Source organism: Zootoca vivipara, chromosome 4 (genome assembly GCF_963506605.1).
Source record: "Zootoca vivipara chromosome 4, rZooViv1.1, whole genome shotgun sequence".
Classification (NCBI taxonomy): Eukaryota; Metazoa; Chordata; class Lepidosauria; order Squamata; family Lacertidae; genus Zootoca; species Zootoca vivipara.
In genome coordinates, this window is record NC_083279.1 from 89,716,890 (window position 1) to 89,788,719 (window position 71,830).

The 71,830-nt window shown below is 46.2% G+C and overlaps 1 protein-coding gene and 1 non-coding gene across 2 annotated transcripts; one reads left to right on the plus strand and one right to left on the minus strand.

Annotated features, from left to right (window-relative positions):
- The first annotated feature begins 13,398 nt into the window (after window positions 1-13,398).
- RAB38 (RAB38, member RAS oncogene family) lies at window positions 13,399-44,105 on the plus strand. Its single transcript, XM_035116112.2, has 3 exons — window positions 13,399-13,686; window positions 25,897-26,177; window positions 40,568-44,105. Exons 1-3 carry the CDS (start codon window positions 13,479-13,481, stop codon window positions 40,718-40,720), a joined length of 642 nt encoding a protein of 213 aa, XP_034972003.1. The 5' UTR covers window positions 13,399-13,478; the 3' UTR covers window positions 40,721-44,105.
- Window positions 44,106-57,923: 13,818 nt separating this feature from the next.
- On the minus strand, window positions 57,924-57,997 carry TRNAI-GAU (transfer RNA isoleucine (anticodon GAU)). Its single transcript has one exon. It is a non-coding gene; the product is annotated as a tRNA-Ile (tRNA).
- Window positions 57,998-71,830: the final 13,833 nt, after the last annotated feature.

Below are 71,830 nucleotides of genomic sequence, written 5' to 3' on the forward strand. Positions count from 1 at the left end.
ATTAAAGGAGGGAAGAAAACCTACAGGGGAAATGACCCTGGAAATCTACATACTAGTGCCACTGGAGGGCACAACCACCATTCTTTCTTGTTTCCTGTAACGGTGGGGAAATGTTTCGAGGAAGCTAGCGGGCTATCGACAGGCTCCCCACGCAGGTATCCTTAGTAAGCTTTTGAGGCACCCCAGGTTAAAAATGAGGGCTGGGGAAGGGAAGGAAGTTCCTCAACTGGAAATAAATGAAGCAGATTGAACTGTGGGCTGCCACCACAAAGGCCTCCCTCCATACTGTTGCATTTGAGCATGGTGCATGGATGATGCAGTCAAAGAAAGCACAAACAGGCGAGCATAAACCTCGCAACAGAACAAAGGAGAGACGGTGGCAGAAGTATTGTTTAGGCACCTACTTAGGAGAAACACCAATCATGTGAAAGGTGCCGCTGACCCCACTGCCGACTAGCAGCGCAGCTCAATACAATACATAACATTATATTTTGATGTAAGAGTTAATTTTGTGTGCAAGGCGCCATTGAGAATGACAAGCGCCGCTGCTGGCCCAGCGCATCTTTGGTAAATGAGCGCACAAAGTCAGAAGTCCTTTAGTGAAACAGTAGGTATACATTTTGGTAATTGTTGTTGTTGTTTAGTCGTTTAGTCGTGTCCGACTCTTCGTGACCCCATGGACCATAGCACGCCAGGCACTCCTGTCTTCCACTGCCTCCCGCAGTTTGGTCAAACTCATGTTCGTAGCTTGACCACATCCAGCTTACCTCCATTCATGGTTCTTACATTCCAGGTTCCTATGCAATATTTTTCTTTACAGCATCGGACTTTCCTTTCGCTTCCAGGCATATCCGCAACTGAGCGACCTTTCGGCTTTGGCCCAGCCGCTTCATCAGCTCTGAATCTACTTGTACTTGTCCTCCGCTCTTCCTCAGTAGCATGTTGGACGCCTTCCGACCTGAGGGGCTCATCTTCCAGCGTCATAACTTTTATATGCCTGTTGTCTTTGTCCATGGAGTTTTCTTGGCAGGGATACTGGAGTGGCTTGCCAGTTCCTTCTCCAGGTGGATCACATTTAGTCAAAACTCTCCACTATGACCTGTCCATCTTGGGTGGCCCTGCATGGCATAGCTCATAGCTTCTCTGAATTATTCAAGCCCCTTCGCCACGACAAGGCATTGATCCATGAAGGGGTTTGTTTTTCTAGCTTGATTAAAATTACTTATTATTTCATAACAGGTAGGTAGTTAAGAGCTTAGGCAGCTTCAGCGGCGGGTGCCTGGCGCTCCCCCCATAATTCGATGCCTGGGTGCCCCGCACCCCTTGCACCCCCACGTGAAGACGGCCCTGCTGCAGCCTTCTGCGATGTCGCACTGAGCGCCTTCAACAATGAGGGGCCCGAAGACACCTTCACCCGCTAGAGTTGGCACATCTGGACAGCGCTCTCTGAGGTGTCGCGATTTGAAACCATTTCTTGTTAAATGCAGCACAACAGAGTTCACCTTGCAATGTTAAAAAAAGGGGGGGACTGATCTGGAGCAGGAACGAAGAGAGTCATGGATTTGTTGGGAGGCTGTTTTCTCCCTTGCCCACCCTTCGGTCTCTTTCTTCCTTTGTTCATCTTTCGCCCACGGAGAGGGAGAGAGGAAACTGCAAGAAAAGACTCAGCGGGAAGAAACAGCGCGAGGTGGTTCGGGTCATTGCAGGGCCTTTATCCAGCGGCCCGCTTCTATAGGATACGGTTGAATCGGTTCATGCAGCTTTGTCAACACAATGCTCTTTGCCTCAGTTGCCCCTGTTGCTGCCGCCTCAAATGGCCATTGTCAGATCTCGGAAGAGATACACATTGGATCCTTACGGGGCATTATATCATATTTAGCCCAAGCAAACTGCTGTCCCCAAGAGGCCTAATCCTGGGGAGCAGGAAGCGTTTCATGATGTATACGAAGCATTTCTGGTTGCAGCGAAATTGGGAGACCTGTCACTCCTCTGAGGCCTGGCCTGACACATCGGTGACGTCAAAGCAATTCATGTGTCTCTTTGCTTAGTAGTTCTCCTGCCGCAGATCTCCTCCGATATGGTAGAGGGGCGGCTGGACACAATTCACCTCACACGCGCCAAAGCCAGGTGAATGTATTCAGTTGGGGGACTTCATATTCCATTCTGGGCAAACTTGGGGGGGGGCACACATGCCCTCCAAGTGTCCCAACCATAGCTGCCAAGTCTCCCGTATTCCCCGGGAAACCCCCGTTTTTCCAGCTGCCCCCAGCCGAAAAAACAGATTTTTTTTGTTTGTTTTTCCCTGGTCTATTCTGGCGCGGCGGCCATTTTGGAACTGGGCGGAGCATGCTCAGAAGTGACTTTTGATGCTGCTTTGCCCAGTTCCAAAGTGGCTGCAGCACAACTTCTGGTGTGGCGGCCATTTTGGAACAGGGCAGAGCAGCATCAAAAGTCGCTTCTGAGCATGCTCCGCCCAGTTCCAAAATGGCGGCAGCGCTACTTCCGGTCTGCTACTTCCGGTCCAGTCCCTTATTTCTCAGGCAGGTATGGTCCCGACTTTCCCGGGACAGTCCCAGAATTACCAAAGCCATCCTAGCTTCTGATTTGATCCCAAAATGTCCCTGTTTCCCCTCTTTGTGCATCCGCAACTAATCTTTCCCCTTTCTAAAACTGATTTTTTTGGGGGGGTTGTGTGTTTTTGTTGTTGTTGTAAATCTACCAAAGAATAAAATAAAATCAGGATCGAGGGGTTTTCTCAGGACCGTGTACTGTGTTCCATTGGTGGTGGCGCTCTGCAGGGGGGGCAAGGGGAACGAATAAAAGTGGGGTGGAGGGTCAAGGAGGGTCAGTTGCTGGGGAGTGAGAAATGTCTCTATTTTGATCTGAGGAATGTTGGAGGGTATAGTCACATGCCAGTGGCAGGCAGTTCCAAAAGCAAAAATGGGCAAACCAAAGAATGTAGAGTTTCCATGAAACACAACTCCAAGCTCACAGCGGGCTGTTGTATCCACAAACAACCGCTGAAATTGTGGTGTGTTTTATTGCCATTTGAAGGAGTCAGATCAGTTTCGCCATATAACATCTCCAAAAGCAGACTGTAATATCTGCAAATCATTAATCAGCTTCCCTCGCCCCAGGGTCTCACACAGATGCTCAGGCAATGAAATAAACATTTCATAGGAAGGAAAGCACCACATTTCTTCTTTCTAATCCCCCCTGCTGTAGAGTTTTAACATCTTTGATTTAGCCTTCGAGCCAACGGTGCTGTGATTGTTTTCTCTCCACAACCGGCTGCCCTTTCTGGCTATTACCGTTTGTTTTGAAATTTTTTAAAAAATGAGCGTTTAAATCCCAAGGTAAGTGCATGTGCCCCGAGGAACGGAGCAAGGAATTGTAACTGATCACCTGCAAAATCTGCAACATCAGCAGCCATGTTTGGGAGACTTAGCCAAATGAAATATCCGTGCAACAGATAAGAAATATGTTGACCTAGTATTCCACGCTCTGTGTGTCTGTCGCAGCTATCAGAATTCTTATTCTTATTGCTGGGGGATGTGATTTCCCTAAACAAGGGTACTCAAACTGCAAAAATGCATCAACGCTGACACTTTCGCAATGCATTCTTATAAATTAGGAACGGGTATCATGTGAAACCTGTAGCAGTTCTACAGACTGAAATGCTCCAGTGGGTATTTATGGGGTAAATCGTTATATACTCAGTAACCCCTTGAACTAGACCCCATAGCAAATCAGCAGCCTGGGCAGATCTCTGAGCCCAGGTGTTATATGATGGCAAGGCCTCACTCCTGTCAGCAATCGTGCTGCAGCATTCTTAGGGTTGCCAGACTCAATAGAGGACAGGACTTCTGTGCCTTTAATTGCCCTGCTCTCTTTTGAGTCTGGAAGCCTTAAAGAGAAAGCAGCAGACCCTTTGCTTGGAAATTAAACAAAGGGTCTGCTGGTTTCTCTTTAAGGCTTCCAGACTCAAAAGAGAGCAGGGAAATTAAAGGCGCAGAAGTCCTGTCCTCTATTGAGTCTGGCAACCCTAAGCATTCTACACTCACTGCAGATTCTGGATCAAGTGCAAGGGATGCCCCACATTGCAGTAATCCAGCCCTGAAGTAACCAATGCATGAAATACTGTGGCCAAGCTTTCCTGGGCCAAAAATGGTTTAATAAAGATGATATCGGCAGGTTTGGGTGTTAACCAACTGAGCCACACAGTGAGACCTCTGGCTAACTCAGGCTTCTTCAACCTCAGCCCTCCAGGTGTTTTTGGCCTACAACTCCCATGATCCCTACCTAGCAGGACCAGTGGTCAGGGATGATGGGAATTGTAGTCTCAAAACATCTGGAGGGCCGAGGTTGAGGAAGCCTGGCCTAACCTAATGAAGCCATCCAAGGAATATCCTAATTTAGGAAAATCCGACCCTCAGCCTCTGCTGGTTTGTGGCTATACCCATTCCTGAGGAATAAGCCTCAGGAATAAACCCTGAGGAAAATTCCATACCTGCTGCCTTGTGGGACATCTTTGGGAGAAGGAAAGGAAAGGAGTAAACCCTACACAATTCCAGAGTGAAGTCCCTTTGTTGTTTAGTTGTTTAGTCGTGTCTGACTCTTCGTGACCCCATGGCCCATAGCATGCCAGGCACTCCTGTCTTGCACTGCCTTAGAAAGTTGAAAAGCCTCTTGTATGCCTCCTTCCAGCAACTCTTGCAGCCAGGGCCAGTGCGTCAATTAAGGTGAACTAGGCCATTGCCTAGAGCGCTGAAATTGAGGGGGCGCGCTAGCCAGCCTGCCCCCTCACCGCCGCCCGGTGCCAGCTGCAGCCTTATCTGCCGCTCGCTTCTGAGGCGCCGCCATGGGTCTCCTCCAGGGGCGTCTTAGCCATAGAGGCTGGCGGCGCGGTGAACCACAGCGCCAAGTTCTGGAGGACGCCACAGAAGAAGCGGAGGCTGGACGCAGCGCCTCCCTTCAGCTTGGCGCCCTCATCCGCCTCCGCCATGCTGCGCTGCGCTCGAAGGGCTGCCTCTTGCCTTTCCCATCTCCCCCACGGCGAAGGCGCCCTCAGGGCACGGCAGTGGGAGCCACCGAAGCGCACCACAACGCACGCACTTCCTTCGCGAGACCCTCGCAGCGTGCGAGGGCTGCCAGGAGGGTGAGGTCCAGAGCTGCTCCCTCTTCCTTGCAGCCAGGAGCCCGTGCGGCGGGCCAAGGCGCAAAGCACTCCTCTAGATCTCCAATTCCCGCCACGCCGGCTTGGCTCCAGGGATTGTGCCGGGAGGGGGCCCGCCTCGGGATCTCCAAACTTGGAAGGGGCGATGGGCTCTCTCCAGTGGCCAGGCGCAGCCCGTCCCGCGAGGAGGACCCACCCCGGTGGAGGCAAGAAACCGCGCTCTCGGTTGCCCTTGGGGCGCCTTCTGGCGTGAAGCCTCTTTGGCTGCGCGCCATGAAGGTCGAGTTCGCCCCGCTCAACATCCCCCTGGCGAGGAGGCCGCAGACGCAGCCATCGTGTTACTTCTGAGTAAACATGCATAGGATGGGGCAGGATTTGATCTCGGGCACGGTGCAAGTTGACTCGCAAGTAAGTCTCACCGAGCTGAGGCTCAGGCCCAAGCAGCTGTGCTATAAACCTGCTGGCTTACTCTAAGGCACGGGTGTCAGAGACAAGGCCCGGGGGCCTAATCCGGCCCCCCAGACCTCGTGCTGTGGCCCGCCGCTTGCCGCTGGGCGGCCGCTCGCCCGCGCGGTCACATGGGCGGCCTGGGCGCCGCTTCCAGAGGAAAGGGTGGGACACAAAGTTGAATCCGAGGCCCCATTGGCTAGTGGCGCTGCTAATCTGCTGTTAGCAAGCGCGCCCGGCTCTGAGCCTTGCTCTGAGGCAGCGGGAGGTGAGTGCCATGAGGAAGCCGCTCGGAGTGCAGGGCGGCGGCAGTAAGGGAAGGGCAGAGAGAGGAACTGGAACTGTTTGCCTCAAGAAGGAAGCGGCAAAGGGCGGGCGAGGTCCTCTCGGTTGGCTTTGGGGCTCAGGACAGAGAAGGCACAGCCTCTCACCCCCTTTATTTGTCCCGCGGCAGAGCTCGGCGCTGCCAACTTGTGCAGGGACAACGCTCAGGAAGCCCCATGTCCTCAGGACAAGCAAGAACGTGCAGGAGGAGGGCGACTTCCGAGTAATTTCTGTGAAGTGCCTGTGCAGTTGATCGGGCGTGCCTGCCGTTCGCTTTCCCCGCTGGCTAACAGTTCCCTCCCTCCCTCCCTCTCGCTCGCTAGTTCCCTCTCACCCCCTCCCTCCCTCCCTCCCTTTCTCTCTCTCTCTCTCTCTCTCTCTCTCTCTCTCTCTCTCTCTCTCTCTCTCTCTCTTTCCCTCTCAGCCCCTCCTCTGCCCTGCACCTTTGAAGGGCCACCTTTGCAAGGAAACACTTGCCCCACCACCCCAGCCCCTAACAGGACCCCCAAGGCTCCTGCTTCAGCTCTTCAGCCCCCCAAGGAGCCCTTCAGCCCCTACCTGGCTGGGAGCCCAGGGAGGCGATCCAGAGCGCCACAGGCAGGCTCTAGGTGTCAGCTGGCCAGAGAGGACATGCCATGTCTGTTCCCAAAGATGAGGCACAGAGGAGCCTGCCAGATCCTGGGACAGCCCATCTCCCTCAGTGCAGCCAACACTGGTTGGCAGCAACAGCTCTCCAGCTTTCAGCCCTGCCTGGAGTTGCTGCCAGGGAAAAGCTGCCAGGATTCCTGCATTGCAGGGGGTTGAGTTAGATGACCGATACAGCTGTTTGTGTGTGTGTGTGTGTGTGTGTGAACCTTGTGGGTCTTTCATCCCCTGCAAGAGAAAGCCCTCCCCATCAAGCCAAAGGGCAACCCTTTTGCTGGGGGCACCTGCTGGAGCTCTGAAACCTGCTGTCCAAATACATCCCCTCTCTCCAAGCCTCCCTCTTGAGCAGCCACAGACAGACCCCCGTGAAGAGGAGCCTCCTTCCATGGCTGCCCCAACCCAACCTCTTCCCCAACCCCAGACGCTGAGCTTTCATTTTTTTAAAAAAGGTCTCTAGTCCTCCCAGAGAACTTTGGAACTCCCTGCCTAGGGAAGCTAGATGGGCTCCCTCCCTGCTGGCAGATGGGAACTGACTGTGTTTTGAGGAAAGGGCTAGCGCTGTGGTATTTTTATTGTTGCTATTATCTGTATTTCTAATAGATCTTTTCAATACATAAATACATAAATTGTACAATAATTGTACATTTGAATATCTACTTGCCATTATTCTGACTATATTTCTGCTTTCAGAGCTAGTTATTACTTACATTATTACAAAAAACAGTAATAATTGAATGCAGTGACAATAATTTATGATAATAAAGAGTGGACACATAGTCCTACAGATACAGCCGGCCCTTTGAGGGTGACCAAACTGCTGATGCGGCCCCCAATGAATTTGAGTTTGACACCCCTGAAAGGAGTAAGTCGCATTGAAACAAAGAGGGGTTTAGGGAACCTGAGCTGAGTCTGACTGTTGGCTTGCAGTTCTAAACGCGTTTGCTAGGCAATAAGCCCCTCCTCACTTGATGTGGCTCACTCCAAAGTAAGGCAGCAAGCCAGTGCACACGTCTTTGTGACGAAATCCCCATTTAAAGCAGTGGGGCTTGCTTCAGATTAAAAGTGCTTTAAGCTCCGACTGCACCATCTAGAAACAGGCAAGATGCGTTCAGTGTCCCTCGTGGGGGATTTGGAAAACTGCCTACAGGAACTTTATACATTTGTGATGAGCTTTGCGCACTCTCGCGGAAAGGTTGTGATGATGTGATGGCTCTAGGATTCTAAGAGAGCGATCCTATGCAGCAGAAGTTGACGGAAAGCAGTGTTAAGTGCTAACCCACAAGTCACGTTCTTGCGCGAGTATAGTCAGATGCAGCTATCTGTGGGGAGAAGGAAGAAAAATAATAGTAGCGCCATGGTGAAGTGCTACAGTATAACCCATGCCCTACTCTTAAACCTGAATGATGAATAGAAATCACATTAAGAAAGGTATGTGCAAAAACATGCAAAACAAATATTTATTGTTCCTTCACTGAGAGGGTTGTGCAGGGCTTCGGTAGCCAAGCCTTCCTCCTCTCCCCTAGAAAAACATAACATAACCATAACCAGTGACTACTAATCTGCTCATTATGCATTGGAAATGACCTTCTAAGATCCTTCACCATTGCCTTTTCACTCTCTCTCTCTCCACCCCTCCCCCAAAAAACCCCTGGGGCCTGGGGTGGTGGTCTGTATATGCTCAGAGGCACACCTTCCCTGCATGCAATTCCAGTTACAGAGCTATGAAAAGAGAAAAGGGAGCTGCATGGGGGGGGGGAAGTGTGGCCTGCACTGCAGGGCTGCTGTGAGGCCCCCATCGCCACCCCACCTCTCAAGTTACCAAGCTGCCTTAGGGACAAAATGAGAGTGGACTACACCATACGGCTGTTGTAAACTCTTCTCAGCCACGATCCTCCTCCAAACCACAATAGAGCATAATAATACAAGTGGTCTACACAACAGGGTTGTCTATGTAACTCCCTCAGGCTGCCCACTGTGCAGTATAGAGAGCAGACTACATGGCAGGGCTGTTGCAGTCTACTGGTAGTCTGTCACCCTCTGCACCTTAAAAAAAAGTTGAATAAAAAATACAAAGTAAAAGGCAAATTAGGAAGCAGGGTAGGGTTTGATTTGATTTAATATTTGTATTTCGCTCGTCCAAAAACAAATGTTGAGCTCAAAGTGTTTCAAAATAATCATAAACAGCATTATTGCAATCTCTAACATAAACGACAGCAGCATATAAATAAAAATAGGACAAACGATGACAAATTCAATAAAGTCAATGCAATAAAGTCACAATAATGTCCTCCCTTTGGTGCTGCCTTTTTTGTTTGCATTGCACACAATAAACAGCGTCTGTGCTGATGACAAATTTGTTTATGCACAGCGGGTACAATATCAAGTTACATAAAGGTGAGTCCAATTGGTCCAGGCAAAGGATTGCAGCCTTAAGGGGGGGGAGGGGGAGAGCTTGAAATGGAAACATTAAAGAGACTTAAATTTCAGCATCACATTTAACATTTTTCAAAGTGATTTCGGTGCTAAAACTGTGTTCTGTTTGAGAAAATAAATCAGAAATTGTTTTATGACTTGGTTTCACAATTTTTTAAAAAATAAATTAACAATTTCAAATTCTGTGCTTTTCATTCTTCCTATAATACATCTGTGTTTGAAATATGATTGGCCGGGGTGGGGGTGGGGGTGCCAGAAGGTGATCTCGCCTAGGGCGCAAAAAACCCTAGCACCGGTCCTGCTTGCAGCCAAGCTGGTGCCAAACGTCTTGCTCTGTTTTCCTTTGGACCACATCAGTGAGGCTGGGGGGGGGGTATTGTCGTCTGGGCAGCCCAGGACCTCCATCCACACTGTCCTGGCTTGCACCCCGAGGAGGTGCACTCCATTGTCTCTTGAGACAGATAGATGCCAACAACAACACCGACAACATATCATGTTTGCCCAAAGGTGGAAAGAAGAATGCGCCCCAAAATAAAGAGCAAAAGTTACTTGAGAGTGCACAAATGGTGAAACCTACTGGAAGATTAAGAAATTGAGAAGATAGAACAAACACGTGCAGATGGTGATATTAAAATTTTGAGTGCAAGAGATTAATTATATCTAGGTTTTAATGTTGAAGATGCAGGGAAAAGAAGATACAACTTATGTAGCCGCAGAAAGGGGAGAAGGGAAGTCAATAGTACACTTAAATGCATTAAAAGATTATCTGATATGTTCTGTAAAATGAGAAAAACTGAAAATAAAATTTATTTTTAAAAAATAGACTCATAGGGTTGGAAGGGACCCTGAGGATCATCTAGTCCAACGCCCTGCAATGCAGGAATATGCAGATGTCCCCTATGGGGATCGAACCGGCAACCTTGGCCTTATCAGCACCACACTGAGAATTCGACAAAGCTGAATTGTATGCATCCCCACCCACAGGCTGCGTACACACCATGCGTTTAAAACTCGTGGCTCCAATGAATCCTGGGAACTGTAGTTTACCCTCACATCAAGACAATTCTCAGCACACTTAACAAACTACAGTTCCCACCATTCTTTGGGGAAAGTCAAGTGCTTTAGAAGTATGGGGTGTGTGTGCAGCCACAGTCTTCAAATCCACTGGGAAGTCTGAAGAAGAGCCACATTCATGTGTGAGGGTTACAACAGAAGCCTAAGGCTGGCTTGAACTAAAGCGAATGAGAGGCTGGCCACATCAATCCATGAAAAGGCATAGGACAAGGGAACCCATTATGTGCAAAGTCCATTTATTGTATAACTAAATAAGTCCCAGTGCTTTTTCAAAACTCACCAGGTTTGTGTGTGTGTGTGTGTGTGTGTGTGTGTGTGTGTGCGTGTGTTCCCCTTCTCCAGAAAATGAACTATGAAACAGGATAGAATTAAACCGCTCTAGTCCAACATAATCCTCTTTCCATGCAAAGACAGGCCACCCCAAGTTGGTAAAACAACAAAAACCACAACAACAACAACAACCACAGACTTCTAATTGACTTGCTTTGTGCTTTGATGGTTTTATTTGCTTGCTTGCTTGCTTTTTGTTTTAAGAATAATTTTAAAAATCAGTGAAATGATTAATAAAAATATAACTCCCAGGGCAGGACATAGATCTTTCCAGCCCCAACTCCCGAAGTAAACTAATTGCCTCTTGGGATTGTGCAAGAGACCTGTTGTATATTTATTTATGCAAATTCTTTGTCTCTCAGCCAATCAGTAAAGTGTGTATTTAGTGAGTCAAGAACCATCGCGCTACAAGCAGGCATGTTTGATGACTCAACAGTCCTTTCACACCCGGAATGTTTTGATTGAAATAAGATGAAGCCTAACCCAAACGGATTGATTAAATCTATCTTGCCGCAGAGAGATAATGCACTTGTTTGGTTTGTTTCAGGTTGCTGAGTTGCGTAGAGCTTAGTAAGTGCCATGTGTAAAGGGGTCTTGAGTGACAACACACATACACACCCCGGCCTTGCTTGTATGTACTGTATATATGGCAGAATCAAATGTAGGCTCAATGAGACTTTCTCATTTGCTAGAAAACTAGCACTTGGTTGTGTGTTTATTACAACTACTATTACTAACGTTTGCAACAATATTCACTACAAAAGAAAATGCCTCTTTGTTGCCAGAAGAGAAAGAGAGATCTTCCGTATCACAGATCTTCCAAATGTGCAAAAACTAAACAGTAAAACAGATTTATTCCGCACGCCTAACAGAAGATACAATCGTTAGCCATTAAAAAGAGAGCCAGTTCACTAGTATATATTTCTACTGGGTACTAAGCTTTACCTAATGCTGAGAACTTTACTTTAGAATCTTCGATAAGCAGGTTCGTTTCATTAATAAAATTAACTTCCATTGTTTACAGAGCCATTTATATTTCGAAAAACTTGATTGCATGCTGGTGAGGGGCGCTGGGCGGGGGAAGCCTTGCTAAGAGGTTCCATGCCAATACTTGCCATTTTTCAGGAACGAAAAAGGTACGTTGTTGGATTTAACAGCAATTGAATATTTACCATGTAAGGAATACAGCTTCGGCTAAATTGCTATGTCCTCAACTGTGTGTAATGAAACAGAGCGTGGTACGAATATGAGGCCAGCAGCTTCTAAATATGTCCTCCTGTAAAAAGAGAGCCACAACTGAATTTTCAAGTAAATCTCCATTATGAGTTTGTTCGTATCTCCCCACCTAATCAACCTTGCAGGGGGGTTGTGAGAGGTTGTCTCCCCTTAGCAGTGTGATCCCCTGGGTGCCCTATTTGCAAGGAAACTCAATGGTACATCACCTGATTTGCCTGCAGAAGGTTCACAGAGCTACAATTCCCAGAGTGGCTTAACCACTTCACAATAAACCTCTTCACAATAAACCACAAAGGATGTACAAAGCTGCAGACTTTTTAATTTTAGAGAAGAGGTGTCATGATATATAAATGTAACATTAGGCACGGCATGGAAAAAGTGGATAGAGAAGAGTTTTTCATCCAATGAAAGTGAATCTTGAAAGATTCAGGGCAGATAAGAGCAGGCCCTTCATGCAGCACTTGGTTAAAACAATGGAACTCACTGCCACATGATTGGCAGTGATGGCCACTAGCCTAAAAGAGAATTAGACAAATTAAGGGAGGAGAAGGCTATCCGTGACATAGGAGCCAACTCCTAAGGGCTGAGATCCCTTTGCCCCCCCCCAATAAAATATTTGAGCACACACACACCCCAGTTGATAGGCATTGCCATTCAAATGGTGTGCATGGACAGCATCATGTGATCAAGCACGCAGGGCGAGGCTTATCTGCCCCCTCCCCCAAAAATATTTTATTCAAGTTGGCTTAGCACCCCTGATGGCAGGCAGGGCCGGCCCTACGTGCAGGCTGGGTGGCGCAGGGCACCACGGCGCCGGCCTGCCAGGAGGGCGCCGTGAGCTTCGCCCGCCGGCCGGCCGGTCCATCAGTCCGCCGCGCAGCTGCGCCCACGGCAACCGCGCTGTGCCTTCTCGCCCGCCCGCCGCGCAGCAGCGCCTGTGGCAGCCGCACTGCGCGTGGCGCCCACCCGCCCACCGCACTGGGAAATGGGGCAGGAGGGCGCTGGAGGGATCCGGCGCACTACGGCGCCAGGGGCGCTTAAGACGGCCCTGATGGCAGGCAGCAAATGCTTCTGAACAGCAGTTTCTGGAAACAAGAAGAAGAAGAAGAAGAGTTTGGATTTGATATCCCGCTTTATCACTACCGGAAGGAGTCTCAAAGCGGCTCCTTTCCCTTCCTCTCCCACAACAAACACTCTGTGAGGTGAGTGAGGTTGACAGACTTCAGATTAGTGTGACTAGCCCAAGGTCACCCAGCAGCTGCATGTGGAGGAGTGGAAACGCGAACCTGGTTCCCCAGATTACAAGTCTACCGCTCTTAACCACTACACCACACTGGCTCAGCTCCTGTTTGGAGGCTTCCCAGAAGAGGCATCTGATCAACCCCGGTGAGCCCAGGATGCTGAACGAGATCGAGATGGCCCATTGGGCTGATCCAGCAGGGCTCGTCTTACGTCTTTAAGGCAGTTTTCCGAGGCTGCTGCGTCTGATCCGCACGAAGCACACACAAAAAAAGTCGCGCCAAACTTTGCTAAAACTTCTCGCAGCGGTTCCCTCGGTTGGGGATCCTTTGAAGCCAGCCATCTCTTGCGACGGACGACCTTGGGCCGCTCTTTCGCTCGCTTGCCAAGGGGTGTCTCCCCACCCACCTCCACCCCCGCCCGCCCGCCTTTGGGCCCTCCCCCTCGGCCTGCCTTCTCCTTCTCCCTGGCGCGCTGGCGATCAGATCCTGGGACCGGCGCGCCAGGCAGCTCGCTGGGCAGCGCCGCGGCCGCGCCGTCGGAGGAGGAGGAGGAGGCGGCGGCGAGGAGGGCGATGCAGAAGCCGGCCGGCCAGAAGGAGCGCCTCTACAAGCTGCTGGTCATCGGCGACCTGGGCGTGGGCAAGACCAGCATCATCAAGCGCTACGTCCACCAGAACTTCTCGCCGCACTACCGCGCCACCATCGGCGTGGACTTTGCGCTCAAGGTGCTCAGCTGGGACCCGGAGACGGTGGTGCGGCTGCAGCTGTGGGACATCGCGGGTGAGTGCCGGAGTGGGGTGGGGGAGGTGATGGGGGGGGAGTGAGGAGCAAAGGTAGGTCCCCCTACTGACCCCCTACTGAGTGGGTGCTCCAGGCACGGGGTGTGGCATCCGATTCAGGAGTAGAGATGGAGCTCTCTACTGACCCAGGAGGGGGTGGCGAGGCCAGTACTTCCTTGCCTTCAGGGCCGGGCGTGGAATTGCGTGGAGTGATAATACGGTAGTAGACCCGCTCAGAAGCCGTTTTCTAAACTCTCTGGTTGGAGCCTGCTAAGCCCTCCTCAGAGGAGACCCATTGGGATCAATGTGCATGGCTCCACTTAAGTGCGTTGGGTCTCCGTGGGCTTTCTCCGAGGAGCCCAGCCAAAGACATGGCATGTTTGCTCTGTGATCCTGTTGCCCTCAAGGAAGTAATAATAAAATTATTAGTACAGTATGAAGTATGAAGTATGCTGCAGGGTTTGTCGGCTGGAAGCATTTTCCAACCCCCGTTCAGGAGCTGTGTTCCAAACTTATCGGCGTGATCCAGCTCGATTGAATGGGTAGTCCCACAGAGTTGAGTGTGACTCACTTCACTGTGTCAGGATTTCAGCCTTCTGCACTTTCACCTCTTGTTTATTTCAGTTAAGAAGCTGAGTTTAGGCAGTTTACTCGGTTATAAGGCCCATGAGTTCCATGCACGTAGCATTGCTTGTCTTAAAACACTTTCAAGTTCAGCACATTGAAATCAGTGGGATTTAATTTGGCTGGATCGCCCCATTAATTAATTAATTAATTAATTAATTAATTGATAGAATCTAGCCAGAGTTAAGCATTTTTAAGCCCCTGCTGGTTTTCATTGGAGAGATTTAATGTGTGTAACTCCCTGCTCGGAATCCAGAGACTTTAAAAGTGCCTTAACTGTGGGCAGTTCTATGAGACTCTCTTTTGAAATATTTATTCAATAGTTATTACAAGAGCAAAACAAAACAAAAAACCCTCAAACCATTATGGGTTTTTGCTTAACCTTTACTGGCATACGTTTAAACAATAAAGGCATACAAAGTCATCCAAATACATTAAGAATCCAAACACATAAAATATATAAAAGGCTCGGTAGCCACCGCTGAATATATCAGACAGCATTAGATTTAGCTTTAGAAATCTCGGCTAAGTATCCCAAAACAATATTGGTAGTTTCGGGAGTATCATCTCTCAACAAATATTGGGTTATAGATTCTTTATGTAACTGTTTAAATCACACACACCCATCCAGTTTATGATAAATCAAATTTCCATTGATTTCAGTAGAAATCCAGATATCTAGATATCTCTAAGGTAAGGCCAATTGAGTTAAGTGGGACTTACTCCCAGATAAGTGTGTGTAACATTGCATCATCTCTTCCTTTGAAATTAGGAATGCTGAATCTTGGTTGGATCTTGCCTTTAGAATGCAAACTCTTTGATGCAAAGACCTTCCTTTTGCACCCATTATTCTAACTGTATGTCACAGTAAACAATAGTTAACAGATTACCGTGACTGCAGAGATCGCTCCCACTTTATTTCTCCCCTAGTGCAAGTAGGAGCACAAACCCTAGTTTAGTGGGATTGTGGATTGCTTTACTCCAAAGCATGGTCTCTTCCAGGCAACCTGATTTGCTTGCGGAGAGGTCCAAAAGCAACTTTTTGCTGAGCATTCACTCTCAATTTGTTTTTGGGAAAGTTAGATGACGTTATGTCAGGCAAATGTATTTTCCTGTCACTTTCCTTATCTCAAAAATCTTGGTTTTTTGGGAAGCGGGTTTGTTGCACAAGAGCTCCAAAACAACTTTAATCGTGCAACCTGAGTTTGCCTGTATCTGACTGAATCCTACCTGAAAATAACAACAGTTTGGAAGTTCCCTACAACGGGTAAGCCAGGAACAAACCTCAGCTTCACCAGGACTCCTGAGTTAGATGTAACCTAAACCATAGTTTGTTGCTTGTGCTAGGGGAGGAGCATTTGCAATTAACAATTTCCTATGGTTTTACTGTTTTACTGTGGCACACAAAAACAGCCTCTGTCAAGCATGATGCGCATTCTGTAAGAAGCAATGATAACAAGGAAACTGGTCTGCCTCCCAAGACAAACGGAAGCCAACCAACCAACCAACCATGGATCCAACATCTGGGGCTTCCACCGGAGGGAGAGAATAGACCATTTGAGATGGTTTCTACCTCCTATCCTGCTCCAAAGATGTCTCCGTAGGGATCTGCAGGAGCAAGTGGTGAATATCACTCCCCACTCTCCACCCACAGGAACATCCACAGTTAGTGGAGACCCTCTCTGGGCAACTCTGGATGCAACCCATTTATGTTTCTTAGATGCACGGCTAAGAAATGTCAGGTGTGCCCTTGAAAGTACAATTGACAAATGAGGACGAATCTGTGTTTGCAGCACTTCGTGTGGCTGCAGTCCTCAACTGCTGCTCTAGACTAGAGAGTGAGCCCCGCTGAATTCAGTTATTGGTTCTGTCTAGGCTTGCACAGCCAGGAGGCACATTTCAAAGAATGCTGAGCTTCTGCCCAGCCACCTACCCGTTCAATAGAGCTGAAGCATGCACAAGGCGTAGGCTCTCTGCATGATCAGAATCTTTACAAAGTCACATGCTTTTTAGCTGCCGCCCGCATTTTGCTCCAACCACATCCCTAGCAACCAAGGAAAAAGCACGAGCTAATGAACATTTTTATTACAATAAAATAGCCATCAGATAAATAGATTATTTAGCGATCATCATGTTCTAGGCCAAATCGCTGCAGTACATTGTAGAAGAAAATTAAAAACCAGTTGCCTTTGGCCCTTAAATACAGGAGTGGTTCATTTCTGCCTCCTGGACTGGCTCTGCTGCAGCTTACCTGGATGGCAGGATGGTGCTGAGGTTGCAATGGAGGGAAGTACTGGAGTGGCTCTTTGGGAAAGCCCTGAACTCACCCCTGCGCCATCCAGGGATGCTGCAGCAGCACCTGTGTTGAGAATCAGCTCCACAGCCCTGCCATACCTGCCACTCCCACTTACATAGGAAACTTCATGCATAAAGTATATCACAGGTACCTCGGTTCTCGAGCTTTATCCATTCCGGGAGTCCGTTCGACTCCTGAAACCGTTTGACAACCAAGGGGCGGCTTCCATTTGTCTGCAGGAGCTTCCTGCTCTCAAGCGGAAGCTGTGTTGGATGTTCGGCTTTCTAAAAATGTTTGCAAATCGGAACACTTACTTCCATCGGCGTTTGGGAGCCGATTTGTTCGGGAGCCAAGCCATTCGAGAACCAAGGTACCACTGTACTTAGTAGTTTCTGGTTTATTTCTGGTGTGTTGACTTTACTTTCCGCTCCGGAAGTGTTGCCCTGTTCATGCATTCTACAGAATTCTTATGCTTAATTTCTTGTTTTAGGCCACTGATGCACAAGACTTCAGGGTCCGCATCACATATCACAATATATTGTAGTGCTTTGGCCTATTACAGAATTGTCATTGATATATATTTGCTTATCCGAGAGTTGTTGTTTTTAAAACATTTATTTTTCAAAAATGTGGTTTTTCCTTTTTGCTGTAAGGATTCTCTTTCTCTCCCAACAGCACCCCTGGTCATTCCTTCAGTACCATGCCAAGATAAATATGTTTTAGAGGCATGCATTAACTGCCTCTACAAAAACGACAACCTATAATCCAGTATTCCTCAGATGAGGGTTTTGCAAAAAAAAAAAATGTAGCTACAGCTTTAATTTCTTTAAACTCTACTCTTACTGATTTCCCCTGCCCCGTCTCTCCCTAGAATTACATAAAACAAGACCAGGGAAATAAAATTCCTGACGTTCTTTTGGAATTAAAGGATTTTTGGTGCTTGTGCTGTGCGTTTGGCAGGGCCGATATGAACAATAATTATGCAACGGTGCCTTTTGCACCTCATCCCTTTGACATTGCACACACAAACCTGGCTTGTTAAACTGCCTCTATACCTCTAGAATCCTGCACTAGCGCTAAGTCTTTAGCATTCTTCTTACATTGCACTGGCGGCTACCGCGGAACTCCTTCCCGTGTCACTGGGTTCCTAAGTGAAATCTCTGGCTACATAGGAGGAGTTCGCCTAGTTGCCTGTTCCTATACCACTGTTGTCCCGCCCACGGAAATTACTCACGTGGGGAGGAGCCACACTGTCGACTGTTCTAGCGGAGGCTGGTATGCAGGAAGGTGGGGAGACCAACAGTAGGCAGAGCCAAAGCCAGTGTCTCATTCTCCCATGCCTTCTTTGGATTCCTCCTGACCATCTGGGGCTCCTCTCTTGCAACCAGGTGGAAAGAAAGAGCCCCATTGCACTGTCAGCTCCCATGCCACCAGCATAACCTAAAATGGGTGTCTTATCTCTGCATGCAAAAGTGCAGGATAGTAGCTTATATTTGCACTTGGTTATGGTGTTTGGAAATTGTAACTTGTAAGAAGCATGTAAGAAGAGCCTGCCATGGCCCATCTGGTCCAGCATCCTGTTCTTGTAGAAGCCAACCAGATGCTAGAGGACCAAACTCACTTTCCCCTCCCCTCCTGTGGTTTCCAGCAAGTGGTATTCAGAAGCGATGCTACCTCCACCCATGGAGGCAGAACATAGTCATCATGGCTACTACCAACAATTGACAGACTTACTCTCCACGAGTTTGTCTTAAAACCATCTAAGTTGGTGGAGATCACTTGTCTCCTGTGGAAGCAAGTTCCCTAGTTTAGCTGTGTGCTGCATGAAGTATTTTCCTTCATTTGAACCTTCCAACATTCAGCTTCATATGTCCATGTTAATGATGATGATGATGACAGTGGTTATTTATTCATTTCCATGCCACTCTGGGTGGCTCCCAACAGAATATTAAAAACTGATGCTAAAACATCAAACCTTAAACACTTCCCTAAACAGAGCTGCTTTCAGATGTCTTCTAAAATTCAGATAGTTGTTTATTTCCTTGACATCTCGTGGGAGGGCGTTTCACAGGGCGGGCGCCACTACCGAGAAGGCCCTCTGCCTGGTTCCCTTTAACCTCACTTCTCGCAGGGAGGGAACTGCCAGAAGGCCCTCGGAGCTGGTCCTCAGTGGGGCTGAACAATGGGGGTGGAGACGCTCCTTCAGGTATACTGGGCTAAGGCCGTTTAGGGCTTTAAAGGTCAGCACCAACACTTTGAATTGTGCTCGGAAACGTACTGGGAGTTCTAGTGTTAGCATGATTACTATTATTGGGGGAAATTGTAGCAAATGTTAATAACCCAAATGCATTAGAATGGCAGTGCTATTAAATGCGCTCTTTTATAAGTTGGATAATATCTAAAGAGATAGAAGCATAGGAAGCTGCCTTACACTGAATCAGACCATTCTATCCAGCTCAATATGATCCACTGACCTACAGCAGCTCAGAGGGTTGAAAATGCAGCCTTTTGAATCAAAACAGATGCTCTACCGCTGAGCTAAGGCCCTTTCCCCATGATTTTACAATCCTTCCAATTTGTGCAAGGAAGACTTTTACAACAAATCATGTGCTGGAAGATCATATGATGTAGCTTTCAGGCAGATCGCTAAAGATTTGGAAGTAATTATCAAAAATGCTCAGGATTTTAATGAGCTGCACAACCTTTGAATTATGCCACAAGGCAGAAAGAATTACTGTATTTGTAAGAGCAGAATTTTGCTAAACTAGGGGTGGGCAACGTTTTTGGCCACATGCAGAGGTGAGTGGTTGTTGGGGATTGACACTCATGTGTGCGCACACACACATGCACATATGCATGAACCTTCCCCCCCCCTTCTCTCTCTCTCTTGCACAAACCACTTATGATTTGTTGAAATCATAGTTTGTTATTACATCAGAGCTGGCCAACCACAGCTTACTGTTTCTGATATAATAATAAACTATGTTTTCCCACAAAAACAGAAGTAAAACAGAATATAGAAAACAAGAAGGGACAGAGATGGGAAGTTAGAGCACACATACACAAGTCTTCTTTGCGTAACACTTAATGGACTTCACATTACAGATGAGCTATGTTTGAACATGGAACACTGTGGCTGGTTTTCTAAAGTATGGTAAGCGCAGACCATGGTTTGATGTGCTATCTGAATTGACTTGAGTCACTGTCGCACACCAAGATCTCATTTAGTATTATTCTGCTGGTTTGCATGTGGTTCTAAACTAAACCATGGTTAGCGTGGTTCTAAACCATGGTTAGCACCATGTCTTTGAACCTCATCAAAGTATCAGACTTACGCACTCCTCTATCCTCCTCCAATCTGTGTGGGACAATGACCTCTGCTGAACTTACTTGCTGGCTGTGAATACAGGTTAAAATCAAGCAATGGTTAGTTGCTTAACAAGCCAACTTCAAACCATGGGTTATGAAGCTGGCTAGTTTAAGTGGCCATTGTTTCTTGCAAACCAAGATTAATCATTCTCAAATAATGCTTAAAAGTAAACTTGCCACAGTCTGTCCTAGTTGGCTTTCTAATAAGGCTTTCTAATGCTTGTTTACAAAATGCTGAACCTGTTCATTAAATTTTTGGCTACTATCTGATTCAGATACAATATATACATTACTTTTGTAGGGCTATAAGCTTTAATCAGTACAAACATTATATTTAGTTAATTGGCCAGTCAGCTAAATAATTGGTTAGGTCAGACAATCCAATTTTTGGTCATTTTTGGGGGTGGTTGATACGGGAAGTTGAGGTTAATTTGGTTCTGCTGTAATAGAAAACAGAAAAGAGAATATCAAAGATGTCCTTTGCATCTAAGGGGTCGCTTTTGTTAATTAAATTGCAGCTTATCTTAATCTTCCATTGATATCTCAAAAGGCAACTCTGTTAAGATTCCAGTACTATGGAAATGAATTTACATTGAATTGATCCAGTAGTTGATTAATTGGTTAAAAGACCATGGGGAAGAGATTTTCAACCGCAATCACACGGGATGTGGGGTGGGTATTAACAGTTTAGCCATCCCACTAGCTCAGGTTGAGTGAGAATACTTAGTATTAGCATGCACAGTCTAAATATTAGTGTGTATGTTAATGACAAGTCTCTCTCTTTCTCATCTTCGTCTTCTAAGCGTTTTAATCTCTGTGCCTCACATGGAAGCCAGCCTCTGTAATGAATGGATGGGTTCATTTTCCATGCCTGCCAGTTTCCCCTTCAAAAACAGAAGCCTTTGGGAACCCAGAGATACTCTTCAAGGGCTTAGAAAGGCTGTAAGGAAAATATGAGTATTACTATGCATTAGTGTGGAGAGCAATAGAGTGCACCATTTCTGGAGCGCAAACAGGGATTGCATGCAAAAGTGAGATAGTCATGGTCGCAGTCCCCCGACAGGACCCTCTTTTTGAAAAACGGGGAGGGGTTTTCTTCCTTACCTCTCGCAACTGGGAATGTGCTGTGGTTCGTGAACAATGCCCTCAGCGTCCAAGCACCAGAGGTTGCGTTGTGACGCACGGAGAGCCATCCACTGGGAAGTTCACAGGTTATCTGTTTTGTTTTATTTATTCGGGCACTTAAACTCTGCCTTTTCAAAGCAAAAAAGTAAAGTCTCTGCAAAGCATCTCACAGTATTAAGTGGGAATAAAATGCAATTTTATTTTATTTTTATAATAATTTTTATTGAATTTTCCATTTTTATACAACCATCATATTGTCCTCACACAAATTTTTATCTTACTCAAAACACTAAAAAGAAAGAAATAAAACAGAAAAAACAAGAATATAAATGGACGTTGCTAAGAAGGAAAAAAAAAACCAAGCAACACCCAAAAAGATAAAAAAAGAAAAAAGAAGAAAAAAAGGGAAAAAAAATTAAGAAAAAAAAATTCCAATCTTATCTAGGCATACATCTTAAATCAACGACTTCCTCGTCCCTCCCTACCCGAGTTCTTTTTTTTTGTTTATTTCAACTTTTGCAATCTTCATAGATTTATAATCTTCTCTAATATTGCATTCTCAATCTTTACAACATCAACTAGTTTTCTCTTATCATCTCTAATTCACTTATATAATCATTAATCTAAAACACCCCTTAGCCTATAGGTGCCCTAGAGGAATTTCTAATTACCTCATCCTTAATATTTAAACATATCCTTACCCTAAAAACGCAATTTTAAAACAGTAAAAAATTAATATGGCAAAAACCATGCAGTAGGGTAGTAGGAATGGGACGCGGGTAGCGCTGTATCACTGAGCTTCTTGGGATTGCCGATCGGAAGGTCAGAGGTTCGAATCCCCATGACGGGGTGAGCTCCCATTGCTCTGTCCCAGCTCCTTTCAACCTAGCAGTTTGAAAGCATGCCAGTGCAAGTAGATAAATAGGCAGGAAGATAAATGGCGTTTCCATGTGCTCTTGTTTTCCGTCACAGCGTTCCGTGCACCAGAAGCAGTTTAGTCATGCTGGCCACATGACCCAGAAAGCTGTCTGTGGACAAACGCCGGCTCCCTCGGCCTGAAAGCGAGATGAGCGCCGCAACCCCATAGTCGCCTTTGACTGGACTTAACCATCCAGGGGTCCTTGGCCTCTTTACCTTAGGGTAGTAATATATTTAAAGCATTCTTGTGCCATTCTAACAGACATGGCTTCCCTCCGAGATTCTTGGCAGCTGTAGTTTCCTAAGGGCGAACTAGAGCTCTGTGAGGAGCAGCACCCGTAACAAACTACAGCTTCTGGGATTCTTTGGGGGAAGACTAACATGCTTGATTACAAACTAGGTGAGAGTGTTTTAAATCTATGGCCCCATTACTTTCAGTGGAACTACCCTGAATATGGGTATTGCCTAGTAATAGCCCCTGAAAATAAGTCTCTGAATCTCCTTGGCACATACAAGAAGTGCAAAACAACCGCATTTCATGTCAAGGGGTTTACTCTGGAAGACTTTCCCTGGTTTTGTTAGTGGAAGGGTGGAACTATTTTGATCCTCCACTACAGGCACCCAAGATCTCTTGCCATGCCCTCACCCTCAAGAGGCTGAGCTAGCTGTGACAGGAGGAAACCTATGTGAAGAATCAGTTCAATTCATTCATCAGTTTGTTGCAGGGGTGGAGAAGTTAAGGATAAGAGAATCATAGAATTGTAGAGTTGGAAGGGACCCCAAGGGTCATCTAGTCCAACCCCCTGCAATGCAGGAATCTCAACCAAAGAATCCATGATGGATGGCCATCCAACCTCTGCTTAAAAACCTCCAGTGTAGGAGAGTCCAACACCTCCCGAGGGAGTCTGTTCCATCAGAAAGTTCTTCCTGATGTTGAGCCAGAATTTCCTTTCTTGAAACTTGAAGTCATTGGTTCAGGTCCTACCCTCTGGAGCAGGAGAAAACAAGCTTGCTCCATCTTCCATGTGCCACCCTTAGGAAGATAAATTGTAAGGCTCCACTGAAAGTTCACATGGTCTTTATTTCAACTGTTCAAAGGGCATAGGGGGCAAATCAAAGATGCCTCTGAAAAGGGCAGAGGGGAACATGATGATGGTGGGGTATTGGGCTTCATGAACTAAACGAGATATCTCCTTTTCGACTCACAGATGTTTAAAAATCCCATGCTCACTCACAGTAGACCAGGGCTGTTTGTGGGCAGACTTGCAGCCCAGAAGCACTTTCCGGATTGACCACATGGCACCATGTAGAGGCCTATCCACTCTGTTCTTTCCCCTTCCATATAAAAGAGGCGGGGCGGGGAGTCCACTTTTAAGGGGAATGAAATTTTTGAAGAAAAAATTGGGGTGAGGTTCAGCACAGAGCTAGTATATAGAGTCTTCACCCATTTCCTTTTGCAATTCCTCTCTTTCTTTCTTTCTCTTTCTCTCTCTCTCTCTCTCTCTCTCTCTCTCTCTCTCTCTCTCTCTCTCTCTGTGTGTGTGTGTGTGTGTGTGTGTGTGTGTCTGTCTGTCTAGCAGACCTCTGACCTCTTGGGCCCAAAGGGAAATGCTAGATTTATTTGAACTTTTTCACTTCTAAGCATCCTGCGGCTCCCTTCATTTCCCTGCAGAGGTCTTGCAAAATTCACTGCGAGAAATTCTCTTGCCGTAAGCTACAGCTCTGAAAATTAATTGAATTTTTTTAGAAGGAGGTATGCTGGCATACAAGGAAATCTTCTCAGGGAGGGGATGGTTGAACAACACATGATGTAGCGACTCATCTGATCAGGCTGTGGAGAAAGATCATAAGGCGTCTTATGCAGGAAATGGTCCAAAAGAGTTGTGTGCATTTTTCTGTGTGTGCGTGACCTTCACTCCCCCCCCCCAAAAAGATCATGCTTCGAGTTTAGCGTCATCAATGGATAGCAGTGTTAAATAAGAGAGAAAGAATCAAAGGCAGAAGTCCACTTTTGGATTTTCTGAATCATGTGAACGAATTTGTACCCTCTTTTTTTAAAAAAGAAAGAAATGTTAGCCTATTGAACAATAGCTCAGTGTTGCAAACCTGTGATATTGTCTGTGTAATAAATGGGCCAGCTCGTGGCTGTGTGCTTTTGGCCATTGTGCATTTGGAAGAAGAGGAAGAAACACATGATGTGTGTGGGGGGGAGCAGAGGAATTGGGGTGGTGGATCTGGACTCTGAAAGTTGCTACCTTCCAACCCATCTTCCTCGGAAGAGCTCAGGCTGGTCTGCTGCTTGGCTTCAGGGATGGAAGCAGGAGTTTTCAAGCTGTGTTCCAATGGAATCTTGGGGCTCTTTGGGAGATTTCTTGAAAAGGGTACCCGTAATGGCAAATGAGCCTCTTTCTCAGAGCGAGAAAACGTTTCAGAATCTGGAGAACAGACTTCAGAACTTTTCTGTACTGAATCTGTGCCCTAATGTTGACATTTACCTTCGTCTTGACCAAGATCACATACCATGGCTGGGTATGTGAGCAGGAGATGAGCCTTTGCTTTCAGTATATGAAAGCAACTGCTCTCAGGGGAGGATGCTTGTAAGTGGAGCGGACTGCAAATAAGCAGCTCAGCCTCATCTCAGGAGCTGCATCACAGCACATACCCAGTCCAATACCAGGTATTATTATTTTTGTCTGTTTCCATAATAAAAAGCATCGGTTAATTTTCTCAGTGTCTCAATGCATCTAAGCAGTGCTTCTCCAAGCTACTCTGTTGACAGGCTTGCTTGCATTCTTTTTTAAAAAGGGGCGGGCGGGTGGATCAACCAACAGAATTGATTTTCAGATGAGTTTTGCCAAGTAATAGCTTTTCGAACGATCTGTTGTAGAGTGAATATCTGTTCACAGCATGATCTGCTTGGGCGAGCTAACCTGGCCTATTTTCTGTATATTGGATAAGGCCATCTGTATTTTTGTTGGGCTTCTTCAATGCTTTCTCTCTCCTCTCCCATCACATATCCCATATTCCTGCTGCCAATATTCCATTACTAAATCATGACAGTGGAGTGACCAAAATCCCATCTCCAGGACTCAGGCTCTATAATAGAGCGGTTTAACAACCAATATCTTTTCCCAGGGAACTCTGGGAATTTTAGCTCTGTGCTGAAAATAGGGGGTCTCCGAACCACCCTCAGCACCCTTCGCAAACCACAGTCCAAGATTCTTTCGGAGAAGACCTGACTATTTAAAGTGGTATGATACTGATTTTAATGTATATATACCGCAAATGAGGTTCATGTCTGAATAGGCTTGCCTGAACATAAAAGGTTTTCGGCGAGTGATGGAAAAAGCACCGTGCTGTCAATAGGCACCAGCTTACAAGGGCAATTTGGGAGTGGTGATGTTTGTGGGCATCACACTTCCCTCCTTAAGACAGACAGAAGCTTCCTGGGCTTTGGGAAGGAAGCACCAAGGAACATTTAGGTGACCAGCCTAGCCTTCCTAATCCACTGAATACACACCACTGTTGCCAGTTCCACAGGTCGAAGGACTCAAATACTTAGCATCCCTGGTTATCAGCTGTCCTGGGCCATTTCCTTATTTCAGTGTAGGATTTTTGCAATTACAGCATCTCTGATGAATTATCAACCAGCTTCCTTTTAAATACATCCAGTGAGCTCAGCACCTCCCAAAGCAGTCTGGCCAGATGAGCCCTGGGTGACATTCATCCAGGCAATGCTTATATTCTCAGGGAGAACAAATTCTCAGGCACCCAGCCTGAATCCAGAAAACAAGCTAATCAAAAGATTTCCCCCATCTGTTCAGTATTGATCTTCCTTTGTGTGCATTCATTTAACGGCGTGTGCTTTTGTCGTTCTAGGTCAGGAAAGGTTTGGGAACATGACGCGAGTCTATTACCGAGAAGCTATGGGAGCGTTTATCGTCTTCGATGTGACGAGGCCGGCGACCTTTGAAGCGGTCACCAAATGGAAGGAGGATTTGGACACTAAGCTGAGTCTCCCCAATGGCAAACCGGTGCCGGCAGTTCTCTTGGCAAACAAATGCGACCAGGGCAAAGAGCTGCTGGTGAACAACGGCATCAAGATGGAGCAGTTCTGCAAAGAGAATGGCTTTGTGGGATGGTTCGAAACCTCAGCAAAGGTAACTTGTCCTTGCAATGTTTAAGGGGTCTGTGCATGTGGTAACATTGAAGTCAGGGTAGCAAAATCGCACCTAAGAAGCTCAAATCATATATATGACCGACACCCTTCTTTGGAAATTAAAATATTTACAGTCACATGCTTATCCAAGCATGGGCTTGCAGTCTCTTCTTCTAACTTCCAAACAACTGTATTTTCCTCTCTTTCCAGAGCTCAGCACTTTCAGCCTTCTGTATCTCAGTTAGACCCAGCCTTGCAGCTCCCATGAGAGATTTCCACTTTCATCTTCTCCTGCAGCTTTGCTCTCTTTCTTCCAAGCGAAGAAGAAGCACTCTCACACTCTATTCAACTTAGCAGTTTTCACAGTGGATTCTAAAACACAGTCACCTTGCCTCGCCTAAAATGGAGTCTCTCCTTCGCTAGATACCTCCCATGTGACCAACGTTAGCCAATCCCACGAGAACTACTAGAGAACTCTCTGGAATTCACCTACCAACCAATCAAATTTAAACACATGCATATATAAGCATTTACAATTTATGTGAAATAAATTACTATATTATAACAGCTTCTGCTACTCAGCTGTGAAATCCAGTCTACTATGGTAGTGATGGGGTCCCTTCCCACAAGTCACAGTGGTTCTCAGGGGCTGTAGGACTTGTATGCATAATATATATATGGAAATCAAGTGCATGGCACATGGAGCCCAATAGGCGACTTGTTCCATACCCAAAGCCACCATTTTATAAGTGGCTCCACCATCCTCAAGCAACATTTTGCAGCTGACTCCAGTTGTTGGAGCTCAAGAGTTCTAGTAAAAAGCAAGTGGAGTTGAAAACTTGAAGTGCTCATACCTGCTTTTTGTGGAAATGTTCAGGATGGCAGGAGAGGATATATTGTTTATTAATATCCTTCCTAACTTGCGCTAGCAGGTTCCTTTATGCAGCAGAGTTCCATTCCCCTTTCTTACATGCACAGCAGATAGCTGGTTGCAGGCTCATGTAAGCCTCTCACTATTATACAATTCAGTCTGTCTCAGACTGAATTGTATGTTCCTGGTAAGTTCCCTTGAATCCCTCTTAAAAGAATAAAGACACGATGATCTTATTCAAAGTCAATAAAAGATGTTTACTCACATCAGTTCACAGTTGGATTCCTGAAGGCAGACTTAGTTACTAATATGTACATGTGGATCTACCCCATATGGAGGAATAATGCCAGTGCTTCTGCTAGCTGAGAGCTAGCAGAGCAGTCCTAGCTAAAAGATGGTCAAACAATGAAGGAAGTCAAAAAGAGAGGGGTTTACTGCGTGACTCGTCCTTTTGTTACCTGAACAGGTTAGGTCATGCCCACCTTCTATCACATGCAAAAGAAGGATGCTCCAGCCAGGGGGAAGAGGAAGTTTCAACTGTCTGGACCAAACATTCCCTCGCATGTATTCTCTAGCATTTCAAGAAATGTTGTACTTGACTGCCTCTCATGGATCCCATCCCACACTTTTAGCCGTACTCTGTATACATGCAATGCAGGATCAGGGGGAAAACCCAACCAGAGGCTTATGGGAAGCTCTCGGACAATAGCAATCTCCCCTCTTGCATTCCCTATGCTGCCTCCAATATGGCAGGTACTATTACACAGACGACATCACTCGAAGCCACTTGCAGTTAGTATTTCCTTTTTACCCCTTTGGATACACAACAGCAAGAGCAAGGAACATAGTGACTTTCAGTAATGGCTTTCCTGAATGCATGAAGATCCGTTTGCTGAGAACTGAAAATGTATCACAAATGGAGCCAAATTAGTTAGTAAGTTCAGTAGGAGAGAGTGTGTGCGCGTAGAAGTGCCTCCAGACTCAACCAGAGTAAGCTTGCAAATTAACTACATCCATCTTTATTTTTATTTTAAATTCTAATTATTTCAAGCTCTTAAATAACTCTATCAGGCCTCCAGTGTGCTTTGGCTCACGGCAAAGTGAAACCACCCACTACGGAGTTGAGAAAAATCAAGTTTTCATTTATTTTATGGAGGAAAGGTTCCCCCCCCCATAATTTAGTTTCTCCAACACAGACAACAGCTGTTCCACTTAGGCAGCAGATTCAAGACATACCATTGCAGGGGGCTGGACTAGATGCCCCTTGGGTTGCTTCCAACTCTTAAGATTCTATGATTCTACCAAAGGAAGTGCTTGGTCACAGGATGGAGACATTTCTCTCACATAATTTGTTGTCACGAGGTCTAGCGGTGGTGCCTCCAAGAATAAACGGCTTTTCTTTATAGAACTCATAAAAATATAACATGTGGAATTCTTTTGCCAAAAAAAAAATTTGTTGGCTGCTGCTGACTTTTCAGAAAGGATCTGGCATCTTTGGGGGAAACAAATTTATCAATGGCTAGCAGCTATGGCTGCTGAGAATTGACCACCGAATTTCAATGGCATTGACTTCATTCATTTGAAGCCTGGATTTTGACTTTTGGCTGCACATGCAGCCCCCATTACATCAATGAGCAAACAAAGTAGTTTCACTGACCATCGTTTCCTGTTTCCTCTGAACCTGGTTGCTATTGTTTCCAGCTTCAGAAGAAGCCAGAATAATAAAACATATATTAGTATGCCAAAGGAAAGGCTATAAGTCAATGTTGTACCTTGTGTTGCTTTGAAGTTGGCTTAATATTCTGGCTTGTTCAAAAGCTGTTGACCATAGTTTCCTAGTTTGGGCAAACTATACTTTCGGGAACTATAACTAGTGGAAGACTTCTTGCATTGTTTCTCAGCTCTCACAAAGCGAGAGGTGCAGGAACTGCATGCAGTATCAAAAGCTTGCTCATCTCTCAACTGCAATGACTACTGCAATGTGCTCTACGTGGGGCTACCTTTGAAAGTGATCCGGAAACTACAACTAATCCAGAATGCGGCAGCTAGACTGGTGACTGGGAGTGGCCACCGAGACCATATAGCACCAGTCCTGAAAGACCTACATTGGCTTCCAGTACGTTTCCGAGCACAATTCAAAGTGTTGGTGCTGACCTTTAAAGCCCTAAACGGCCTCGGTCCAGTATACCTGAAGTCTCCACCCCCATCGTTCAGCCCAGACACTGAGGTCCAGCTCCGAGTGCCTTCTGGGGGTTCCCTCGCTACGAGAAGCCAAGTTACAGGGAACCAGGCAGAGGGCCTTCTTGGTAGTGGCACCCGCCCTGTGGAATGCCCTTCCATCAGATGTCAAGGAAATAAACAACTATCTGACTTTTAGAAGACATCTGAAGGCAGCTCTGTTTAGGGAAATGTTTAATGTTTGATGTTTTATTATGTTTTTAATATTCTCTTGGGAGCCACCCAGAGTGGCTGGGGAGACCCAGCCCAGGGGCATAGGAAGATAGGGGCGGTCAGGGCGGTACGCCCTGAGTGACGCGATCCCAGGGGTGCCACCGCCGCTGCCCGCCCTGCCCCCAAAAGGCGCGCCCCACCCCTGCACACGGCGCGCCGGGCCCCCAAAACGCGTGCCGCGCCCCACCCCCAGAACGTGCACCACGTCACTGGGGGCAGCGCGCCTACTCTCCGCCCCCGGTGATGGAGCATGAAGCTCCGCCGCTGATCTGGCCAGATGAGCGGGATATAAATAATAATATATTATTAATTTATTATTATTACTACTACTACTACTACTACTACTAAAGGTAAAGGTAAAGGGACCCCTGACCATTAGGTCCAGTCGTGACCGACTCTGGGGTTGCGCGCTCATCTCGCATTATTGGCCGAGGGAGCTGGCGTACAGCTTCCAGGTCATTTGGCCAGCATGACAAAGCCGCTTCTGGCAAACCAGAGCAGCACATGGAAACGCCGTTTACCTTCCCACTATAGCGGTTCCTATTTATCTACTTGCATTTTGACGTGCTTTCGAACTGCTAGGTTGGCAGGAGCTGGGACCAAGCAACGGGAGCTCACCCTGTCACAGAGATTCGAACCGCTGACCTTCTGATCAGCAAGCCCTAGGCTCAGTGGTTTAACCCACAGCGCCACCTGGGTCCCTATTATTACTACTACTACTTATTAAACAGATATATGCTTCTCTCAACTGGTCCATTGGGTTGGATCTGAAGCTTCCTCCACACTAGGAATCTGTCAGAGAGAGGCTCTTACCATCACAGCTTGCTTGTGAGTTTTCCTTGGCATGTTTGATTCTTTCAAATCACCTTGGTTGAAGCCTGTGGTGCAAAAATTAGCTCAATAGGTCTGTCACCCTCTTACCTGTGAACTGTGGGATCCAAAGGGTGTCACATTAATTGCTGAACAGGGGCTTTAGGATATCGATTTCCAAGAGCATCAAGGAATTGCCCCTTAGTCGCTGGTACCGTGCCCCATCTGTAAGGATGGAAAGTCATACTTGGGAAAGTTAACTATCCCTAAATGTTGAGGTTGAGTCTATCTTTCATGCCCCCCCTTTTTTACTACGGTTTTTTTTTATCAGGAGACTAGGAAAGACCATTAATTCCTTCCTGGCTTCTCTTTTGAGTGTCTTATGATCAGTCTGCTTCAGGGCTCCAGTAAGTCAATCACAGATGGCAAAGTTTTTGAATGTGGCTGTTTTGTTAGAGCTTTTTGATCGCCGTACACACAGAGAGACTCGCACTGTTTAGTGTTGTTATAACTCTGCATTTTATTTGAGCTGCATTAATGTGCATTTCTCTTTATGTTATTTATTGCTAATTGTTATGTTATCGTGGTCCGTGGACTGCAAATAAAGAAAGTTAGTTAGTTCAGAGAAGTGGTGGCCTGGTTTCTCCATTCCTAAAGCTGATGTTGGCTCTTTGAGCGAAATAAAACAGGCACTTTTACTGTTCCAATCTTATTTCCCTCCCCTGTGACTGACATGGGCGAGGAAGGGGGCAGGGAGAAAGGATTCAACACCCCCCCCCAAAGCATGGCTCTACATGGCTTTAATAAGCAAAATGAAAACAGGGGGATCCTAGTCAAGGATATCCTGCACAGCGTCTTCGTCAGCCTAAAAGAAGCAGAAACGTTTTTTTCTTGCATAATTAGCTCTCTGGAGATTTAGGGGAATCTGCTTGCAGTTGCTATAGATTTTAGAAGAAACACCACATCTTGGCAGGGAGAGCTCAGACATAAATTTGTAAGCTTAACCTTAGCTGTTGTGTAGCAGGCCCTGAAATAAGCTGAGTCTAAAACATGAGCTGTTCTAGTAATTATTGCTAACGTCTGGCACATGGCACACAGCCAATGCCATGCTCTGCCTTGATTTGTTTCTCCGTTTTTGTTGCCGTTCATGCAACAACAAAAAAGGGCTGCAGATCAGTAGTAACTCATCAGCTTTGCATGCGAAAGGTCCCCGGTTCAATCCCTAACAGCATCTCTAGGTGGGGCTGGGAGAGGCTCCCTGTCGAAAATACTTGAGAGCCGCTGCCTGTCAGTGTAGACAATACTGAGCTAGATGGACCAATGTAAAAGGCAGATTCCTATACAATATTCCTCCTTGAGGTTGTAGGTTGCTATCTTGCTATATAATAAAAATGTAAGGCTGTGAGAGTGCAGCACCCTCTGGAGGATATTCTGTGCTGCATCACATTCCTGGATTTGCATGAAATCGGGGTGCAGGAGGAGATCGAAAGGGAAGAGCAGGTTTTAAAATGGCAGTTTTGAACAACAGCAAAAGTTTGGAAAATGCAGGGATGGCGGAACTCAGAGGAACCATGAGGATATGTGAGGGGGATGAAGAAACTGTGAGGGGGATGTGGGTTGCTTGAGGGAGCTGTTGAGGATATGTGAGTCTGAATGCGGGGTAAAGGGCAGGATGGAGAGCTGGCAGGGTTGTGACACAAGGACGGGTGGGAGCCCCTCGTGTATACAGGTGTGTATGTGTGAGAGAAAGATTTGGGTGTTATGCAGGTACTATCTTAGTTTTCTACCTTGCCCCATCCCTAGAGGCAGGGGTGGATAGGAACCATTTTTTAAAAAGAAGAACACAGGAATGTCGGCAAGATAAAATAGCCACTTAAAATAAATATGGGTGAAATCTGCCTTTTTGTTTCATTTATTTAAAAATGTTTTATTTGAGATGCATGAGCATTGCACACCCTGAAATGACCTTGATCCACTGTGTGTTTTCTAAGCAAGTGTGCCCCCAAATACTCAACAAACACTTTCTTCCTTCAGCCCCCATACCCTAAATCTGCTCTGAGAGTTGGGGACCCTCCGTATCAGCTTTAGGTGGTAGGCGCTGCAGTCGGGGGGGGGCATCCTATTGGTTTAAGCAGGAGTCTGTTTGTAAAGTTCTGGGTGTCCCCCAGCGAGTACATTGCCCTCCGTCGGTAGAGCATGCAGCTTAATCTCGGGGCCGTGGGTTCGAGATCCACATTGGGCAAAGTTTCCTGCATGCAGGGGGTTGGACTAGATGACCCTCATGGTCATTTCCACTTCTCCTATTCTATGATTCTATGAACTTGCAAAGTAGTATCTTCAGGGGTGTGTATGTGAGATGCAGAATAGAAGTGTTGTAAGCACTCAAGATTTGAGCTAGCCTTAGTGAACCGGATGATCGCCAGCTGTTTGGGGCTACAACTCTTGCCAGTGCTGTCTGGGGTTTATGGGAATTGTAGTCCAAGACAGATGGAGGACACCAGGGTGACACAGACTGATGTATGCCTATGTTCAGCTGTGAGATTTTGGAGGGCATGCACTGAGCTTCATCTCTGAGAAGGAAATGGACCTGAATCCTGGCCTCCCCGCTCCGAATCCAGCGTGTTTGCCACTGCACTGCACTATTCCCCCCGCATGAGCATTTCCACTTTGCTCTGCTGCTATTTTCTAAAGAAGCCGTTATAAGATAGCCAGAACTATCGCATAGAGATAAGTATTAGGTTGGTACTCAGGAAACAGTGGGTTTCCTTTGCAGTTCTGCTTCACTTCCGTCGTGACGCGTGGAAGCTACTTCATGAGAACATGAGGAGAGTCTTCCGGTTCAAACCAATGCCCCATTTACTCCAGCAGTTTGTTCTCCCAGTGGCCAACCAGAAGCCTATGGAAAGGCCTCAAACAGGGTCTGAGCACCAGTGGGCAAGAGGGCTATAAGCAGAGCCTGAAAACACTTCGTAAAATTCATTGCAAATATACTAGCAGAAAACCAGCTGAATGCATCTCAGCGGATGGTAGCTTCTGTTTGTTTTGGCCAGTGTGCTCCTAGGGCAGGCATCCCCAAAACTTCGGCCCTCCAGATGTTTTGGACTACAATTCCCATCATCCCTGACCACTGGCACTCCTAGCTAGGGATCATGGGAGTTGTGGGCCAAAACATCTGGAGGGCCGCAGTTTGGGGATGCCTGTCCTAGGGTCTTACACTGGGCCCAGAGCCATCGGAGGTATACTCTTCCGACAACGGTCTGTTCCCCAGGGCCGGATTTAGGTTTGATGAGGCCCTAAGCTACTGAAGGTAATAGGGACCTTTATATGTCCAGCTGTCCTTTGTCAACAACAAATTGTCACTGTTTTTTGTGTTGAACATATGGTGTATGGTAATTTATGGGCCTAATAGGTATCTAAAGCCATTTGCACATAACATAATATGTATTTTATCAAAGTAATTGATATAGAAATGAGCAAACCAGTGATATTTTAGGGAGCAGGCTAGCAGTCAGGGCCCATTACTTACATCATAGGAGCCTACACAACACTGTTGCTGTATGTAGGTTTTCTTTTAAAAATTTTTATCTTATATTTTGGAAATGTACATCCAGGGTGTTTTTTCCTTTAATTTTTTTTTGGGGGGCCCCCAAGAGAGTGGGGCCCTAAGCTATAGCTTGTTTAGCTTATACGTAAATCCGGCACTGTCTGTTATGTCCCTGCTAGGCCAAGGCCTAGTGACCATGGCAACCGTTTATCTACCCTTCGCCTCATTTCAGAATCCAGAGGTCCAGACTGAGAAACATCTCTGTCCTTCCCATTGCAACAGGATACAGGCTGTTTATGAGTCGCAGTTCTTCTGAACTAAAGATTTATATCATTTTCCTAGCTCTGAAAGCCCCTTCTTCAGCATCATTGGATAGGGATGGGTAAATCTGTCAATGTTGGTTTCTCATTTTTTTTTTCATTTTCCCTCAATCTTAAATTCTTTTTAAAAAAATGTTTTTATTGGTTTTACATAAATTTATACATTTTAACTTTAACTATTTCAAAACATTAAAATAAAAGGGTCCTTTCGAATCTTTGGACCTCCTCCCTTCCCTCCATGGGTTCTATTTCCAAAAAATATATAATCTTTTTTTCTTTTTCTGCATCTTTTACCTTTATCTATCAGTTATATATTAATAGTTTCCAAAGTTCATTTCATATTACAAGTTTCATTGTATCCCTGCCAATGATTTTAATTGTTTTCAGTGGTCTTTTTAAGTATGATTCACACACACACACACACACACACACACACCAGTCTTTTAAAAATACTTGATCTTCCTGGTTTCTGATCTGGTTTTCCCTCAATCTTAAATTCAGTTTCCTCACATTTCTGCATCAATTTGCAATTTTTTAAGTTCTCATGAAAATTGATCATCATTTTAGTGTGAATTTCTCCTAATGTTCACATTATTTTCAAAGCAGTTTCCCCTACTACAAGGTTATATCTATACTGTACATGCATTTTTATGCACACACAAAAACGTGCATTTTTCTACACACCGCTTGAGTGGAGATCTGTGTTGCAAAATTTGGGGAAGTACAAATTTTGAAAGATGTTTGTGTTTCAGTTCGTGCATTGTTTTGGAGAGTGAAAATTATGTAGGTTCTCCTTTAAATGCAATCTGAATTGAATTTCTTTCCCTTCCCCATTTCCAGAAACCTCACCCTCACCCCCCCCCAAAATAAAAGCAGTCCAATCAGATTTCTCTTCTGCTGGAGCAATCCCAGATAAGCTTCCAGTGAACCCCAAGAATTCCCTACAGTTTGCATTGCTCTGCGTCAGGGCAACATGAAGGCCTTAGCATAATTTCAAGTGGGTGTGCAGAGAAAATGCAGAGGAAAAACTACTGCTGGCTTCAACTCTGCTCCATAGCTGCCAAGTTTTCCCTTTTCTCGCGAGGAAGCCTATTCAGCATAAGGGAAAATCCCTGTAAAAAAGGGATAACTTGGCAGCTATGCTCTGCTCATGTGCAGCCCCTGACAGATTTACCTTCCTCCAAGAGAGTCTGTCCTTGACCGGGGGGTGGGGCGGGCGGTGTTCCTCACCCTCTGCTTTTCCATTGTATAGATGTCAGTAGTTGGAGCTACCAAGGGCAGGACTGCCAATGTAAATAGTCGCTGCGATTAAGTGATAGGATGTTGGCCTTCTGAACTGGCCTTTGACAGAACACACCCAGGAGAGGGGGACAAGTCTCTGCAAAGTGTCGTCGTCCCCCACACGCGTTTCCTTGGTGCCCGTTGAACAGAAGGCAAAGACCTGGGGCAATCTCTGTTAACGGAGGGTGGGAATTAAAAGTGTTTATTTGTTCGCTGCATTTGCATCCAAACCCTTCAGACAGAACGCTTCCAAGGTTCCAGCTGACACAGCAGCAATCGATAAAACAATCAGCGTTACAGAATGCAATAAAACTCAAGTTACAGCGTGAATCTTAATGAAAATGAGGGCAATGAAAATGATCCATTCGAGACAGGGAGGTTTTTAAATCGGTGGGGGCATCCTTAACCAAAAATATTAACTGTGTAGGTACCAGGTAAGCCTTTTTTGTTGGGGGGGGAGAGCATTCAGCAATCACCAGTGTCAGCCAACACACTATATTTAATGAATTAACCCTTTATTGAATTAACCCTTAAGTTACAAACTGAATGATCTCTGCTGTTGCACTTCCAGTATACAGTTTCCCCTGGGTTTCAAAGGACACACAATTCCACCTTACCATAAACTGCTTGACTGTGTGAATTCTAGACACAGCTTTACATCCCTAGACCATAAGAATCATCAAAACCATTTCATTTGGAAGTGAGAAACAGCCCATGAAAACTAAAACTAATAAAGGCACATTATGTCAGCAAAGAAAGCAAGGCACCCAGATGTAACAGGATTTATTTCAGGTATTAGAACTGAAAGCTCTAGGCATTAATGTTGTGTGTTTGCTTTACAGCTGGATGAAAGATGCAAAAATTATATTGGTGACAAATTCTGAACCGCAGCCTGAAATTGCTTGAAGGCCTATTCAGTAAAGTGTCGTATTTTCTCTTCAGGTTAATGTTACAATGCTCAATAACGATAAACCTGGAAATTTTGAACATTGTGGTGTGTGTCCTAGTAACAGAACAGAAATCCCAAAATTGTGTGCCCAAATGTGCCATGGGTGACAAAAAGTATACGCCGGCTCCCTCGGCCAGTAATGCGAGATGAGCGTGCAACCCCAGAGTCGGTCACGACTGGACCTAATGGTCAGGGGTCCCTTTACCTTTACCTTATGCTTTTCTAGGGACCCAGGTGGCGCTGTGGTTAAACCACTGAGCCTAGGGCTTGCTGATCAGAAGGTCGGCGGTTCGAATCCCTGTGACGGGGTGAGCTCCCGTTGCTTGGTCCCAGCTCCTGCCAACCTAGCAATTCGAAAGCACGTCAAAATGCAAGTAGATAAATAGGAACCGCTACAGTGGGAAGGTAAACGGCGTTTCCATGTGCTGCTCTGGTTTGCCAGAAGCAGCTTTGTCATGCTGGCCACATGACCTGGAAGCTATACGCCGGCTCCCTCGGCCAATAATGCGAGATGAGCGTGCAACCCCAGAGTCGGTCACGACTGGACCTAATGGTCAGGGGTCCCTTTACCTTTACCTTATGCTTTTCTGCAGAATTTGTATTCCGTTTCCAAAAATGCATGATAAATGGATATGGTACAGTGGAACCTTGGTTGTTGAACGTAATCCGTTCCAGAAGACCGTTCGACTTCTGAAACGTTCAACAACCGAGGAGCAATGGGCGGTCGGCAATTTCGATGGAGAAACATGCCTCGGAAGCCATTCGACTTCCGAGGCATGTTCAAAAACAGAAGCATTCACTTTTGGTTTTCGGCGTCCGGGTTCCGAATCATTCGGCTTCTGAGACGCTTGAAAAATTTGTACCAGTCAAATTGGGTAGTGCTCGGGTTTTCTATTTATGGGTCATATTACTTTCACATGGTCCTCCAAATAATGTGTGAGCTTTCCAACTGGTTGCCTACTGTGAGAAAAGGATACTAGGCTAGATGGGGCTTTGGTCTGACCTACTTGGGTTCTTCCTAGGCTCTTAAGTGTGAGCTTCTGAATAGGGTTGACTATGTTGTATGGTGCTGCAGTGACCAGGGTGGGGGGCGTCTCCTGAAATGAGGCTGAGGAATCTTGCACCAGTGATGCTTCACGTGTTTAAGGTTCCTCCACCCAGTTTTCAGAGAGCGGAGGAGAGATCAGTTGCTCACGTTGCCTTCATCCAGTGCTTTACCAGCTGCACTGGCTCCCGGTGGAGTACAGGATCAGGTTTAAGGTGCTGGTTTTGACCTTTAAAGCCCTATGCGGCTTGGGACCCTCGTACCTACGGGACCGCCTCTCCTGGTATGCCCTGCAGAGGACCTTAAGGTCCACAAACAACAATATTCTGGAGATCCCGAGCCATAAGGTGGCTAGATTGGCCTCTACTAGAGCCAGGGCCTTTTCAGTACTGGCCCCAACTTGGTGGGACGCTCTTTCCCAGGAGACCAGGGCCCTGCGGGATTTGTCATCTTTCCGCAGGGCCTGCAAGACAGAGCTGTTCCGCCTGGCCTTTGGGTTAGACTCAGCCTGACCCCTGTGTTTTCCTCCCTCATGGCTTGGATTTATGGACTACTTGAAATGAGGCTGCACTTTAAATTTTAATACTGTATTTTAATCTGTATTTTAATTAATTGTTTTTATATTTTATTGTAATTCTGTTGGTGTGAGCCGCCCTGAGCCTGGTTTTTGACTGGGGAGGGCGGGGTATAAATAAAAATTTATTATTATTATTATTATTATTATTATTATTATTATTATTATTATCAGCTCAAAGCATTCCACAACACCTTGACAATCACTTATGGCTAACCAAAGGAATTTGCAGGTCTGTTCAGAATGTCGTATGATAGACTCAAGTCCTTGAAGGTTGAAAATCATTGGTGCTGGCTCTCTATCTGTCGCTACTGTGTAAACTGTTAAATTTCACAGTGAGGTGCAAGCGATGAAGAGCTAATATCTGGCTGGGTCCACCACACAGAAGCATCTCTGAATGCAGCCATGGAATTAATTACCCTAGAATAACTATTATAGACTCATAGAATTGTAGAGTTCTCGGCCTCGGTCCAGTATACCTGAAGGAGCATCACCACCCCCATCGTTCTGACTGGACACTGAGATACAGCGCTGAGGGCCTTCCGGCGGTTCTCTCATTACGAGAAGCCAAGTTACAGGGAACCAGGCAGAGGGCCTTCTCGGTAGTGGCACCCGCCCTGTGGAACGCCCTCCCATCAGATGTCAAAGAGAAAAACCAGACTTTTAGAAGACATCTAAAGGCAGCCCTGTTTAGGGAAATTTTTAAAGTTTGACGTTTTAGCCTGTTGGAAGCCGCCCAGAGTGGCTGGGGAAACCCAGCCAGATGGGCAGAGTATTAATTAATTAATATTAATTATTATAGAGTTGGATGGGACTCCAAGGGTATTCTAGTCCAACCTCCTGAGGTGCAGTAAACATTTGCCCAACGAGGAGCTCGAACCCACAACCAAAGAGCTTCATGCTCTACTGACTGAGCTATCCCAGATGGGTGGGAGATTTGCTTCTATTCGCTGAGCAGCCCCAACTTGGATTGGGCACATTTATAAAGGGGTGTCCACATTTTCTCCAGCTTTCCTGGTGGTAAGGAATTTCATGGATCCATTCTGAAAGCAGAGCCCATACTGTCCAACCCTTTCAGATTAAAAACCGGAACGTGCATCTTCCGGGATGCGCTTCTGGGCGAGTCACATGACCCACACCATGATCTTGCCCCCCCCCAAAAAAACGCTTTTTCGGTGTGTGATCTTGCATGACACCCCAAAATGCACTTTTTTGGGGGGACGTGCAAGATCATGGCCTTAAATAAAGCATTTTTCTTGGGTTTGAGAGCGAGAGTGTACACTCAAAATGGCTGCTGTGATCTTGCATGAAAAAATGGGATGCCCCATTTCCCCCCAGCTGCTGGGTGGGTGTGAGGCGCCTGTTCAGGATTCTTAAATCCAACCCAGAGTTCATTTGTTTGCTTCAGCTGCCTTTGCTATTCAGACTCCAGTCAGTTCCACTTTCCTTATTTTGTATGTTTGCATTTCAGATATTTATACCTTGCCTGTCATGCTAAACCCTCACAAGGACAGACAAGCAATGCATCAGGTATATAACAGAATTAAAAACAGGCCAATAAATGTCAGAACAACTAAAAACAGCAGCAGCAAAAACATTAGTCCCAGCGTGAAAGCCACAAAGTCCGATGAGGTAGTACGCAAAGTTTGACATCACCAATAAAGGGGGCCTACACACTTCCTGGGAGACGGCTAGTGAGACAACAGTGTGATGATTACGGTGGGCCAGAGGACAGGACCTTGGAGGCCAATCAAAGACTTGGGAAGCTTTGCATGTCTGTGGTGGCGCTGTGGGTTAAACTACAGAGCCTAGGGCTTGCTGATCAAAAGGTCGGCGGTTCGAATCCCTGCAACGGGGTGAGCTCCCGTTGCTCGGTCCCAGCTCCTGCCACCTAGCAGTTTGAAAGCACATCAAAGTGCAAGTACATAAATAGGGACCGCTCCGGCGGGAAGGTAAACGGCGTTTCCGTGCGCTGCTCTGGTTCGCCAGGAGCAGCTTTGTCATGCTGGCCACATGACCCAGAAGCTGTCTGCAGACAAACGCTGGCTCCCCCAGCCTATAGAGCGAGATGAGCGTTGCAACCCCAGAGTCGGACACGACTGGACCTGATGGTCCTTTACCTTTACCTTTTAGTGTTATTGATTTCATTATTATGTGTATGTTTGTGTTTTTATATCATTAACTGCCCTGTGGTCTTCAGATGAAAGGTGGTATAGGAATTTAATAATAGGTGGTGGCCCTTAAAATAACAAGGTCCCAAACTGTTCAAGCCTTAACTCTTCAAGCCAGCACTTCCAGCTGGATCCATAAATACGCACTCAATGCTACTGGCAGAAAATTGGTGAAATTGGTGATGGGAAGGTCCCTCAAAGAGCATCCAGTCCAACCTCCTGGGTAGCTCAGTAGCAGAGCAGCTGCCTTGTGAGCAGAAGACCCCCTGGTTCAATCCTGAAATCATATCCAGCTGCTGCCAGTCAGTGTGGGCAATACTGAACTGGGTGGACCCGAGGTCTAACTTGTGCTTCTTCTTTTCCCTTCACCTGCAGGAAAACATAAACATTGACGAAGCTTCCAGGTGCTTGGTGAAACACATCATTGCTAGCGAGAGCGACCCAATGCAGCCCGTTGAACCCGATGTTGTCAAACCGCACTTGAATTCCTCCAAGCTCGTCAGCTGCTCAGCTTGCTATAAGTCCTAAGTAACTTCCAAGCTGTTTGTGGACACTGGAACTGAGCAAATAACTCACAAGAGAAAAGCGTCTCCACGGCATGTAGCCCAGCCTTTGCTACTCCAGAACACGAAGCCAAGATCATGCGGTTGAAAAATATATATATATCAAAGTTGTTGTTTTAAATTCTTTGGATGGTTTGCATTGTAGGGTCCTCCACAAATGTTTGATATTCACAGTCTGGGCTATTTCTCTGAATCATCACCGCTCAGCCAAGGTGCTCTCTTTAAGAAGGCTGAGATATTACATTCATTGCTTTTTTTGTGAATACCTGCTTGAGGGAGACTTTAAAATTTGCTTTCTGGGGATACATCACAGTTACAAGCATACCCACAGAAAGCAAAATTATTTTTTAAAAGAGTTGAATATTCATGGCTATTTTGCAAAAATATATGATGGAGTTAAATGCAATATTTCTTCTAGGGATTTTTAGGGGTGGGGGTGGGGGATATATATATATATACTGCTCTGCATCTCTGCAGCCCAGTGACATGAGCTCTAGATTTTGGCAGTATTTCCTACTGCTTAGATGAGTCATTTGGGAATCAGAAGTCTGCCTTGGGGACAAGCAGATGTTTTCATTACTGTTCTGAGGGTTGGCTCTGCTGCACATCCCACTCTGCCTGCCTCCTGGTTTAACCAAGAGAGTGACTAAAATGAAATTGCAAGTGTGTCTTTTGCTGCAGTTTTTCATTCGTGCCCTTTCCCCCTTTCAGGTTTCTTTGGGGCACAAAAATAAACCTTAGGAATGTACAATCCCTCTTGCATCAAACCAGACACCAGCCTTTCTTCTCTCCAAGTGGACAACCAGATAACTCAGGGAATCTCGCAAGCAGAATATGAGGGACGCTTGTCCTTCTCCTGCTACTATTCCCCATGGCTGGCATCTAGAGCTATGCTGTCCCGAATCCTGGTACCATGCAGCCAACATAACTAGCAGCCACGGGCAGCTTTGTTCTCCGTGAATATATATGCACTCATGCATATTGGTAATCTATCAAGTGAGGGGGAAACCCCTAGAGTTGGGTCCACAACTCTAGTCATTCCTAGACTCAGGAGCAGAGCAAAGTGGGTGCATTGGGGGCGGAGCACCCCAGGTGTCATCTCCTGGGGGGTGACATTTGGCGCGGCGGCCGCCGGCAACTCCCGCCTGCCCCAAGCCGTCGTGGGAAGGACGGTAGCTGCACTCCTTTGCCGGCGTCCTCCCCCCCCTTTCCCCTTCGTTTCGACAGACTCGCTGAAGGGAGGCATGGAAGCAGGGAGGGAGAGGACGGAAAGGAGGCAGGCAAGCTAACTAGCAAAGGAAACCCCCCCCCCCAAAAAAAAATTCAACAACTTTGGCCAATCCTTCCCATAAAAAAGCTCAACAACTCCCGGCAATGACAATGGGTAGACCACAGCCAGTCTTTTTATACTGTGAGTAGATTGTAGTGTCTTGGGAGTCCAACTAGATTTCAATGAGGGGAGGTGACAATAAATTTTTCGCAGCGGGTACCACCTGATCTCACTACGCCATTGCCTAGACTTAGGGTTGCCAGACTCAATAGAGGACAGGACTTCTGTGCCTTTAATTGCCCTGCTCTCTTTTGAGTCTGGAACCCTTAAAGAGAAACCAGCAGACCCTTTGTTTAATTTCCAAGCAAAGGGCCTGCTGGTTTCTCTTTAAGGTTTCCAGACTCAAAAGAGAGCAGGGCAATTAAAAGCACAGAAGTCCTGTCCTCTATTGAGTCTGGCAACCCTACCTAGACTTAAGTGCCATTGATTTCACTGGATCTACTCAGAGCATCACAAAGTCTGGATCCAACTCTGTAGGTTCAAAAATCTGAAAAAGTCCTGACTTTTTGAAGAAAAATCGGAACATGGCAGATCACTTGTACAAGAGTGCCATTCCTCCAACAAAATTGGGTCATTTGTCGCCTCCCTGAATCTGAAAAGAAATGTTGCCAAACTCACATTGAGCCTTTCACAGCTGTTGCAGAGGTTTATAGTATGGCATGCCTGTGCTTGCTCACAGGTGCCCGAAACTTATTACACAATGGTGTGAAAAGCTACACCTTCTACACAACCATTAGAGGATTGCGAGTTCTACTGTCTTCTTGCTTGTATGCAGCCCAAAACCAGATGGACAAGTCCAGCATTAAAGAACCTTTAGCTCTCCAGATGTGGCTGGCTTATGTATCCATTAGCTCTGACCATTGGGGCTGATGGGACTTGGGAGTCCCAAGAATATCTAGAGCAGGTGCAGGGAATATGTGCCCCTCCAAATGTTGCTGAACTGCGACTCCCAACACAACCAGCCAGCATAACCAATGGTCAGGGATGGGGAGAGTTGTAGTTCAACAACAGCTGGAGGGCTACAGATTCGCTGCCCCTGATTTAGAGGGTCACGGGTCCTTTTCCATGGACTAAACAGCCTATAAAGCACTCTCCAACTTTTAGGATCCTCTGGTTTTGTTTTTGGAGTTTCAGCCCCGCTGATTTTAGCAGAATTTACTCCCAAGCCAGGGTGCCTATCAGCTGGGTAGCTCAGTTGGTTGGAACATGGTGCTGATAGCACCAAGGTTGCAGGTTTGATCCCCGTAAGAGAAAGCTGCATGTTCCTGCATTGCAGTGGGTTGGACTAGATGATCATCAGGGTCCCTTCCAACTCTGATTCTGTGATCAGTTGCCTGGATGAATTCCATTTAAAATTGCAGACTTAATGTAGTACATCTCGACTGACTTTTCGCCTGGGGGGGGGGGGGAAAGCATCCTTCTGGATTCTCATGGCACTCTAGGCTTCAGCTGTCACTACCTTCCTGAGAGTAAGCCTCATTGGACTCCATGAGAACTTCTGAGTAGACACACATGCTGCAAAACTAGTCTCAGGCACTGCAGATCTATGTAAATGGCCACTTGGAAGTAAGCTGCATTTAATTTAATGGGAATTATTCCCAGGAAAGTGTATAGCAGGGACAAGGCACCTTATGTGGTTTGACTCCAACTCCCACAATATCCCTGACCGGGATATAATGTTGGCTGAGGCTGATGGGAGTTGGAGTCCATCTGCACGCAAGGAGCCGCAGGTTCCCCATCCCTGCTGGGTGGCATTGCAACCTTAATGTTAACCAGGGATGATCACACTTGGCTACCTCAACAAGGGCATGCAGAAATCCAGGTGTTTTATTCCCCCCCCCTTAAAATGTGCTACACATTTTAAGAACAAGAGTGATGTATATGGTGAGATTTCAACAGAAGAGCTGTACTGCTAGTAGAACGTGATCACAAGCCTCAAGATGCTGTTCTTGAAATGAAACGCTCCACTTTCTACATAGGGAAAACTTTTTGTTCCAAAGAAATAAAGAATCCACCCCCCGATTGTGGTGCTTCTTGTTTGCAAAGCCAGGTGGATATACAGGGCTCAAGAAATGTGTGTATAGCGAGAATAGGGACCTGACCATTGGACATGCTAGCTGGGGTTGCAGGGAATTTGAGTCCGACAACATTGGGATGGGCCACAGGTGTTTGTATCCACCTTCCCAATGTTTCTTTGATTAAAAGAGGGGAGTGTGAGATTTTCAAACACAAAACCCCTCTGATCGAACCCTTCACTCCGAAATGGACCTAGATACCCTGGGGAGAGAGCTCTATCCTGAAGAAGGTTAATGTAGGAATGCTAAGGATAGTAGGAAAGGATATATTGTAAGTATTATCCTTCCTTCACTAACACTAGTGAGTGGTGTAGAAGAGCAGCTTCCCCTCAATATAGCAGGAGGCTAGTTTGCAGATTCGCTTGAATCTCTTTAGTTAAGTAATCCAATCTGGCTTGCCCAGATGGATTATTCCTGGTGTCCCCTTTTATCCCTCTTAAAAGAACAACGACAAAAGAGTTTGCTCACATTTCAGTTCACGATTTGATCCCTGAAAGGCAGGCTTTACTTGGTAGTTACATGACGTATGTGGGTTCATCTCACATAGAGATTGAGCTCATGTGCTGCTGGCTGAGAGCCAGCAGACAGCAAAATTACATTAAGAGAACAAAATGGCTGCAGGAGACCAGTGTGCAGCAGCAAGAGAGCAGCAAACGAGAAAGATCAAGAGATGGCTATGCGACTTGGCTCTTTTAAGGAGTCAGCCAGGGCCACGCCCATCTCCCCGGTCACCATGCAGGGGTTAGGTGCTCCAGACCAGTGGAACAGGAAGTTACACTGACTGGAGAAACATCCCTCCTGCCTGTGCCCACTCTAGGAAAATAAGGGATGTTGCATTTGACTGTTCCAGTGGATTACACCCCACAGGTAACTCTAGCAATGTGCATGGATAATATTTTAACAAGGCATACTCTCTTCACCAAGCCTTCCCCCCCTCCTGAAAAAGGAACAAAGGTTTATCATAAACGCAACTGTCCCTGATATAAAAGGATATCTGGAGTTTAGGGTCCCCCCCCCTTGTTGGCAATCTGATTTGCATGTTATTAGAAAAAATCTCCGTGATTCGGGCAGAAGGGGCTCCTGTTGGAACCCTGGAGAGACACTGCCATGGTGAGATAGACAATACTGAGCTAGACTGACCAGTTTCCCGATTCCTTACAATGCAGCTTCCTATGTATGTCCCCACTCATAGGTTGCTGGAAAAGAAAATGATTAAGAACAAAATCTTGCAGATTTTGACATGGCATGCAAGTAAGGTTACGGTACCAAGAGGCCAATATTGGGGGGGGGTGACACATTCTAGTCTGCTCTTGTGCCTTTAGCAGTGTTTTTATATATGTAGAACTCAGCAACAGTGGCGTAGCAAGGGGGGCGATGGGGGCGTTCCACCCCGGGTGCCACCCTGTTGCATGAGATTTTTCAACTGTTCTTGTATGTTCTTTCAATGCTGATTTCATATCTGAAGTCGGTTTTGTTCTGTAAGCTCTAGTATTTTTGCAATTCATGTTTTTCAATTTTTACCAGAGTCGTGTGGGGGGTAGGTACCACCTGGGCTTGCTACGCCTCTGATCAGCAATTGATCACTAAACTGAGCTAAACTTCCAACATCTGTCACAAGCAGAGTCGATCGATGATGATGATGATGATGATGAGTGTATACTGCCCTTCATCCACAAATCTCAGGGCGCTTCACAACATAAAATTACAATATAAAAACCACAGAATACGTAGTAAAAATAAAAGCAACAAGCCACCAATAATCCACCCTCCCACAACACATTCAAAAGGGCATCAGATGTCAATCAGCTAAAGGCCTGGTTGAAGACAAACGTCTTCACCTGGTAGCTAAAGGTGTATAATGAAGGCACCAGGTGAACCTCCCTGGGGAGAGCATTCTGCAAACAGGGAGCCCCTACAGAAAAGGCCCTTTCTCGTGTTGCCACCTTCCAGACCTCTTGTGGAAGAGGTACATGAAGAAGGGTCTCAGAGGATGAGCTCAGGGTCCAGGTGGGTATTGTGGTAGTGCACAGGACTTATTTCGGTCCATTCATTTCAAAGGGTGAAGTAAAATTTAGTGGGCTACAACCCAATGCTTCCAGCTTAGCGGGCTCGGGAATGTAGGAGCAAGTGGTTCACAGCAACTAGAATTCAGAGACATTGCCTCTGACAGTGGAGGTAGAACATAGTCATTTGTGGCTGTGCTCCCTGGGGCTGGCGGGAGTTGGAAGTCCAATAGCATTTCGAAAGAACAGAAGAAGAGTCTGCGGGATCAAGCCAATGGCCCATCTAGTCCAACACCCTGTCCTCGCAGTGACCAACCAGATGTCTGCAGGGAAACCAGTAAGCAGGATTCAAGCACAAGAGCACTCTTTCCCCCTGTGGCTTCCAGGAATCAGTGTTCAGAAGCATTGCTGCCCCCGAGCATGGAGGCAGAGCTTAGCCATTGAAACTAGCAGTCACTGATAGCCCTCTCTCCTCCATGAATTTGTCTAACCCCCTTTTAAAGCCATCCTGGTTGGTGGCCATCACCCCTTCCTGTGGAAGTGAGTTCCATAGTTTAACAATGTGCCATGTGAGGGCCAGAGGTTCTCCCTCCTTGGTGTAGACCAGGTACGTCCAACAGGTAGATCATGATCTACTGGTAGATCACTGGATGTCTGTGGTAGATCACTGGCTCCCACCAAAGAAGCTCAACAACTTTGGCTCCCCTAAAAAACAGGGTCTTCCTTCCTAAAAAAAGCTCAACAACTTTGACCTGAACCCCTAAAAAGGGGGTAGATCACTGCCAGTTTTGGGAGTTGGCCACCCTTGGTGTAGACCAAACTGCCAGTTTTTAACTCTGTGAGTAGATCGCAGTCTCTTGGGAGTTGGCCACCCTTGGTGTAGACCAAATTGAGATGGATGGATCAGGGATCTGGTTTGCTATGAGGTCGCTTCCTATGCCCCAAATCTGAACTTCCTCCACCTTCAAGTCTTTTCTCATCCCAAAGCATTGCAAGACCAGGAGCAAGGCTGCCTAGACAGGTAGACTGCATGCGGTTGCATCACTGTAAGACCATGCAGGGTACGTTCCTTGTATTGCCGTACATGAAAAGATTGCTGCAAACAGCTGTAATTTGAACCCCCCTTGGAGACATGTAGAAATTGGAAGCTTTCGAGATGTTATTTTATCTTTCTTTCACTGTGATGGATTGTAGCACTGCTTGGTTGCAGCTGTTGTGTGTGGTTTGCTTGCTTGCTTTCCTCACTTTAACAGCCTTGCCGGTTTTCATACAGCTTAAGTGATCGCAAATTGGAAGTGAGCTAGCCATAAAGCGAATGCACAAAAGGCACCTGGGTAGTTAGGTAGCAGCCTTTGTGTTGCGAGATCATCTGGAGATCCCTGAATGAATGCTCCATAATTCAGAATTAAGGCTTTTTGCAGCATGATCGTGAACTTTCCAAATGAAGATTGAATTGCTTCTGTGAAGTATGAACGTGGCTGGGAAGGTCTCCGCTATCATTCTTCCATACTTTTATGTCATATCTTAGATATCTAGCTACTCTATATATGTGCTATTATGAGTTTGAGTCTTCCCATGTTCATGTTTGTGGGATATGATCCATGGGAAGCAGTCAAGTACAATATTCCAGCTAAAGAAGACATGTGGGGGATTGTTTGATCCAGCCAGTCGAAACTTCCTCTTCCTCCTGTCTGGAGCATCCTTTCTTTGCATGTGACTAAATGTGGGTGTGCCCTTACCTGTCTAGGTAACAAAAGGATGAGTGACGCAGCACATCTCCCTCTTTTTGACTTCCTTCTTTATTTGACCAGCTTTTAGCTAGGACTGCTCTACTAGCTCTCAGCTAGCAGAAGCATTGGGGTTATTCCCCCATATGGGGTAGATCCACATATACATATTTGTAACTTAGTCTGCCTTCAGGAATCCAACTGTGAACTGATGTGAGTAAACTTCTTTTATTGACTTTGAATAAGATTGACTTTTATTGACTTTGAATAAGATTGTTGTGTCTTTATTCTTTTAAGAGGGATTAAAGGGAATTTATCAGGAATGTACAGACTGAATTGTATAATAGTGAGAGGCTTACACGAACCTGCAACCAGCTATCTGCTGTGCATGTAAGAAAGGGGAATGGAACTCTGCTACATAAAGGAACTTGCTAACGCAAGTTAAGAAGGATATTAATAAACAATATATCCTCTCCTGCCACCCTGAACATTCCCACAATGCTGTTGCAGCAAAAACTACCACCCACATACACAAGTGAAGGACTGAGTCACTGGCAAATTCTGGGTTAGCCAGAGAAAGAGTGTATTAGACACTTACTGAAAACCTACCTTTTGGGGAGATCTTATGAGGAACGCTTGAGGGAGTTGAGCATGTTTAGCCTGGAGAAAAGGAGACAGAGAGGAGGGATGATAGCCATCTTCAAATATCTCAAGGGCTGTCACATATGGAAGGGCTGACTCTGACTGAACATTAGGAAGAACATTCTGACAGTAAGAGCTGTTTGACAGAGGATCAGACTGCCTCCAAAAGTGATGGACGTTCCATCATTGCATGTTTTCAACAGAGGTTGCATAACCGTCCGTGAAGGATTCTTTAGCTGTGATTTCTGCTTTGCAGGGAGTTGGGCTAGATGACGAAGAAGAGGAAGAAGAGGAAGAAGAAGAAGAAGAAGAAGAAGAAGAAGAAGAAGAAGAAGAAGAAGAAGAAGAAGAAGAAGAGGAGGAGGAGGAGGAGGAGGAGGAGGAGGAGGAGGAGGAGGAGGAGGAGGAGGAGGAGGAGGAGGAGGAGGAGGAGGAGGAGGAGGAGGAGGAGGAGGAGGAGAAGAAGAAGAAGAAGAAGAAGAAGAAGAAGAAGAAGAAGAAGAAGAAGAAGAAGAAGAAGAAGGTTTAATTTATACCCCGCCCTCCACAGTCAAAACCGGGCTCAGGGCGGCTGACACCAGTAAAACTACAATAAGACGTAAAAGAAAAAAACAATTAATTAAAATACGGGTTAAAATACAGTTTAAATTTTAAATTGCAACCTCATTTTAAAGTAGCCCAAATCAAAACCATAAGGGAGGAAAACATAGGGGTCAGGCTGAGTCCAGCCCAAAGGCCAGGCGGAACAGCTCCGTCTTGCAGGCCCTGCGGAAAGATGTCAAATCTCGCAGGGCCCTGGTCTCCTGTGAGAGAGCATTCCACTAAGTCGGGGCCAGTGCTGAAAAGGCCCTGGCCCTGGTTGAGACCAATCTAACCACCTTATGGCTCAGGACAGGGCTGGCCCTAAGGCAAGGCTGGGTGGCAAAATGCGCCAGGGGGCACCGCGCTGCTGCGCCCGTGGCAGCCGCGCTCCGCCCACCAGACAGCCTTTCCCTGCATGCCGGCTCAGGTTGCGATGCCCCACCGGCAGTGGCACCCTCGCCCACCTCTTCTCGGACTGCAGGCGCCGTTGTGGGGAAGCCGGCCGCGAGCCTCCCATCGGCGCAGCAGCCAGGGCTCCCTGGATGGCAGCGCCGTGCAGCCATTCGGCAGAGCAGGCGGAGCACAGCTAGCAGCGTCCCCGTCTGTCCACTGCTGGGGGAGCACGAGTCCGGCGTCGCTGCTGTCGGTCCTGCCGACAGCAGAAGGCATGGCATGGCAGCATTGGGGGGGGGGGATCGGCGCCTCTGGAAAATGGAGTCTCCATCCCCCGGGAGGGAAATGTGAGGGTGGGGTGGGGGGCACCTGAGGGATCCCTGCACCATGGCGCCCGATAAGGTTAAGACGGCCCTGGCTCGGGATCTCCAAAATGTTGTTATTTGTGGACCTTAAGGTCCTCCGCGGGGCATACCAGGAGAGGCGGTCCCGTAGGTACGAGGGTCCCAAGCTGCATAGGGCTTTAAAGGTCAAAACCAGCACCTTAAATCTGGTCCTGTACTCCACCGGGAGCCAGTGCAGCTGGTAAAGCTGGTAAAGAAGAAGAACCTGCTTTTCTCCAGATATTAATAATAATAAATCCGAGGGACCCAGGTGGCGCTGTGGGTTAAACCACTGAGCCTAGGGCTTGCTGATCAGAAGGTCGGCGGTTCGAATCCCTGTGACGGGGTGAGCTCCCATTGCTTGGTCCCAGCTCCTGCCAACCTAGCAGTTCGAAAGCACGTCAAAATGCAAGTAGATAAATAGGAACCGCTACAGCGGGAAGGTAAACGGCGTTTCCATGTGCTGCTCTGGTTTGCCAGAAGCGGCTTTGTCATGCTGGCCACATGACCTGGAAGCTATACACCGGCTCCCTCGGCCAATAATGCGAGATGAGCGCGCAACCCCAGAGTTGGTCACGACTGGACCTAATGGTCAGGGGTCCCTTTACCTTTACCTTTAAATAGGTGTTCACAGACCTTCCTAGTATCTCTATTTTCCAGGGACACCCCCGAATTTACAGAAGGTGTCCCAGTTTCTGATTTGATCCTGGAATGTCCCACTTTTCCTTAGGATGACCCTATCTTCATCGGGGAAAAAATGTTGGAGGGTTTGGTAGGGCGTCTCTATTTTCATCAGAGAAATGTTGGAGGGTGTGGTGTTCTGAGGCATTGCAGGCGAAGGCATCCACAGCCCTTCTCTGATATCAACAATTCTACACAAATACAGCTTGATGCAATTGGGGGAAATGGCCTCCTTACATTTAAAGCTACTCATGTGAACACGCCTTTAGTGCATAGCTGCCAAGTTATCCCTTTTTTACAGGGATTTTCCCTTATGCTGAATAGGCTTCCTCGCGAGAAAAGCGAAAACTTGGCAGCTATGCTTTAGTGTGTGTTGGGGGGGGGGGATGCCATTCATTCATAGCTGCCAAGTTTTCGCTTTTCTCGCGAGGAAGCCTATTCAGCATAAGGGAAAATCCCTGTAAAAAAGGGATAACTTGGCAGCTATGCATTCATTGTTCAGTTTCAGGCAGCAAAATGTCTTGGGTCAGCCCTGACCCTGGGGCACAAGGCCAAACCATGTGGAAGGCATTGATTCTATCAGCACCTCAGAGCAACCGATTTGTTCTTGGGCCAACCCTTTAAAAAAATTATTTAAAAAATAATTCTAATTTAACTACATGCCAGAAATTATGAAGCCATTCTAGCTGTAGCTCGACTGTCAAAAGATTTCCACTTAGCAGCAACCAATATCTCCACCCCACTAGTGTGACATATTACCAATTAACAGAATATTGAATCTATCTACGCGTTCATTCGTTTATCCTCACAACTAACAGAATTGTCTCTGGTTGCAGAGGGAACTCCTGTCAAGCCGCACACATTTTATATGCCCAAAAACATTTATCAAAAGGTTTTGATTTTAGAACAATCCCCACCATATGCCAGTAATCTACTTTATCCCTCCTTCATCTCCAGAGCTGCTTAGGTGATACATCAGTTTAACTTGCCTGGCAGCAAGTACTACTAGGATAATGAACGGTAATTATTTCCTCTAATAGTTCTGTAAGCTGCAGTGGCCAGAATCACTGGGAAGATAAATTCCCACTGATTACTAATTAATTGTAAGGGATCTGTGATCCTCCAGATATTACTGGACTACAACTCCCATCATCCCTGACCGTCCGCCATGCTGGCTGGGACTAATGAGAACTGGATTCCACAAGCAGTTAGCGAGCCAACAGGATTTTCCCAATGTTGCCATCTACTGATTTTCCATCAGTTGACCCAAGTCTAATAAAAAAATTATATACTTTTGGCCATAAAACAAATGGTTTCCCCCAAAGACTATGGGATAATTTCCATTTTTCTGCTTACCGACTGTGGCAATCACACAGGGTCCCCGGGTGTTTTACGGTCGATTGATCCCTGTTCCACCACTGGTTTCCCTCTGCCACCAACCAGGCATTATTTGGTAATCACTGAGTCCAGTCAGAGTTTGAAAGTGGACGTAAACTTCAGTTATTTTGTACAGAGAACAAGCATATGATTTCTTAAATGGTGCTCAGACAATATATTAACTTGGTTCCTATACTGGCCTATACCTCCCTATGATTTCCTCACTCTTGCTCACAATTCAAACCAACTTCCTCCCAGTTTCCACTTAAAACTCCTAGGTTATCTGCTGTTCCTCTCAGATGCTAACTGTTTCTGACTCAGATTTGTTTTATCTCACACAAATTAACCAACCCACAGACTCCCTCTCTCAACTCAACCCCTCAGCTCAACTCAACTGAACTAACTAACTCTTAATGCCCCCCCCCCAGGGCTTGTTTTATAGCCTAACTTATTCTGCCCCCTGGCATACCCTCCAGCTCCCGGTAAGAAAAATCTGGGATCAGCAGCAGCGCGGCACCGGAAGTCGCTTCTACGCATGTCTGGACATGCGTAGAATCAACTTCCGGTGCCGGCGCTGCCTGATTCCCAGTGCCCAGACATGGGCGGAGCGGCACCCGAAATTGGTGCGCAGAAGGAGCCTCCCTGGGAGATAGGAAATCCGGGGGATTTACAGCATTTTTCTCTGTTTGGGATAACAGCAGGAAATGGGTTTAAATACGGGGGTTTCCCGCGAAAAACAGGAGACTTGGCAGCTATGCCCCCTGGGTTGCTATTGGTTACACAATTAACTCTTTCACTCTCAGCACTAGCTGCATAGGGCTAACACCACACCAACATTTTCCAAAAACATATTCATCGCAAATATTGGCACCAAATATTTCACCATTTTTTCCATACGACTTTGATATAGGGAAATGGAATCTAGCTCATTACTGTTTACGCTGACTGGTAAGTTTTGCTGGTTCTACCTGGGTGCACCGTAGATTAAACTGCAGTAGTGGCTGGTGCCCCTTGGAGCTGGTAGGACAGAAGGCAAAGAGGTCAACAGGAGGTGGAGTCTGAGTCAATGACTTAATTTTGTCCTCCATCCTTTTCCCTGCCAAATTCTACAAGCGCCAAATTGAGAATGAGGAGGGAAGAAGCAGACAGTCAAGAAGACCACTCTCTGGACTGGTTGTAAGTAGTGTTAGAAACTCAGATTTATAAACTACAGTAGGTGCCAAATGGCTCTTTAAACCCCCTAGGGTTTCAGTCACCAAAACAGAAGCTCTAGTTGCCATTTTGGGGCAAGCTAGCTCAAAAGTCTTGGTTTTCTCGAATGATGGACTGACTGCGATTGATACTCAGTTAAACATCTGGCCAGTTCGGGTGACAACCTTGAGCTAAGTTAAGAGCTTTGAGAACTTAAAGAAGAAAAGTCACTGGATCCAGGGACAGTCCACATATATATTGGCCTATTCCAGGCATAGGCAAAATCAGCCCTCCAGATGTTTTGGGAATACAATTCCCACCATCCCTAGCTAACAGTTGTAGTCCCAAAAACATCTGGAGGGCCGAGTTTGCCTATGCCTGGCCTATTCCCACCTCTATTTCTGAATGGCTCCTGCTCCTGCTCAGGCGGCACAAAAAAAGCATTTCGGTTCCAGAAATTCATTCAGATTTTGCAGATAAAATAGAACAGAAAGAATTCTACAGGATGAGGTGTTAGTGTGTGAAAATAGTCCAGATCCAATGATCCCCAGGTGGTAGAGATGTCAGGTGCCATCCTGGCGCCCAGGCATCTTCAGTTGGTTGCAAGTGGTCGAAAGTCAGGTGCTAAATGTTTAAGGAAGCTTTTAATATTTAACAGACTATTGCATTTTAATATTTTGTTGGAAGCCGCCCAGAGTGTCCGGGGAAACCCAGCCAGATTTATTATTATTATTATTATTATTATTATTATTATTATTATTATTATTCAAACACTGGTTGTAAGTAAGAAGTCTGGAAGGCACAGAGGAAATCAAGCCCAAAGTTGGAGGAGCAGTGCCTCATTTGCCCTAATGGACTAGCTCCCCCTGTTAAACCAGGAATCTCCTGCGTGCTTAAAGAAGATATAAGACATCATCACACAGCCAAGGGTCATAGAAAGACAGTCCTCCTTAAATAAACAATTACAACCAGGGAAAGATGCATAATGTCGGGCAGGCGGGCCGTCAGCCGGAGTCTTGTTGGTTGGGGGGGGATTTTATTTATTTATTTTAGGAGGGAATGGTGCAGCAGCGAGAGAAGGAAGGAGCAGGGCTTGGCAGAGGATGAAAGGGAACCTGATTTGGAAGAAAAGAATGGCGTCAATTTAAAGCGTGGAAGAAAGATTGCACTGCAGAATCATAAGGGAAATGGAGAGACTGCCAGGGCGCTTGCCAAGCACGGCATAAAGACATATAACTGTACAATAGGAGAAGCAAATTACTGCAGATAAGTGGTATTTATGAGACGACAAACTGGTAGCATGATCCAAATTCCATTCAAGTAATGGGCTTTTCAGAGAACGCATCCTGAAAACCATGAATGCATTTTCAAGGACAAACCAACAGCACTGAAAGTTATGCATCTGGGGAGAGGGGTGTGTGTGTGTGTGAACAGCCCTCAACATGCTTCCTTGGAAATAGACATGGGTAGTCTGGATTTTACTGACTGCCCAAACTGAACCCAAAGAGTATTGGGTAATGAACCCCAATATTTTCCCAACAACATTTACTCGTTGTCTCTAAAGAAGTACATGCTCGCAGCAGGAACTCTATAACTGAGGGTCCTGTTTAACAGGAAAATAAAGTTGTGACCTTTTATGCCAGTTCTTATCTCTCCATTCTTTGCTCTGTCATGCGAGGGAAACAATAAGTAAATAGGACATAACTAATGGCTTGAGAATTCTGCTGTTTTACATTCTACCATTTTAGGATTTTGCCACTTATTTATCTGTTGTTGTTGTTGTTGTTGTTGTTGTTGTTTGTTTTATTATATCCCACCTTTTCTGCAAGGAGTTCAAGGTGGGGGGACATGGTTCGGCCCCCATTTTATCCTCACAACAACCCTGCGAGGTAGGTTAGGTAAAGAGACAGTGAATAGCTCAAGGTCACCCTGTAAGCTTTCTGGCTGAGTAGGGATTTGAACCTGGTTTCCCAGGTCCTAGGCTGATGCTCTTAACCACTATGCCACATTCCAGCCTCCCCACCTCCACCCACTGCATGGGCAGCAAGGGCCCCAGCAACCAAATCTGAGGTACAATATTAAAGAGTATTTCTAAATGCATTGCATTAAATATTTATAAAACTATTTACCTAGGCAAGAGAGGGAGTGATGGAGATTGACAGGATAATCCCGAGAAATTGAATTTTATCCTTAAAGGGTATATTGACTACATTCTCTTCACAAACCTTTTGTACCACAAGTAGGCAGTTTATGACTGTATCATAGGATGTATTCATCTGCGTCTGACAGTCAGATGAAATCCTCTTCCCCAGATCCCATGCAGAACACTCTGCTATGGATCCTGATACTGCCGACCATCAAATAATTGACATTGGCTGTGTGAAAGTCAGTATCAATATTTGATTTGTCTGTTTATGGTATTCAGTATTTGGCTCTGTGGTTATTTGTTTCATTTATTTGTGCCTGGATTTCCTATGAATAAAATATATTCAAGGAGGCGAACAAAATAAATAGTAACATGGTTATTAAAACGACAACCCATAAAAAAATGTTAAAAAAATAATGACAGCAGTGGTAGAACCCGTCGCTAAATGCCTCGTTATCCAATTAGTGGCATGCATGAGTGAAATTGACAGTGAAATTGGGAGAAAAAGTCTTAATAGTCCATCTGTACAAAAACATTGAAACCTACCATCTAAAAGGAAGAAAGCTGCAAGGATCTCGCATTGCAAAATCAAAAGATGTCAAATATTAACTCAGATTGTTGGTTCATCTGACTCCCTATTGTCCACAATGGCACACCTCTCAGCCATCCCAATTTGAGTGGGGCATCCCAGAATTCTAGAAGCTATCCTGGCTTCTGATTGGATACTGGGATGTCCTATCTTTTTGCTCTGGTGTGAGTCAGCTGTCCTGTGCCAGAGTGCCAGATCAAAAGACATTCTCTCTCTCTCTCTCTCTCTCTCTCTCTCTCTCTCTCTCTCTCTCTCTCTCTCTCTCTCTCTCTCTCTCTCTCTCTCTCTCTTGCTCTTTTGGTATTGCATTCTCGGGCGAGGCAACTAGCTCCCAAATGAGCTCGGGACCAAAACACGAGCATCCTGATTTCGATCAGTGGGCTGTTGAAGGGTAGGCTGTCTGGTGACAGCTCTCCAGAGTTTCAGCTAAGAGACATTCCGAGTCCCACCAGGAAGTACCAGGGATCTCTGTTGTACCCAACAGATGGGCTGTTAGTTAGATCAATAAGGGTTCATCCTATATTCTGGTTGCTTCACCTCAGAAAGGATATGGTAACAGGGGAGTAGGAAGAGGGGTGTGGGGGTGAGGTCCGCATCCCTGAGAGGGTGACAAAATGGCACACTATGGGGGGCGGCACTTACCGCAGGGCCTGGCCTGCAGCACACCTGAGCCATGCTTCTCTCCTGGAAGTGACGCAGTGGCTCGGGGCCCCACGCTGCCCAAAACGGCAGTGTGGGGCTTGCATCCGCCAGGCAGACTCCGCCGGCAGCTCGCTGCAGTGCCCCCCTGGGCGGATTGCCCCCACCCCTGCCGCTCTGGGTGCCGGAGCAGCTAGCTATGCCCCTGTATGGTAGAATTGGATACAGTTCGAGAAAAGGCGGGTCAGGAGATGGAATGTCCATAAGCTTTAATTAGCTTGTGTTTAAGTAAACAAAGTTACCGGTCCAGTCGCGCTTCCGGACGTAAATCTTCCTTTTCAGCAGAGCGTTTTAGCACAACGGCAAAGGGTAAGGATTAGTCAGCAAGAGTTGTAAATGCAGGAACTCTGGAGCACGTTGCAAACTCAAAAGGCTTTATTTAGAAAACATATAGCCTGGAGATAAGGCAGACATCCTTCATCTCTGGCCAAGTAAAAACTTAAACAAAACTGTGTCTCAGTGCACAAACTTGAGGCATGACTCCTACACACAGCAACCAAGACTAAGAGAAAACACTACTGAGAGAGAGAGCACATGCAAGGCAGGAACTGACTATACAGGCTGTCTTACATTCCCGGATGTTTAATGATGCTCAGCTGCTCAGTGTTCAGAGCGATTAGTATAACTTAACCCTTTAATACCAACATGGAAGGAAGAAACAATCCCAACCAGAGGAGAATGGCAAACCAAGTTGATGGACCATGCTGCAATTACAAATTAACTGGGAAGCTCAGAAATCAAGAGGACAAGAACTTTAAAAAAAAGAATGAGAAAAGTTTGTTATCTATTTACAAGACCATTGTAAGCAGGTTAAAACATTAGGAGTATTTTAACCACACTTGGAAAGTAACGGAAAGTATGGATAATCTGGAAGGGCAAAAATTTGGACAAGTATTGATTGATATGCAGTTGTAGATATTATCATTAGGACCCATGGAAGGAATGGGGGGGGGGAGTCAGGAAATCCAGAGCAATCTCGATATTTGGATCTTGAATTATTGTTTGTTGTATGTTTAAAATTTTAAAAAATCAAATTATAAAATTATAGAAAAAGAAAAAGAAAAGGTGAGTCAGAGGTGAAATGACGGAAGTTTTTAAAATTATGCATGCCATGGAGAAAGTAGGTAGAGAAAAGCTTTCCTCCCTCTCTCATGATACTAGAACTTGGGGACATCCAATGAAGCACTAATAAATACAAATGTTTCTTCACACAGCACATAGTTAAACAAAAATGGAACTTGATCCCATAATGGCTTCGAAAGATGATGAGAGAAATTAATAGAATTGCAGAGCTGGAAGGGAAGCTGAGGATCATCTCGCCCAACTCGCTGCCATGCGGGAACATGCCGCTGTCCCATACAGGGATCGAACCTGCAACCTTGGCATTATCAGCACCATGCTCTAACCAACTGAGCTATCCAGGCGGAGGCTATCAACAACTACTAAGCATGGTGGCTGTGCTCCAGCTCCACTGTCAGAGGCAGTATACTTCTCAATACCAGTTGCTGGAAACTGCAGGAGAAGAGAGTGCTGTTGCAGTCATGTCCTGCTTGTTGCTTCCCTAAAGGGATATGCCTGGTCATTGTGAGAACAGGATGTTGGACTAGATCAGGGCACAGACAAACTCGACCCTCCAGATGTTTTGGGACTACAAATCCCTTGATCCCTAGCTAACAGAACCAGTGGTCAGGGATGGTGGGAACTGTAGTCCGAAAACATCTGGAGGGCCGAGTTTGCCTGTGCCTGGACTAGATGAGTCATTGGCCTGATCCAGCAGGCTCTTTTTTTATGTTCTTATGAAGGAAGATGCAAGAAGAATTGAATGTGGCATTTCCCTTAAAGATGGAGATATTGAAATGACAGGTGACAGCTAACACATTGAGAACTCAAGTTCTACATTTCTAGTTTTTTTAAAAAAACAAAAACACAAGCCATCACAACCACAGCATTCCTTTAAAGGAAAGGATGCGGACACAGAAGATGGGAAATCCTCTGCAATGAATAAACTGAAGTGAGACCTCTGGAAAATTGCCCTTTCAGGGTGGTTTTTTTTTGGGGGGGGGGCTATTTTGAAGAACGCCAACAGATAATGAAGGAGAGGAAGCCACCCATCACGCTTTGAGCAAGGAAAACTTGGGGAAGTAATTAGTGCAGCGAATGCTCTAATGAGAAGCCTTGTAAAAGGGTTCCCTCTAGGTTGCTGGCTGTGATGGCGCTGCGGAATTAAAGCCATTATGTTTCAAACGCAACTTGTTAAACCACTTAACGCTATCAGCAGTTTTGTGTTTGTCTGTGCACAAAACAGTGCCAAGACACTCTTGCAAACATCGCTCTCACCTTATTCAGCGAAGAATCCATTAAATTTTTACAACAGGTGAGACAGTAGGGTCACCCAAGTGTAGAAATCTATTGCTGTGCAGAATCTCTTGCTCCTTTCTCACCGGAGGATACACAGAGCTGTTGTAGTGGTTGAAAAAGCTCATTTGGTGACCGGTTTAATTTGGTTCTCAAGATACCACTTCCTTAAGAGGTTTCCTCTCACAGTAGCCCATTTTGAAGAAGCAATGGGGAGTATCCAGTTAAGGATTTCCACTTAAAACAATAGAATTTAACTTCCCCCTCCATTGTCCCCCCCACACACACACCCTGCAACCAACCCTACCCAAATCTGGTCTGGAGGGTTGCGTGGAAAACCCAGAACAGATTTAGGGAGTACACAGTGGGAGGGGTTTTTTGTGTTTTTTTGCTGGGCAGGCAAAAATCCTTACATTGATGGTAAAGTAAAAAGGTAAAGGACCCCTGGGTGGTTAAGTCCAGTCAAAGGCTATTATGGGGTATGGTGCTCATCTTAGTTTTCAGGCTGAGCAAACTGGTGTTTGTCTGCAGCTTTCCAGGTCATGTGGCTAGCATGACTAAACTGCTTCTGGTGCAATGGAACACCATGACGGAAACCAGCAGTACCAATTTATCTACTTGCCCTGGTATGTCTTTGAACTGATAGGTTGGCAGGAGCTGGGACAGAGCAACGGGAGCTCACTCCTTTGCGCAGATTCGAACTGCCGGCTTTCCGATTGGCAAGCCCAAGAGGCTCACTGGTTTGAACCACAGCACCACCTGCTTCCAGCTGGTATGTGTTGGTTCATGCTACATTTGATACATCCCAATGACCCTGTGATCTTGTCTACATATGGAGCGCTTGTTGTCAGCCGTGGAGTTTAAAAAAATGCACATAAAAATATTCGGTTTTTTAATTACGGTTATTATTTGTGGTATTTTACTTAAATCTGATCCTAGATGTACAAAGGAACATAGGAAACTGCCTTATATTGAGTCAGATCAATGGTCCACCTAACTCCATATTGCATACACTTTGGCAGGGAAGTGGCTCTTCAAGGTTTCAGAAAGGCCCAACCTGGAGATGCTGGGAATTGAACCTGGGACCTGTCAGGTCTGTAATGCTTTGCAGGACTGGGGCCTGCCTCAGCTTGTGCTGGAGAAGCAAGGAGTGGCCACTCAGGTGAGGCCACTTGATACTCACTGCACCTGGTGGCAGGAGCTGGGAGGGATAAAAGCTCAGCATTTCCCTTCAGCTCTTTGCCACAGCAACACTATCCCTGCCTGGTTGCCTCTGGCCTCTTGCTCCTTGAACCCTTGCCTTGCCGACGCCTTGATCCTTGCTCCTTGGACCCTTGCCTTGCCGATGTCTTGCTCCTTGGACCCTTGCCTTGCCGACGCCTTGATCCTCGACCCTTGGACCTTCGCTTTGCTGACGCCTTGCTCCTCGACCCTTGGACCTTCGCCTTGCCGACGCCTTGCTCCTTGACTCCCAGACCTTTGCCTCTGCCTTGCTCCTGCGACTGCCTGCTGCTGGACCCTCAGCCCTGCACCTGTTCCTGCTTCTATACCACCATCTTGCCTCTGGTCCTGACGTCCTCAGCTAGGGCTTCAACCGCCCGCCGACCGGACTATGACAGGACCTTTGACATGCAAGGTAGATGCTCTACCACTGAGCTACAGCCCATCACCTCCCAGTATCTCCCAGCAGGATGGCAGACCCTCTGCTCTTGGTGAGGGCACTTCTTTGTGAGCGCAAGAAGAGGGCTGTAGGGTAACCAACCCCATAAAACTGGCAAACTTGAGTCTAATTAATGCATGAAGGGGTTAAAGCCATAGAGAAAACTGTCCTGTCAGGCTTAGCTCATGCCACTTCCCCTCACCTTGAGAGGTAATGGGCCACCAAGCCTTTTGTTTTCTCAGTCTATATGCGAATTCAGTGAGTAAGGAGCTCTGAGCTGTTCCAGCTCAGCCACATGGCTTGAGGATCCCTTGAGTTGAGGGTTCCCTGTTGCTTGCATGCTCTTGTATCTTCTCCCTCTTGCAGCCGAATGGGGAAAGCATTTTTGTTATTCTGTCTAGATCTGCTCTCCATTTGTAACTCACTGTGATGTTTTGTTTCGATTTTTTAAAATTAAAAAGAAAAGCTGTATCACATTGGAAGAATGATTTCTAAAGAAATTAATATTTGTTTTGGTGGCTGAAGCTTTAGCGGAACTGATTGTCTGAAGGCGATTAACATGTGGTTCTAATTTGACGAAGGATTTCCCAGAGGGCTAGTATGCTAAAACAAATCAGATGTGTTGCATTGATTAATGCAGCTGTTTTGTCAATATAACTCAACCATTTGTCAATTAAATCAAATAATTGGGCCAACTGACGTAGTTACCAGATGTACAGAGAGCCCAGAGAACAATGGAGGAGAGGCTGGGGGGGGGGAAGCAGTGGTGTGATAGGATGGGACAATGGGAGTGCCTTTTCCTGGTGCAACCTGGACAGGTGTGCAATATGCTATAATTTGTTTATATTCTGCCTTTCATCGAGCAAAGCCCCCCAAGGTGTATCACACAGGGTTATATCAGATACCAAAATCCAAACAGTACAATAAAATACAACTTAGAAAAAGTGTGACAAAGCAATAAATTAAGGCAAAAAAACCCAAAACCAATGCCAAAAGAGAACAGGTGTCAGGCAGCAGAGGAACCAACCCCCACGGCAGGTTGCCAGAAATAGACAAGACAATGGAAAGTTCTTACCAACTGCGTTTTATTCAATATTCACAGAGAGAATTATAAATACAGCTTTTCAGAATAATGGCGATGCTCCAAGTAAATCTCCCCTCCCCTTTCCCCCCACTTCCTCATTTGTTATCTCTTCTATGGGTGGCACTGAAGGCCCTTTGCTTCTGAGACCTCTGCTCTCCTACTTTTAAAGCTCGCTGGGTTCTGGGAGATGGTGTCAGGAGTCAGACTCTGGGGCATGTAGTGCTTTGCAGGACTGGGGCCTGCCTCAGCTTGTGCTGGAGAAGCAAGGAGTGGCCACTCAGGTGAAGACCTCAGCTTGTGCTGGAGAGGCAAGGAGTGGTCACGCAGGTGAGGCCACTTGATACCTCACTGCACCTGGTGGCAGGAGCTGGGAGGGATAAAAGCTCAGCATTTCCCTTCAGCTCTTTGCCACAGCAACGCTATCCCTGCCTGGTTGCCTCTGGCCTCTTGCTCCTTGGACCCTTGCCCTGCCGACGCCTTGATCCTTGACCCTTGGACCCTTGCCTTGCCGACGCCTTGCTCCTTGGACCCTCGCCTTGCCGGCGCCTTGATCCTTGACCCTTGGACCTTTGCCTTGCCGACGCCTTGATCCTTGACTCCCAGACCTTCACCACTGCCTTGCTCCTTGACCCTGCGACTGCCTGCTATTGGACCCTCAGCCCTGCACCTGTTCCTGCTTCTACACCTCCATCTTGCCTCTGGTCCTGACGCCCCCAGCCAGGGCTTCAACCGCCTGCCGACTGGACCATGACAGATGGAGGGTCTAGAATGCTTTCTAGTTGTAACATGTCAGCCAGCTGCTCTGGCTCTGCCTCTTCCTCCTCTCCCATTACTTCCCAACTTCTCCCCTCATCTTCCTCTGAGCTGTGCTCTCCCTAATCCACCTGTTGTAATTCTGAACTGTCTTCTTCTTCTCTGGAAGCGTCAGGCTGGGGAGGCGGTCTCCACCATTCCTCCTCTGCCCAGTCCCTGACAACAGGGGTACTCCCACAGGTGCTTGCTGCCCCCTGAGGGTCTACCCAAAGGCCACTGCTCCACAGGCGGGCAGAGGAAACACTCACTATTGATGGACGTGACAGCGTCTGCACTGCAGCATTGTCATTATGGGCATGAATAGGATCCGATAGGATTAAATCAGGGGGCACCCTGATTTTGGCACGTTTTGATGTTTTTAGAAAGCACGGGTAGGCACCCATCACAAAATGGCTGTTGTGGGGCATGGCAAATCAGAAAAGGGCTGTTGTGGGGAGAGACTTATTGGTGTTCCCACCCACCCCCACCCCTAGTCAGCCTCATGCTTGCTGTGGGAAGCTGGTTGTGTCTTGCTGGTCCCGATTGTGGTGACCACACAGTATTGATGACACACTCACTTTCCACACATAATGGTCCTCTTCCTGTCTAATAACAAGAAGGAGCATTCTCCTGTAGCAGAAAAAAAATATGTAAGGTGTTATTTTTCCAGAAAAAGAGGTGCTGGAATTCACCATGAATGCCTCCCTTGTTCTCTTAGAATGGCAATGCCAAGTTCCGGCTGGAAAAAAAAAAAGCCCTGGCTAGCCACACAATCGTCATTCTCTCTCACACACAAACCCTTCATGTACGGACCACAAACACACATGCTTCTATCAAACAAACAAACAAACATTTCCATACCTCTTACATACATACATTTCACTGAGTTCTCTCAGTGGGTGTACTCTGAGTATCACTTAATACCTCTCAGGACCTTAAAAAAAGATAAATTCTTCCTGGTGCATTGGGTCACCTTTTGAGTCAGGTTGAAATCCTATGCATATTTACATGGGAATAAGCCTCACCGACAGCAGGGGGACTCAGGCCTTACTACAGGCATCTTCAGCATTTTCAAACCCAGGATCCCATTTTAACACAAGCAAGTATTTGGGGATGAATTTCACAATCTTTTGCCACATATTTGCATGGGGGGTGATACTCTTGCTGCAACTCACCTTGAATACCCTCCAACATCCCACAAAGGGAAAGTGGGATGTACATCTTTCGGGGCAACGTGAGTCGTGTGACTTGTCCAAGAGCACACCCCCTCCCAAAAAAACCATTTATCTTATGGGACTGCACTCTCACAGGAGCCAAAATCCCAGGATCCAATCAGGTCGTGACCTGCTAGAAAGCCCTGAGCCACCAGTTGAAGACCAGTGCCCTAGAAAACAATAAGTTTTCACTGTTAATCCAGCCCGTTAATTGGGGGAACAATTGCAGCCTTAGTAATTCAATGTGTTTACAAAATGGTAGGTGAAAACTCAGATATCCATTTGCATCGAGGAGCATCAAGAGGCTTCACTGACCTGAATGAAGCTTCCTTCTGAGTTGACAGATATAGAATGGTGCAGTTAGCAAGGGCAAATTCCTTGTGGCAGAACTCAAAACTGAAAGCCTGACATTTGCTTTGGGTGAGGCAGTGCCGGATTTACGTACAGTGGTACCTCGGTTTACAAACACAATTGGTACTTAACCTGAAGCGAACTTTCCCATTGAAAGTAACGGAAAGTGGATTAATCCGTTCCAGGCGGTCTGTGGAGTACTTAACCTGAAACGTACTTAACCTGAAGCGACCTTTCCCATTGAAAGTAATGGAAAGTGGATTAATCCGTTCCAGACGGGTCCGCGGAGTACTTAAACTGAAAATACTCAAACCGAGGCGTACTTAAACCGAGGTATGACTGTATAAGCTAAACAAGCTATAGCCTAGGGCCCCACTCTCTTGGGGGGCCCAAAAAAAATTAAAGAAAAAAAATATGGATGTACATTTCCAAAATATAGGATAAAAAACAAAATAAAAGCTACATACAGCAACAGTGTTTTGTGTTGTGTGGGCTCCTATGATGTAAGTCATGGGCCCCACCTGCTAGCCTGCTCCCTAAAATATCTCTGGTTTGCTCATTTCTATATATAGGGTGCCTACATTCTGCATGAACGGGTTAGATACCTATTAGGTCCATACCATATAGCATATCTCTTCAACACAAAAAACCATGACCATTTGTTGTTGACAAAGGACAGCTGGACATATAAAGGGCCCTATTACCTCCAGTAGCTTAGGGCCTCATCAAACCTAAATCTGGCCCTGGGTGGAGGGGGTGAAATGGCTGCCCCAAAGAAGGGCTTTTCTGGGACAAGAGTGCATGATATTGCAACACCTAAAATGGCCACTGAGATCTTGTGAGAAAAAAATATGATCTCCCGTTTCTTCCAGGACACTTGGAAGATAAGCCCTTTCATTTTATTTTATTTTTAAAAAGGCACATGGCATTATGCATGCCTGCTTTTCCACCTCTGAACAACAACATTCGTTTCACTCCTAATTACAGAAGATTTGAAGACTGGGGACAGGAGAGATGGTTTAGGGACCCCCACAGTCATTTATTTGCCTCCATTTTGTCCTAGTGAATGCCACCCTGCATCAATTGCCATTCAGTCTGCTCCGAATTCGATCCCACTGGGAGCAAGCCTTGCCCAAGGCTAACCTGAAGAACTTTGCACAAAGCTCCAGCAAATTATGATTTGGACCCTTGGCAGAAATCTTCCGCTAAAAATAGGCGCTGCCTATTAAGCAAACACCTACAGCCTGAAAACAACCTGCTAATAAAAAGCCAGCATGATGCCAGTGGCTGAAAAGAATGAGCTGCAAATGTGAGGTGGTAACAAACAGAACTTCACCCACCCCTGAACTTCAGGGGGGGCGTTAGTGCTTCTCAAATGCAGCAGTATTCTGAACATCACCGGGTCGTGGATCGCTGTAGCTGACAGCTGACAGCTTCGGAAGAGATGCACCAGTACGCAGACAAATGAACAGGGACTCAAAGGGGCCTAGCTTAGTGGTAGAGCTCTGCACGCAGAAGGACCCAGGGCTGGAAAAGAGGCTCTTCTCTGAAACTCTGGAGAGCCACTGCCGGTTAGTGTAGAGAATACTGAGGTAGGTGGACCCAGTGGTCTGACTCAGTATAAGGCAGATTCCTCTGTTCCAGGAGGTCTCTTTGGCGGGGAGGAGAGGACACTCTTGGGCCAGATGCCATTTAAAAGTATAAAATGAATGATGAAAGTCATGCACAGTGTTGTGAGTTTGGAGATGGGGTTAGGCTGCATGCCTGAGACCCTCCTAATTCCTGGGATCCAGTGAGGAATTGTGGCGATTCGCCCTGAGTCAGGACCCAGCGTGTAAGGGGTTAAGCTGGGGACAGTTTAGAACCCTCAGGGGCGGGCTCAGCCAAGGGATAAAAACCCCTCCCGAGCGGCAGTTGGAGTTCAGTTGGAGTTGGAGGTTAGTTAGAGTTGGAGTTGGAGTTCAGTGAGCTAGTGAAGTCAAAGTTGGTTGGGTAGTCAGAGACAGAGAGCTAGGTGTAGTATTGGAGGGTAGGAGCATACAGACAGGATAGCAGTGTGATATAAAACTAGTTGTGTTGTATACCTTAGAAGGTATAGGACGGTATAGGCAACGTTTTAAGTTCATGTACAATATTATCAATCCAGTAACCGCACACATATGTACCAATAAATAAACTAAACTTGTTGTTTTAATTCATATCCTGGTCTGTGTCATCTGAGAAGGGAAATAGCAAGTATCCAGCTGGCAGCCTGAGAGGAGCTGCAGCCTGGGATACAACATGTCATTGGTGCAGCACCAATCGATGTTGAAAACATCCAGTGGTGCTGTACAGGTCCAGGCAGGACCGTGACAGGAATCAATTGCTGAAATAGCCAGACAATTTTCCTGGTCATAGCCTCTAAGCAGTGGCGTAGCGTGGGTTGCCAGCGCCCGGGGCTGCACAGAGGTAGGAGGGAGGGAAATGGACAGAGTAAACATGCACATTCAATTGCCTAGTGGCATCTGTGTCACCCAGGAGATCACAATCACAAAAATAAGAAGTGTGGTTCCGTTGTCTGGAGAAGTCGCTTCCTGGTTCATATGGAGTTGGTGTATTCAATGCAGCGTGGCAATGGAAGCACACAGCTGTATTGAGACAGCACCAATTTTGCACCCCCTAACAATTTTGCGCCCAGGGCAACTGCCCCTGTGGCTCCCCCCAGGCTACAACACTGTCCCTAAGCATGGCTTGTTAAGGTAACAAAGGAAGTGGCTCTGTCCAACATTGGATTTAGAGTGGTGTGCGTGGTTCCCCTGGAATCTCGCACCACTCGGAGATTGGGGTGACCTAAAAGAATACCATTGCTTTTCTTGGGAGAAAAGCAATGACAAACCTAGACAGCATCTTAAAAAGCAGAGACATCACCTTGCCGACAAAGGTCCATATAGTTAAAGCTATGGTTTTCCCAGTAGTGATGTATGGAAGTGAGAGCTGGACCATAAAGAAGGCTGATTGCCAAAGAATTGATGCTTTTGAATTATGGTACTGGAGGAGACTCTTGAGAGTCCCATGGACTGCAAGAAGATCAAGAAGATCAAACCTATCCATTCTGAAGGAAATCAGCCCTGAGCGCTCACTGGAAGGACAGATCGTGAAGCTGAGGCTCCAATACTTTGGCCACCTCATGAGAAGAGAAGAATCCCTGGAAAAGACCCTGATGTTGGGAAAGATTGAGGGCACTAGGAGAAGGGGACGACAGAGGATGAGGTGGTTGGACAGTGTTCTCAAAGCTACGAACATGAGTTTGACCAAACTGCGGGAGGCAGTGCAAGACAGGAGTGCCTGGCGTGCTATGGTCCATGGGGTAACGAAGAGTCAGACACGACTAAACAACTAAACAACAACAACAAAAGAATATATATAGTTTAATTATGGACATTTTTTAAATGCTTTAATGGGATTGCTTTATTGTATATTTTAAATATTATGGATATCGTAGTTTATTTTATACTTGTAAACTGCTTAGAAGCCATTTTGGCGTGTAAGCAGTAAATAAATTTAATAATAATAATAATAATAATAATAATAATAATAATAATAATAATAATGTATCTCATGCACACATCATTTGTGTTCAAGTTCAAGGATTCAAGCCAGGTATTGTGATTCATGCCTTATCCATCCCTTCTCACGCGGTCTTCCATAACATCTTCTTTTTACATATTAACACCCCAATCTTACCCATTTTGACTCAGAAAGAAATTCCACACAGGCCGTGCACCACACGCCATTCCTTGAAAGCGTGTTTAAGGTGCATGGCTTCCCCAAAGAATCCTGGGAACTGTACTTTATCCCTCCCCAAGCTACAATTCCCTGCAACCTTAACAAACCACAGTTCCCAGGATTCTTTGGGAGAGGTCATGTGTTTGGAATGTGCTTGGAATGCATGGCATGTGCAAAGCCACAAAAACGTTCTCCCCAGTAAGCATGCAACCTGATTCCTTCTGCATGTTTATTTGGAGGTCAGTCCCACTGTACTAAGTTGGTCGAAGGCCTTAGTCGGGTCAATAAACGCCATATACAGGGGTTGGTTTTGCTCTCTCCATTTTTCTTGAAGCTGTTGAGCAGTGAAAATCATGTCCACTGTCCCCCCTAAGGTCTAAAACCATTTTTGGGATTCAGGAAGGGTAGCCTCAGATAATGTTAAGAGACGGTTTGCTAAGATCCTTGAAATAATTTTGCTGGCCACAGCTAATTAAAAAAATGCTCCAGTTGGAAAACAGTCTTTACCAAAGGTGTCATAGGATTTGAAGACGCTCGAACTCAGGACGAAAGGGAGAAATGTGCTAAGAGGAAGGCACGCTTGGCAAACCCTCACCTTGATCAACTCCCTCCCAGAAACCTATGTCCCCATTGTGGAAGGACGTGTGGCTCTAGAATTGGCCTCCACACAGTCACTTACAGACTCACTGTTAAAACCATGTTTACGGAAGACAATCTTACTCGGCTACGAATGATCGCTAAAGAAGAAGAAGACTAAGCTGGTCTTTCTCAGGGGTAAGTATGCATAATTTGCAGCCTTCCAAGTATATCACTATTGCTTGAGACTAGGGAGCCTTTCAGTGTGTCTGTCCCTCGATAGATTCTTTTCTAGTGAGTGAGTATTTAGACTTCTCCTTTAACTTAATTTCAACCATAAAGCAGATCTCTGGTGCTCAGTTTTGGCAGGAGCCATGTGTCTAATAAAGCCCTAGGCATCTGGGGATTTCAAAGGCAAATCTGTCACACATGCAACAATGGCTTATCCCTATCCATCGCAGGTATGTGCATTTATATTCTTTGCTAATGAACTCCACTTGTGACCAGCCCGCATGGCTTCTGTCCTACGGCAATGCTAGATAAGCAATTGCTCTGTCCTTACAATCTATCGGTGCCTGTTGCTGGAACTCGAGAGACACAGGAAACTGGGGAAGTGAGTCACACATTCGGCATCTCCTTTCTTAGAACACAGATGAAGGCGTTCCTCAAAATAGCTTTAACAGAAGTACTGCATCCCTCAAAGGCAGCTTTCCCAAAAGAGGAGCTAAAAATTGGAAATAGTTCCAAACGGTAATTGACAGGGCCGGCTGCAGCATTGAGGCAGTGGCAGACCTATATGGTTGTGGTCACAGTGTTACAAACAATGCAAACATCTGGGTTTAGCTAGCCTTTTAAAACCTCGTCATGCCCCAGAATGATGCTCAGCCAAGGGCATTGTGGGAAATTCAGCCAGTGGTTAGATCTAGCTGCATGATGCCAGGGGAGAAAAAATTCAGGGCTCCAGGGGATTAATCAATAATAGACCATGCTGAAGAGTGACAGAAGAAGAAGAAGAAGAAGAAGAAGAAGAAGGAGGAGGAGGAGGAGGAGGAGGAGGAGGAGGAGGAGGAGGAGGAGGAGGAGGAGGAGGAGGAGGAGGAGGAGGAGGAGGAGTCTGTTAGCATTCCTGTGTCAAATTCAAGCCAAATCCACAGGTGCAGTCCTTATCTGCTAGCAAAACACAGAACAGAATTCATTCTTTTTCAGTCATTCCAACTGGGGGAAAGCCACTGTGAATTATTAATATTTGCAGCAGAATTTCTCTCCCTGGTCAGGTCCCTTGCATAGAAAAATACATTTTCATCCCAAGAATTAAGCTTCAGAGCTTTACTTGCAGAAACCTGATTCAAACATTTTTTAAAAAATGATGCATTGATACATTTATCTGCTAAAACATATCCTGGTCCCAATATAAGGCTCAAGGACATATATTTGCATAAAATCAGCTTTATTCAGCTAAAAATCAAAATGGACTCTGTCCTCCTCTGTTTCCAGCTTGCTTGTAACTTGGGCACCACTTGGGGAGATCTGTGTTTGCTTGCCAAAAAACAACAACAACCCCAAACTCGTGACTCTTGAGTGGTGTGGGCTACTTCATTAACGTAAGTAAACCCTCTGAAATTCATTCCAGAGACCCATGACTCAGTCCTTAAAACTAGCCCAGCTTTGCAATGGAGAAACACAAGCCTTCGTACATTTTTCACAGTAACTTAAAATACAGTGCAATCACACGCCATTTTATGTAATGTTAAATAACGTCAACAGCCATGACTGAGTCAAAATAAAAATAAAAAATCCTTCCAGTAGCACCTTAGAGGCCAACTAAGTTTGTCATAGGTATGAGCTTTCATGTACATGCACACTTCTTCAGATACACTGAAACAGAAGTCACCAGACCCTTATGCTGTGGTATCACAGCATCTTAAATGTATGTTGTGAATGTGATGCCTCAGAAAAGGATTATCGCAGTGGAACAGGGCAGTAATGGGTCTCCCTTTAAAGATGGTCCAGAAACTGCCAGTGGTGTAAAATGCAGCCACGTGGAAGACTGAGCAGGGGGAGATATAATCCAACAACATCTGGAATGCCACAGGGTTCCCCCACCCCTGCAGTAAAGAATATTAGCAGCCCATGGCTTCTGCGAATCTTGACTGTGAATGCTTCTAATATCCCCTAACAGCTGCCTCCTATTAGCGAGTGCAACACCCGCTGTATCACTGTGGCAAACCTGCTTCATCCATTTGCTTTGGCTAAGCAAAGAGAGAGCCCACAAGCCACACGGGGTGCCAATGGCGACAGCTGCATCAGCTATAAGGAGAAAAGTGCAGTCGAAAGCCCTCCCTCCATTTGCTAACTCCCAGCTTCAATCATCATTACCCCAACATAAGTGGCTCGTTGAAGCTCTCTTGCAAAAGGGGGGGGGGGGTAAAGGGGAGGACTAAGCTATTCAGCTCTTTAAGCTGGCGTGGTCGGAGAGCATATGGTTTTGTAGAGCAAAGCATTAACTGAACAAAGAGAATTTCGTCTTTGATATATTTAAACTTGAATGCAAAGCAATGCTGAAACAAGGCCTCTCTCCATCCTCCCCCCTCCCCCCTCCCTCCCTCTCTCTCACACATACAGTGCAAATCCTCTCCAGATTCTATTGCTGGCTTTTGTAAGGCGAATTTATTATTTATTTGTGGATTTACATTTTTTAAAATCTAGCTTTTCGGTAGGGATTGAAGAGAAAATGGAGCTTGTTGGCGTTCTGATGAGAAAGGACCTAGTTTGTGCTCCTTGTACCGACATGTGAATCCAAACACATCTATCCTAAGGAAATAGGCTACCACATTTCGGTCTCTCTTTAGTCCGGAGAAAAGGTTGGCATGAGAGACACGGCATTAGAACTCGCCCACATCCGTTGATGATGAAGGTTGGGAGATTCAGGATAGACGAGAGGAAGAATGTCTTCACACAGCACTTAACAAAACTATGAAATTAGCTCACACTAATGGGGGCATCAACTTGGATGCCCTTAAAAGAGAACATCCATAGGCTGGATAGGATGGGCTATCAATGGCTACTAACCCTGACAGATGTCTTCCATCTCCACTGTCGGAGGTACGGTAGTATGCTTCTGAAAAACAGTTGCTAGAAACCGCTGGAGGGGACAGCGCTGTTGAGCTCAGTTCCAACATAGACAACATTGTGCTGTCCAGATGTTGTTAAACTACAACTCCTCTCATTCCTGACCATTATCCATGCTGGTTGGTGCTGATGGGAGCTGGGGACCAACAGGATCTGGTAAGTACCAAGCTGGCTCCCCCTGTTTTGGTGCTGGCACTACAACCTTCCAACAGCTTGACCCCAAAGGCTTCCTCCTCCGTTGTTTCCTGAGACAGATGCTGAACGAGTGTATGCAGTGCAAAGAAGACCTGAATGGGGCAATTGCTGCATTTTTCTGCTTTAACCAAAGAGC

What these genes read in the sequence shown, in the direction of transcription:
- RAB38 (XM_035116112.2), top strand. Translation starts at nt 13,479, where the DNA reads ATGCAGAAGCCGGCCGGCCAGAAGGAGCGCCTCTACAAGCTGCTGGTC. An exon ending in GCAGCTGTGGGACATCGCGG is followed by an intron (nt 13,687 to 25,896) that starts GTGAGTGCCGGA and finishes TTGTCGTTCTAG; the next exon opens with GTCAGGAAAGGTTTGGGAAC. An exon ending in GGTTCGAAACCTCAGCAAAG is followed by an intron (nt 26,178 to 40,567) that starts GTAACTTGTCCT and finishes CTTCACCTGCAG; the next exon opens with GAAAACATAAACATTGACGA.